At 37.8% G+C, this 72089-nt stretch overlaps 5 long non-coding RNA genes and 2 other non-coding genes across 7 annotated transcripts; 2 read left to right on the top strand and 5 right to left on the bottom strand.

Moving 5' to 3' along the window:
• Positions 1–34731: 34731 nt before the first annotated feature.
• Positions 34732–37363, top strand: LOC110940553. The gene is made up of 2 exons (XR_004893050.1): positions 34732–35064; positions 35149–37363. It is a non-coding gene; the product is annotated as an uncharacterized LOC110940553 (long non-coding RNA).
• Positions 37364–41110: 3747 nt separating this feature from the next.
• LOC118492294 lies at positions 41111–41802 on the bottom strand. Its single transcript, XR_004893048.1, has 2 exons — positions 41394–41802; positions 41111–41325 (listed from the first exon to the last, which is right to left on the bottom strand). It is a non-coding gene; the product is annotated as an uncharacterized LOC118492294 (long non-coding RNA).
• Positions 41803–41917: 115 nt separating this feature from the next.
• On the bottom strand, positions 41918–42721 carry LOC110938825. The gene is made up of 3 exons (XR_002591723.2): positions 42544–42721; positions 42375–42460; positions 41918–42073 (listed from the first exon to the last, which is right to left on the bottom strand). It is a non-coding gene; the product is annotated as an uncharacterized LOC110938825 (long non-coding RNA).
• A 227-nt stretch (positions 42722–42948) lies between these two features.
• LOC118492293 lies at positions 42949–43268 on the bottom strand. Its single transcript, XR_004893047.1, has 2 exons — positions 43138–43268; positions 42949–43054 (listed from the first exon to the last, which is right to left on the bottom strand). It is a non-coding gene; the product is annotated as an uncharacterized LOC118492293 (long non-coding RNA).
• An 802-nt stretch (positions 43269–44070) lies between these two features.
• LOC118492292 lies at positions 44071–45093 on the bottom strand. Its single transcript, XR_004893046.1, has 3 exons — positions 44991–45093; positions 44784–44916; positions 44071–44201 (listed from the first exon to the last, which is right to left on the bottom strand). It is a non-coding gene; the product is annotated as an uncharacterized LOC118492292 (long non-coding RNA).
• A 10880-nt stretch (positions 45094–55973) lies between these two features.
• Positions 55974–56080, bottom strand: LOC118492718. The gene has a single exon (XR_004894720.1). It is a non-coding gene; the product is annotated as a small nucleolar RNA R71 (small nucleolar RNA).
• An 11176-nt stretch (positions 56081–67256) lies between these two features.
• Positions 67257–67363, top strand: LOC118492683. The gene has a single exon (XR_004894685.1). It is a non-coding gene; the product is annotated as a small nucleolar RNA R71 (small nucleolar RNA).
• The last annotated feature ends 4726 nt before the right edge of the window (positions 67364–72089 follow it).

Here is a 72089-nt window from a genome sequence, read left to right as displayed (position 1 = left end):
TTACATGGTGTAGCGTTATTTAAATCATTCATTTGGATTTATACATTTTTACACAAATAACATATTTTTCACAAGACATTGTTTTACAAAACAGTTTGTTTTATACAAACTCATTTTTACTTGGTTATTCATTTAACCTTACATCATTCTTTTAACTATACATATCTATCATCGATTTTCAAACGTTTTATAAAAGCAAACACTTAAACTGGATTCATGACAAGTTTTTGGTTAAACATTTTCTTAAACCTAAGTCATGGATCCTATTTTTCATAAAACCTATGTACTCGCCGGCATTTTTATGCTGACGTATTTTCACATGTGTTTCAGGTACAATAGTTGATGATATTTGATGATGATATTGATGCATGCTCACATAGGATTGGACGAGACCTTAGTGACATTAAAAGATGCAAAACTAGTTAATTTTTGTTATGTTTCTTTATTGTTAAGACATTGTAACTCATTTAATTCAATAAAACGAAATTTGTTTAATCCATGGTTGTGAAACAATGATTCTGTTACAACACTCCCCGATGTTTCCGCCACGTTTTGTTGTTTTACGTGGTCGGGGTGTGACAACCATCACATCCACAATTCCACCAAAAACACAACTACTGTTGGATGCAATTGATTTGAACTAGGCATTACTCAGTCCTTCTCAATCACCTGTCAATGAGAATATGCCTCAACAAATGACTGAGCCTGCTGTATCATTCATTGCTAACCCACCAACACAACCTGAGGAGGTTACACCCATTGAGTTACAAGTAACTCTTTGTGGTAATCCAAGTGAAGCAGCCACTACAACTGTTGAACCCACTGGTTTACAGTTGGACAGTGGTTACATCAATAAGACTTCCTTGGAGGCAATTCCTTTTATAGCACCTCTGCCAACCACCAGTGGATTTATTTATCCTACTGGCAACATCAAAAGTTTGTCAAGTGTTGAAGGAAGAAGACCCCAGTACCAAGAAAAAGGGGCATCGGTGGTTAATGTTTGGAGTAAACTCTCTACTTCAACCACTGATAAAACCACTGTTAGTGGGAAATCAGATGATCCCATTAAATTGGGTGATGATTTAAAGTACCAGAAATTGATGGATCGTGTTGAAAAACTTGATAACTCTGTAGCAGAGCTCAAAGATATGCTCCAACAGTTGTTACAGGTACAAAAGGTACAATCCACTGCTGTTCCACCTCAAGCACCTGCTCTCCAACAGGCACCTGCTACAAATGAGCTCTGGAATCTTTTTCAACCTTTTCTCCATCATCAAGCACAAGTAGCAGGTCAGCAACATGAAAAACATGTTCAAGAGCTGAGAAATGCTATGGAGTCTAGGTTCAAAGACACTCAGGCTGATTTAAAGGCTATCAAAACTCAGATCCTGCACAACTCTGGCACTGCTCCTCCACCTGTGTTTTTCATTGATCACCTCCCTGAAGATAATGCCAAAAAGGGGGAGAAAATTCAGGAGTGGAGAAGAAAAGGAATAACTGATGGTCTCTACCTTGCACCAGAAAATTCAAATATGACCAAACAGATTCCTTTTCCAGATGGGAGTAAGAAAATTGATGTGACCACAAATGCACTTGCAGAAGCACTTGCATGTGTGAAAAAAGGATAGAGAGGCCAAGAAGAAAGCCAGGGTGGATTATCCGGATCAGGGTACTTCAGGGTCAAGAGATGATGAAAATCTTATTGATGAAAAGAAGAAGCCTACAAGAAAAGTAAGGCTACCCAAATCCATTCCGGTCAGACGTTCAAAGTCTATTCAAAAACCACCACCTAAAACAGCTGTTGTAACTCCTGTTGTATCAGCTGTTGTTGGTACTTCAGTAGTTTCAACATCTGCTCCCACTTCAACACACACCATCTCAACACACACTACATCCACTGCTTTACCACCATCACCACCAAAATCAAAATCATCTCCTGTCAAAAGGCAGAAGACAGCAGTTGTTATAACTTCTGCTGTAAAGACAACAGTGGTTGGAACACCAGTTGTTTCAACAGTTGTTAGTCTACCACCCACCACTGCCACTACAACCACCTTTCCATCCAAAACATCATCAGTCCCTCCTCAAATAAAGAGGAGAAGGCTAATTCCTAAAGATGATGTCACTGCACCATCCCAAACATCTTCAAAACCTTTAGCACTTGTCAATATACCAAAACCAGTCCCACTCTCTTCTGTTCCAATGCACAAGCCCTTACCTCCTGCAGGTGTTCAATTTCCTCTTGAACTAGAAGCTGTTAGAGAAGAAATAAAATCTTTCTATACTGAGGATGACCCTGCTAAAAGGAGTTTGCCTTCAATCAAAGGATATCCCTGGCCCAAAAATATTGATGAATATTTGATGATAAAGGCCAAGCAGGCAGAGGATATCTCGAAAAGAAACACACAAGGGAAATCTGACAAAGAAGTATCAAGATACTACCAATATCTGCTTACACAAGTCAGTTCCTTAGAACGTTTTGCAAAGAATGTCAGTCAACAAATTTCAGAAAGAGCAGCTGAAACTTTGAAGAAAGACTACATTGAAAGCATTATGTTCCACAAAAGATACAAAGGAGAGAGACACATGTACAAAGATTGGACTGTTCCTGAGCTGGAAGTTGAAGCTGCAAGAATTCAAGACATGATAAAAAGGAAAGTCACTCACACTCCTCCTGATTGGGCAAAGTTCAGAAAGAATGTACCTGATAAGCAAATGGAACTGAAAAGAATGAAAGAAGAACTGGTTGTTGCTGATTTTGGTACAAAAAGACAAATTGCTAGATGGAAAGAAGATGTGGTCAGGTCAACCTACAAAAGGTTGGAGGAATTAAGAAAGAAAGATCCAAAAATTCCTCAAAAACCTGACTATCCTGAAGCAGAGGTTTCAAAAAGGCCAACAAAGCTGCACACCAGGAAAGCCACTGCTCCTACTGGTACTGCCTTCTACAAAAGAAGGAAACAAAGCCAGTTAGGAGCTGAAACAGTTCAAGAACTTCTTACTGGAAATGCTGTTGTAAAAGAAGGCTTGTTAAGAACGTTAAAAGAAGAACTTGAACAGGAAAACTCTGCTACCACTGCGCAGCCAGTGATGAACAGGCAAGCCTCACCAAATACTTCTGCAAATAAGCATCTCCCAAGAAACCCACCAGGCTCAAAAATATAAAAGTGGGAAACTGACAAACAGACCTGCGTATTGACTTTGCTCAGGTCTGGTGGAGAAGTGGAGAAAATATCAATGGAACAAGCTCTTGGCCTGAGTCTTGAAGATTTGCAGGATCTCCTTGATCTTCCACTTAGCAGGGATGATGAAGATACAGATGCCCTTGACTTTGAATTACAATTTAAAGGTCAGATAAGGGAACTGTTAATGAGGCAATAAAATGTCCACAAATAATGAAGGGTTTTGGCATTATTTGTTCCAGGGGGAGATTGTTAGGATTGAACCCTATCAGAGGAACAGATAATTACAGCCAAAACTGGATCAGAGCAGTGGATCCTGAATAAGCAGATGTTGATATACAAATCTCTCCCCTTGAAAGTGATTACAACTACTGATGACCTCCTATCTGCTGATCTTGCTAAACTGCTGACCCATAACTGCTGCTCAACTAAAGATCTGATGGAAGACTAAAGTCCTGCTGATTCAATCTACTGCCTTGAGTCAAGCACTACTGATCTGGACAAGTGCTGCTGGGTTCACAGCAGTAGAAGGTTGCAGCAGCTGTTCTAAAGTCTGTTTTGTAATAGAATGTATTAGCAGTAGTTAACACAAGCAGTGTCTGTATAGATCAGAGGTTAGAGTTTGTTAGGAGGTTAGATGTCACTTTCATGGTGACGTCAGCAAAGATGCTCAGTAGTTTGCAAGTGCCTATAAATAGTTCAGTACTTGGTACTGTTCTATTAGCTCTTTGCATCATTCGTCTTCTTTGCACGAACAAACTACTGAGCTCTGGCTGAGGGGGAGTTTGCAATCATTCATCAATCATTGTAATCGTGTTTGAAATAAATTCAATCTTTCGGTTCATTGTGTAAAGATGTTTGATAAAAGTATTACTCTCGTTTGATTGTATGCAAAGTTTGTTTTCATCTTAATTTCCGCTGCACACTCATCCATCTTCATCTTATTTACAAACATAAAATACAATCAAAAACAAACTCAGATCCAACAAGTACGTGTAGGTCGTCATTCAGCAGATTGATCCGGAGTTTTCTTGGTAGAGACGCACCACTGTGAGTTCATGTCCCCCTTTTCTCTTAACTGTTTTCAGTTTTCTAAACTGCGGGGGTGAAATACATGTTACTATATTTACGAGTACTTTATACATGGTATGGTTGGTATAAGGAGGGTTACTACTTAGATCATGTGAGTGGGTAGGCGGAAACTTGAGGCCATTAATCCTCATAGTAGGACCGAGGGACAGTAGCGGTAGATCTATCTGGGTGTAGCGAGCCCAGCCCCAGGCCCAGCATAACGGACCTCGGGGTGACTTTGTACCCAACGCATAAATCCGCTAGGTTTGAGTCTTCCTACTTGCACTTCACACATATCAATGGCCTTGCAAACCATTGGTGATCTCTTTTTCCTTATTTGCTACATACCAGGATTTTATACATACAAAGGTTTTATTACTCACTTACACATGAACTCGCTCAACATTATTGTTGATTTTTCCAACTTACATGTATTTCAGGGAACTAAAGATCTGGCGCGGTATGTTACGTTTTCCCGCTGCTTAAGGGTTACGAGGTCATCCAAGTTTAAGGGATGTGACTTTTTCCTGGACGAGTCACAGTTCTTAAACTGTGTTTATTTCATGTTGATGTTTGTGTCTTCTGAACAATGTTTTATGTTGTTAGATTGTAGTTTCCGTTGCATGAGTCAACGTCGTAAAACAATGTTATGTTACTTATGTTCTAAAAACTTAAATGGATAATCTTGCATGGTTTTTATTTCATATAGCTTTGTTATGATTAAGCTATGGTATTAAGAAGTCACACCAAAATAAACCACGCTTCCGCAAAGCCAGGGTGTGACAGCTTGGTATCAGAGCTCTGATCATAGCGAACTAGGATTCCTTCTCGAGTCTAGACTATGATCACTAGGGCTCTCACGGAAACATTTTCACTGCATACCACTTAAGTCCAGATCCAAAACGTTTTTACAAACAAATGCTGAGCACATTTTATTTATTATTTATAGGCTCGGTCTGGGAGGCCGAGGCTCGGTCTGGGGGACCGAGGTAGTTGTCTAGTGGGACTAGGGAGTCAGTCTGAGAGGCTGGGAGAATTGGCTAGTGGGACTAGGAAGAGCAGTCTGAGAGGCTGGGAGAATTGGCTAGTGGGACTAGGAAGAGCAGTCTGGGAGGCTGGGAGGCTAGTGGGACTAGGAAGAGCAGTCTGGGAGGCTGGGAGGCTAGTGGGACTAGGAAGATCAGTCTGGGAGGTTGGGAGGCTAGTGGGACTAGGAGAACTATTTGATTGCTTAATTGGTGACTAATATGTTTATCTGATTGTATGATTGATTATTTGTGCATATTTGTGTTTGTGTTACAGACACCATGGATTCATCAGGCACTGGTGAGTCGGACACTACGGGCCCTATGCCCATTGTATCAGACGACCTAGAGTCTTCGAAGCATGAGGTCCACACATCAGATGTTACCAGCACAGATGAGGATGACTTCCAGCCCTTTGCGTTACCCGATGCTGTCGACGAGCCCGCTGATGGCCCTTTTGCTGGGGACCTACCGCTCGTAGAGATCCCTGCCCCCATACCTTTGGCCGCTTATCCTATTCTCGATATGCTTCTTGACGCCGATGTTGATGACGACGTCGATTTATTTGATGACGAGCCCCTGGAGGATGATGTTGAGGGCGAGGCCCTTCTAGCTGACGGTGGTCTTTTGTTGCTCGCAGATGCTCCAGCTGAGGAGTCACTTGCACACTCACCCATCCCAGACTCTTTCGAGTCTGTGGCCTCTGCACCGTCACACACGCAGAGTGCGCATCACTTTTCCCACGGTTCAGATCCTGATAGGGCATCCTCTGCTGCCCCTGCCCCTAGCTTCGCTTTCGATCACGACATTGAGGAGGATTCCGACCCTGTCTTTCCACCAGGATTTGACCCTGACCAGGACATAGAGTTTATACCCCTGGATCAGCCTATGGAGGACCCGGTTGACCCAGTTGACCTTGCTGACCCTGCGTTTGCTGACCACGCAGATTTTGAGATGGCGTTCGATGACCCCGAGCCTGCCATGGCCCCCGAGCCGGTAGCCGCTCCTGACCCTGTGTTTGAGCATGACCCTATTCATGCTGGCGAACCCATTGTTGACCCTGTGATTGCTGATCTACCCGTTGATGATCACCCTGTTGATGCTCCACTACTGGAGGGCGATCATGTTGTTGCTGCAGCTCAGGCTGATGCCCCTCTCATCGCTGATGTACCCGTTGACCCTGTTGTTGCTCCCCTACCTGATCCTGTTCCCCTGGAGCCCGATCATGCGCTATTCGCGACCCACATTGATCCCCGTTATGCGCACACCCAGAATGGGTGGATTGACGCTGATGATGAGCTCCCACCTTTTCCCCCTCATACCACCGATGCACGTCACATTGATTTCTCTTTTTCGTTTGCTCAGTTCACACCTCCAGCTCGACCTGGAGAGGGTTCCTCGGCTCATCCCTTTGGACGTGTGCCGGCATCTATCCCAGTTGTACCACAGTTTTCTACTGCTATTCCCCCTGTTCCACCATTCTCTGTGCCACCTTTCGATCCAGCCAGTGAGCCATTTCTCTGGACGTCACCACTTGTTATGCCGCCATCCGACCCCTACCATCCTTTCCATATGGGGTATTCTATTGAGGACGTTCTTATGTCGTTTGTTGTCCAGCAGGAGGCACTCACACGGCGTATATAAGAGCTCGAGAGAGCTCAGCCACCGCCGTGCCAGTGTTAGGGTCAGACCCACCCTGCTACTTCGCAGCCCTCTCGACCGTTGCCACCGGACTCTGCTGCACGCCTTTCGGCACTGGAGCAGCAGATGGCGTCCTGGTTGCGTTCCCAGAGAGCCATGGAGGAGGACTGGCTCCATTTGCGTCGTTTGTTTTATTCCCATTTTCCCCCTCCTCCACCGCCATCAGTGTAGAGCTCTTTAGTACAGCATGGGTAGACGTTGGTGAGAAGACGGCGATTGCTCTGACTGCACAGCTACTTTTTGGAGACTGCACACTGATTCTGACTTTTGTTGACATGTATATGGATGTATTGACACTGATTTGATATTCTTTTGGACTGGGGTGATGTAGCCCTTAGTCGATGATGATGTATGACACTATTATGTACTTGTACACTTTACCATGTGGTCTCGATTTATGGCAATGCAATCGCAGTATTCTAATCATATATGATGTTCTGATTGATATATTTATAACATGGGATGTTGTGTGATTGATATATTTATAACATGGGATGTTGTGTGATTGATATATTTATAACATGGGATGTTGTGTGATTGATATAATTGAAATATGGGATGTTATGTACTATTACTATCATTATATACGTACGCTTTACTATGGCCTGACCCACATGAACACATCTTTTAGAAGATGCCGCCGAGACGTTAAACGCCGATGCCTACCAATGAGGCAGAGCTTCAGCAAGTCATCGCTGCTGCCATCGCACAATACGCCGCCTCTCAAGGAGGGACTAGTGGAAGTAATTCTGGCAATACTGGCAACAACAATCCACCTCATGGTAATACTAAGTCATTAAGACATACCATGATCTAATTGGATATCCCTAGCAAAGATGCTAACGCCATTCATATGTTGTAACGTATATTAAGACATACCATGATCTAATTGGATATCTCTAGCAAAGATGCTAACGCCATTCATATGTTGTAACGTATGTGCAGGGTGCACCTACAAGCAGTTTCTAGACTGCAAGCCTGTCAACTTTGATGGCACCGGAGATGCTGTCGCTTTTATTCGTTCGACCGAGAAGACGGACTCAGTTCTTCGCATGAGCAAGTGTGCTCCAGACCAGCAAGTTACCTACATTTCCGGGCTATTCTTGGACGGAGCCCTGTCATGGTGGAATTTACAAGTACAGACTCTTGGAGAAGCCGCAGCCTACGCAATGACATGGACCGAGCTGAAAGAGCTTATGCGTAGAAAGTATTACTCTCGCGCTGAAATTCAAAGGTTGGAAACTGAGTTTTGGCACCTGAAGATGGAAGGTCCGAAAATCGCAGAGTATGTTCAGAGGTTTCATGACTTATCGCATGTGGTACCTTATATGGTCACCCCAGAGTTCAAGCGGATTGAGCGCTTCATTTGGGGTTTAGCTCCTCAAATCATAAGTATGGTGACCTCCTCCAAACCGGCAACAATCACTGAGGCAATTGATCTGAGCGTGGCTCTCACTGAGGAGGCTATCCGCCTAGACAAGTTTTCTGGCACTGAGCCAAAGAAGAAGGAGACTCACGTCGAGTCATCCGGAGGTAACAAACGAAAGTTCTCGAACTTCAAGCAAGGCACTAGTGGGGTTGTTAAGAAAGGAGAGTCAAGCGCGCCAGCTTAGGTTACAGCCGGTAGTGGGAAGAAAGGAAAGGGATATATGGGCACCTAGCCCAAGTGCAACACCTGCCAGCGTCACCATTCTGGCCGGTGTGGTTTGAAGGTTTGTGAAGCGTGTGGGAAAACTGGCCACTCAAAGGATTCTTGTTGGGCTACTGTTGGCCGGAGATGCCAAGGAGGATTTGGAAACAGAAACAATAACTAGGGTGGAAATGGAAATCGCCCACAAGGAAACAATGGAGGGAATGGAAATCGTGGCAACAACGCAAATCAAGTTGGTAATGCGAACCGAAACAACAACAATCAAGCTGGAAATGGAGGTGGAAACGGGCAAAGACCAGGTTGCTTTAATTGTGGTGATATTGGGCACAATAAGAGGAACTGCCCAGAGTTGAACCAAGCCCGTGGAAGAGTCTTCAATATTGAAGCGAGGGAAGCGCGCCAGGATCCAAATGTCGTTACTGGTACGTTCCCTGTAAACCAACGCTATGCATCCATTTTATTTGATACTGGTGCCGATTATAGCTTCGTATCGTTAGAGTTTAAGAATATGCTTGGGCTAGCCGCTAGTGGGTTAGATATTCCCTACTCAATCGAATTGGCTAATGGAAAGTTGATAGAAGCCAATGAAGTTGTCAGAGGTTGTGTAATCGAATTGGGAGAGCGTGAGTTTGCTTTGGATCTACTACCAGTTCAGTTGGGAAGCTTCGACGTGGTGGTAGGAATGGATTGGTTATCAGGCAACAAGGCATAAATTGTTTGTCACGAAAAGGTCGTTCGTATCCCAACCGAAGATGGTGAAACAATTGTGGTTCATGGAGAGAAGCGTGATACGCCGTTAAGAATTATCAGCTGCCTGAAAGCGCGAAAGTGTTTGCAAAAGGGATGTGCTGCCTTCCTGGCACACATTGTAGACAAGAAAGCTGCTGAGCCAAAAATCAAAGACATCCCTGTCGTGAGGGAATATCCAGAAGTTTTCCCAGAAGACTTGCCTGGATTGCCACCTCAGAGGCAAGTGGAGTTCCGCATCAACTTAGTTCCAGGCGCCGCGCCTGTGGCTAAGGCACCTTATCGACTTGCCCCGTCTGAGATGCAGGAATTGTTGACACAACTTCAAGAGTTGTTAGACAAGGGATTTATCCGACCAAGCTTCTCGCTTTGGGGAGCTCCGGTCCTGTTTGTCAAGAAGAAGGACGGTAGTTTTCGAATGTGTATCGACTACCGGGAGTTGAATAAGCTGACTATCAAGAATAGATATCCTCTGCCAAGAATCGATAATTTATTCGATCAGCTCCAAGGTTCAAGCTATTATTCGAAGATCGATTTGCGATCTGGATACCATCAGTTAAGGATACAAGAGGAAAGTATCCCAAGGACAGCCTTCAGAACTCGTTATAGACACTACGAGTTCCTAGTTATGCCGTTTGGGTTGACAAACGCGCCTGCAGTTTTCATGGATCTAATGAACAGAGTTTGCAAGCCGTATTTGGATAAGTTCGTGATTGTGTTTATCGACGACATTTTGATTTACTCAAAGACAAAGGCTAAGCACGAACAGCATCTAAGAGCCATTTTGGAGCTGCTGAAGAAGGAACAGTTGTACGCCAAATTCTCGAAGTGCGAGTTTTGGCTACGTGAGGTCCAATTTCTTGGACATGTGGATCCCACCAAGATCTAAGCGATCAAGAATTGGGAGACGCCAAAGACGCCAACCGAGATTCGACAATTCTTGGGCTTGGCTGGCTACTATCGAAGGTTCATTGAGGATTTTTCGAAGATCGCTCAACCACTGACGCTCCTTACGCAAAAATATAAGAAGTTTGATTGGGGAATCAAACAGGAAGAAGCGTTTCAGCTGTTGAAAGATAAGCTTTGTAATGCGCAAATCTTAGCACTACCAGAAGGTACTGACGATTTTGTGGTATACTGCGACGCCTCGCGCCAAGGTTTGGGTTGCGTGTTGATGCAACGCCAAAAAGTTATAGCTTACGCATCGCGTCAATTGAAGGTGCATGAAAGGAACTATACCACGCATGACTTGGAACTAGGCGTAGTGATATTTGCTTTAAAGATCTGGAGACACTACCTATATGGTACAAGGTGTACAATCTTCATAGATTATAAGAGCCTGCAGCACATATTCAACCAGAAGGAGTTGAATATGAGACAAAGACGATGGGTTGAGTTGTTAAATGATTACGACTGCGAGATAAAGTATCATCCAGGGAAGGCGAATATGGTCGCCGATGCCCTAAGTCGAAAAGAAAGGATCAAGCCCATAAGGGTTAGGGCTTTAGAAATGATTATCCAAACCAATCTTTCCTTGCGCATTCGTGCCGCACAGAAAGAAGCTCTTAAGGAAAGAAACCTTGAAGAAGAATATCTCCGTGGGATGGAGAAGCAATTGGTGCCAAACGAGGAAGGAACGTTATGTTTTGAGAAAAGGATTTGGGTTCCTCTGTTTGGTGGGTTGAGGAAAGTTATTTTTGATGAGGCACACAAATCGCGGTACTCTATCCATCCGGGAGAGGATAAGATGTATCAAGATCTTAAGGATTACTACTGGTGGCCTAGGATGAAAGGCGATGTTGTTGTTTATGTGAGCAAGTGTTTAACGTGTGCTAAGGTTAAAGCTGAATACCAGAAGCCTTCGGGACTTCTACAACAACCAGAAATTCCCAAGTGGAAATGGGAACAAATCTCCATGGATTTTATTACAAAGTTGCCAAGAACGCCAAGAGGCCATGACACTATTTGGGTAATAGTGGATCGATTAATGAAATCTGCGCACTTCTTACCCATCAGGGAGAAGGATAATACGAGCAAGTTGGTTGAAATTTACATGAGAGAAATCGTTACGCGCCATGGAGTACCTCTCTCAATCATCTCTGATAGAGACGGAAGGTTCGTATCAAGGATTTGGCAATCCTTCCAAGAAGCTTTTGGCTCACAGCTGAATCTGAGCACTGCATTTCACCCACAGACCAACGGACAAAGCGAGCGAACGATACAGACATTGGAAGATATGCTGAGAGCATGTGTTATGGATTTGGGCGGTAGCTGGGATAAGCATTTGCCATTGGTCGAATTTTCGTATAACAACAGCTACCACACCAGTATTGGTGCCGCGCCATTTGAAGCCCTATATGGCCGCAAGTGCAGATCACCGCTTTGTTGGTCTGATGCAGGTGATACACAATTGGTTGGTCCTGATATGGTCCAGGAAACCACAGACAAAATCGCACAGATCCGAGATCGCATCAAAGCGGCTCGTGATCGACAAAAGTGTTATGCGGACCGAAGAAGGAAACCTCTAGAATTTGAGGTAGGTGATATGGTTTTGTTGAAAGTATCACCCTGGAAGGGTGTGGCACGCTTCGGGAAGCGTGGAAAGTTGAATCCGCGATATATTGGTCCGTTCAGAATTTTGGAAAGAATTGGATTAGTAGTGTACAAGTTGGATCTACCCGCTGAACTGAATGGTGTTCACGATACATTTCATGTTTCAAATTTGAAGAAGAGTCCAACTCAAGATACCGTTGTCATTCCCACCGACGAGATTCATGTTGACGACACGCTCCATTTTGTCGAAGAACCTGTTGAGGTTACGGATTGGAAAGTGAACAAAACCTGCCGGAGCAGTGTCAAGCTCATCAAAGTTCGTTGGAATGCCAGACATGGTCCTGAATACACCTGGGAGCGTGAGGACCGGATGAAAGAGAAATACCCCCACTTATTTCCCAAGAACCCTGCTACTAGAAGCAGAACTTAATATTTCGGGACGAAATTTTTCTAACGGGGGGAGAAAGTTTCGGGTAAACCCGTCTGGCTTGGGCTTTTTGCCATCCCTATATATATGGTCAGGATTTAGAGAAAATGGTGGAAAGTGTGAGAACGGTGAGAACGCTTATGGATCGTCAGATCAAAACAATCCATGGACTAGATTGTGCAATGGCATTTTCGTAAATAACATCAATTTTATTATGTGGGACGCGCTTCATTAAGGGTAAAAGGGTCTTTTACCGCTCAAATTCAAAACGCCATCAAATGATAACACGCCATTCAAAAATAAACGCCATTAAAAACAAAGTACCAAAAATTAGTGATAAAACGCGTTAGATATTAAAGGAAGAGGAAACAACATAGTAACTGAATTTCAGTTATTAACATTTATTAAAAGAAATTACCTCCTAAATTACGCACCAAAAACATCATTATATAAACGACGAAGAAACATCACTTCCATAATCACTTCAATCTATCCATTTTTTGCAAAAAACATCTTTAACCAAAAATGACAATTTAACCAAAACGCCAAAAATGCCAACAATCGTTTCGTGGAGATACACTCTGGCAATCAGGCGATTCGTCCTGCGTTTTGACAACAGAAGGAGGGTGTATGTTAGGACAATCAAGGCAATTTTGAAGATGGAAGAAGAGGTACAGGGGGGGTATCCTATCCCTTTGCATCGCTTAGGACAACGGATGCCATGAAACACATATGCTTATGAAAGCATTAAGAAGAAAATTTGGACCAATCAAAGAAGATGTAAAGCCGGACCCTGTCATGATATCATGGCGTTTTGATGATGAAACAGACATGGTGACAGTTATATACGACAGCGGAGAGCAGGAAGTCTACTGGCTTGAAAACATCATGACAACGCAGGGGCTTGGTTTCATGGAAAAATTGCATAACGCCACTTGTGTGAACACAGAAATGGACTCAAAATTGGAGTTAATGCAAAACATGTTCAAGTGGAGGCTTCAGAATCTTCAGGAACAGGAAGGCGATGAAGGTGAAGGTGATGACATGATTAAAGATCCAGATGAAGACTCCGAGGAAGAAGATGACGCAAGTGATGGATACTTTTCAGATAAAGTACCTTCTGACGAAGGGTTTTAATTTTTTTTTCTTCTGTGTAATCTTCTTTTTTAAGATAATTAAATGATATATTTCTCTATTTATTTGCAAAACGCCAAAAAATACTAAAAAGGGTTATTTCTTACAGAACGCCAGAAATAACAAAAAATATTTTTCCTGCTTAAAAAAACGCCAAACTTAGAAGATGGGACGTCTATCACCTATAAAACTGATAAAGCTGATCAAAACAGTAAATACAAAAACAGTAACTGAAAAGACGGTTACTTTATTACAATCATTTATTACAATAAAAAAGTCCCGCCTAAACTACGCGCCAAAAAACTTATATAAGAGAGGGGTCTATACACAATGAATTGATCACACCAGAAAAATAAACGTCATATCCTCTAGAAACCACTCACTTTAAAAACGCCAAAAATGTTAGTTAAAATAACCACAGATGACAAAGCTTTCACTGAATGGATTCTTCTTCTGAGGGGGTTATCTCAATAATATTTTGCTGAATGAGATGGACAAATATTCAAGAAAAAGAGACTAATTGTAACACCCCCAAAATTCCACCTGCGGAAACCCCGCGAGGCGTGTTACGCATCATAGTTCGAGCCACCAATCACATTGAACCATTAATAAATATTTAAATAAGTCATGACATTAATTGCTAAAATAGATGTCAACATGTTATCAGTTCTCAAAAGTTGTGTAGCGGAAGCATGTAATCGTTTCATAATAATAATCAAAATCAATGCATTGTTTATAAGTGAATCCAAGAGTCTCGATCCTTGACCACTCCAGCACTCCCAGATAGCAAGTCCATATTCCAAACGTTAATGACCTACAAGCATGCAAACAAGTGTGTCAGACTACGCTGGTGAGTTCAAGGTGTTGTTACGCGTTGTGTTACCAGATATATGTTAATGCGATTCAATGATGCGTTACGATGTTGCTCAAATTAGATTACCCTAGGGACTACGCCCTTACGTAACCGAGGAGTGTGCCTCTTAGCAACCCACTATGTTGTTCGGTTAGTTACCCTAGGGACTACGCCCTTCCGTGACCGAGGAGTGTGCCTCTAAACAACCATAATGAAACCCAGATAATTAGTTCACCCCCGTCCTTACGGCCCGGTGTGAGGTTTCCCACCTAATAGCGCTATCAACTAATTACCCCATTGCCCTCCAGGCAATCCGATGATAGATTCCATGTTCAATAACCAAAACCGATTAAGTTGTTTACCCAAGGTTTCCCTTCCAAATGTTTACCAGTTGTCCCAAACCACCGGGACGCATGCTTGAGAAAGTGCAATGAACTCACCTGGGGTTGCTCGGTATGATACACAATAGTTCAATTAAGCTACAAAGTGATCAACCACGTCCTAGCATGTTTATCATACAAGTCAGGTTTGTATCCAAGTATTGCATGTATGTTCTACACGTATCGTAACAAGTTGTACAAGTATTCGACATCGTATTCCACGTATAGGTATCGACGTAAACAGTCACGTAAACAAGCAAAGTCCAAGTGTTCAGCCCAATTAGTTGGGCTCGTATAGGGTGCAGGCCCAATGACAAAGTGTACGTGTGTGTGGTCCCGAGTCGAGACCATAGATCTCGAGTCATCATGTTCTAGCCGAGATCACACGGTCTCGAGTCGCAACCGGACTCGCAACCATGGTCTCGGTTGGTGCTGTTTTCTTAGTTTCGAGTCGCAACAAGGAGTTCTCGAGTTGTCGTAATCTGGTCTCGAGTCGCAACGTGACTCGCAACCGGGGTTTCGGTTCATGCTGTTTTGTGTCGGTTTCGAGTCGAGACTAAGCGCTTTCGACTCGCAACCTCTTGTTGCGACCGGGTGTGTAACTAATTCCTGGTTTCCTTATTTGCAGTTCATGACTTCCGTAATATTAGCAACCAGATACGGCAGTTTCACAAATCAGACCAATCATCAGTTTTCAAACCAATCCATCTAGCATGCCATCGATCAAACAAGCATATTTCAATTGTTTTCTCAAGAACCCTAACCGATTCATATGAACAATCATCACAATAATCATAATATCGCAACATATTAACATGCATCATGAACCATTAACAATCATAACAAGACAATTTCATGAACACTATCATAACCCATCGAACAACTCTAGTAATCGACTGTCAATCAACGGTTTCTAAATCATCATGTAATACTTCATGAACAAGCTACGCTAATCGATCATTATCAACACTAATTTACTGATTTAACATTAAGATTTACAACAACACACATTCAACCGGCTACTACCAAACATCTGAATCATCATTACATGAATAACATCAATCACATACAATCGATAGATACAAGGACTAACCGGTTTAAGGGGTAGATGATCCAAACAACGGGCAAGAGAGTTTCGAGATGGAAGATCCAGCCGTCGCGAGTTCGAGAGGGAGAGGGAGAGTATTAGGGTTCTTGTGTGAGAATGGTTTTGCCAAAAAGTGTGCAAAAGTTACTATCACTCCTTGTGTTATTCGTGTAAGGTGGATGGGCCGAACTCCTACGTGGGCTGCCTTTTTGTCCGGTTACAAGAGTTACGGCCCTAAGGGCTTGTGTGATTCGTGGTTGTTGTGCGATTTGGATCATGTATTCATATAACATATCATTTACACATTCACTAACACATATCACATAATCATAACACATAACACAATAAGCATATATCGTTACACAAAATAGGTTCGAATTGCGAGTTGTCACAGTATCCCCAACTAAAAAGAAATTTCGTCCCGAAATTTGATACGCACTCACTGAGAAAGCCAGATAAGTTAAAGCTAGGTAAGTTATATCGTTTGCTGGTTTTCCTGGGGTGTCACATCCTCCCCAACTTGAAAGAAATTTCGTCCCGAAATTCACCAGTGATATCAAGAGTTGGTTCAATCCCTTGAACAATTGAGAACATTGAAGTTTTAACATATCCTCCCGTTCCTATGTGAACTTCAATCCACGTATTGAAGTTTAACAAGCCCTCACGATTGTCATATGACTCATGCTAGCGAACCTTGACTTCTTAGTCCATGCATTCGATAGATTCCCTGATACATACAACTGATCCGATGACCTCAAATTCCGGTAAGGGTATCACCAGGGTTTCATCGGACAAACACTGCCTTAAACCTAAGGCATACATACCATTACGATAGTTATCCCGTTTCATCAATTAGCCTGAGTTTGTGAGCCAAGTCACCGTTTATTCCAGTAATCCGAATGTCTCACGCGTCGTAAAGTAAGCTTGCCATGTTTTCTATAGCATACCGCACACCCCCCCCAGGGTGATGCTTTCGATAATGACACATTTGCCTACAACAAACTCCCAGTGTTACCTAAGCTAATCGGCTTTCCTAGCGCTCATGCGCTGCCATCAAACAATTTCCGATCTAAGCAATGTTCGAGAGTTTTGAGCTCAGATCCTGGACCTGCGATTACGTTGTCAACTACAATAGTCCAACAAGGAGATTAGAGTTACTGTCCAGGTTATGCCTCAGCATGGGCTGTATGCATACTATCATGGTACAGCTGCATTAGAGCTTCTCCCCAAGATAAGTGTCCTTCCCAAACGTTTACTAAAGTCAGTTATGCACGCACTTACAACATGCCTTTGTGTGCTCAGATGGTTCGTCACTTTGCTCGATTGTCCTACAGTAATAAGCAATGTTCATGTCAAGACGTGAGTCAAAGGTGTGCGCCATGCCCGCCTTAAATTAGGTATAGTCCGATAGGTAATAGGAGTTGGCACCTCACGCCTATAATCCGTCTCTTCCAGAGAAATTTTCACAAGCTGAGAAGACTCATCAATTCCCTTGACTGTAAGGAGGTGTGCTGGTCGCATCCAGCGATCCACGATTGTTACTGTTTGTGTTTCCATTTCTAGTTGTAAATAGACTAGTGGCAGCATTCATAACAGTCTGCTCCCATCTTCCACGTAGATGTTGCCAGTTTCTTATACTTCGCCTTGACTTCTCCCAAAGTCAAAAGTCATACCCATACATTGTTAGACGGGTTTTCATGCCCAATCATCAGTACAAGATTTACATGTCCAAACGGTTTTCTTAAAAATCCAGTTGAATAGAATTTTCGAAGCCGGTATGTTTTGCTAACCACAACTTCCCTACCGTTGCTGTGAAATGAGATTTATAGTCGTTCTAGGAGTTAATGAATATCGTTCGTTTCACCAAGGTTGCTCTTCCATGCCCCGCATGGACTCAACTTGAAAATTCTCTCTCGTTAGTTCCCTAGTTTGTACAGAACGAGTTGGGTCAGGTGGGTTAGAATCGATGGCGAGCTGCAAAGTCCGTACATGTTCAAGTTCCACAGTCGTAATCCACCCAGATGTTCCATCCAACGATGCCATTTACTGAATTAGCTCTTTCAGAGTACATGGAAGGCCCTTGTGATCGGTCTAGGTAACGCATTTTGTACCGTCCAAGTAATACCTCCTCCGTGTAGCTCAAAAGTCCACAGTTTCCACCACCAGTTGTGTGTCGTGCAGTTCTTCTTTGTAATTTCATTACGTAAGTCGTTTTTCTCTCGTGTTGCGTCGGCGTGTAACTGGGACTCTGATTCGGACCATCGTGGTATATCGCTAAATCACCCGCACCCTCGGGTAAAGATGACGCTCAGTGAGTTGTAGGGCTGGAATTCAAAAGCTGAAAAGACGCCTTGCTGTTCTGTCTTTCACAACGCGACACCCTGCTGCACTAAAGAGATTTAAGCTGTGCAACCTTCGAATATCCGGTGAGTAAGCTGCAATAGTATCTAACAAGGCCAAGAAGTTGCTGCATCCCCGAAGGGACCTTTAGTGTCGGTCAGTTTCCAAAGAACACGGGACTTAGCGAGATTCGCGTGCATTCTCGCTTTGTTGGTTACATTACCCAAAAGGTACCTCTCGATTTCAGAAGCTACATTTATCAAGACTTCGTGTGATGTGGCTCCTCCCTCAGGACCTCCCAAATAGGATAAAAGTTGTCCATGTTGTTGCTTTCCCCCTGAAAAGGGTTCAAAATGTCACCCAATAGCACGGCCGGTCCACATGATCTATGAGGCTGCTGGTGTAATGATCGCTCTAAAGGTCTTGGAGTGCAAAGTTGTATGGCCGAATTGCGTCTGGTAAGCTTCTTTAAGAACTTTCTCCCCTTGGTTTCCATCTGCTAACAACGCGCTTGTAAGTTAATCCTTGAATGAAAGCTCGTCTCTTGTAACTGGTCGATCGGTTTTCGATACGTGGCCGCGGCAAACGGTTCTCAACCGTCGTCTCGATAGGTGCGCGATAATTGGTATGTACACACAAAAAGGCTTATCTTCACGGATATAACTGGGGCTTCCCAAAGTGAGAATTAGGTCCAACAAACTCTCGTGCAACAATCCTCGTAGTGGGTTACACAGTTCTTGCAACCCTCCTGGTGTAAGATGGTAAGAGTATGAGTATTCGGAGCTCCCTCTATTCGTGAGATCACTGAGTTTCTGACTAATAGTTGTGGTAGTAGACCTGAAAGCTCCTCCAATTGCACTTTGAGATGAGTCACAACGATCGGTGGGTCCTCGATCCTATCTTACTTAGTCTGATCATTAGATATAGTTGCTAATACAGTGAGGTCCTCCTTCCATAGGCGCTTTCGAGGCTGTCATTACTGACATGATGCTAATCTTTCCACCACTCTGGTACTTTAGAGCATATAGTGACGCTAAATTTCTTCCCACAGGGTACGTCCGGGCGATATGTCCTAATAATCCACCAACACTAACTATTGCACCGTAACTGCCAAGGATAGCAGAGGTAACACCGGTGTCGAATGGCTGTCCCCAGCAATATCGAGTTTGCATCCCAACTAACATATGTGGTTTCCGCTGATCTGCCATCAGCCGGTTTCATAACAGGTTTGGTTTCAAGAAGCATCAGGGTTAAACGGAATCGAGCCGAAGCGATTTGCTATCCATCCAAACTACCATGTTGTTATTGTCCTGTCGTCGCCCACGTCAATCCTAAATACCCTTTCGCGAGCACCACTGCAGGTGTTATTGTTACAATCACACGGATTTCTATCATACTGTCATCGCTCCCTTGGTTGTTGTCGTCTTGAATTGTCAACTGCCATTACATGCCGTAGGCACCTTCATTTCCATACTGTAGGCTACTATTACAAGTCCCTTGATGTCATGGTAGTTGTTGCTCCTAATGTTGTTGCTCGAAACAGGACTCTACGATCCTCCACCAACGATGTCCATCTCTTCGTATTTCGTGTCAAGTTCCAAGGTGCTACTCGTTGTGTTGGAAGTTACACAGTCCACATCCTGGTCGATTGTCATCGTTTACGTTTCGATTGATTCATAAAAGTCGGCTCCCATAAGTTGCTGACTCGAATTAAGGATTCGTTTGGAGTCAAATTGTTGATGTTCAGTGTCAATAATTGGAGTCGTTCAATTGCTGAATTCGGTAGGGTACTATATTTACCCTTATGCCCATCGTCCTTACAAGTTGACTGGGTAAAACACGGTAGGTTTCCAGAGTGTTGCAGGTGTGACCGCCCTTCAGGGTCTGAGATGTGAGTATATTGAGTTCCAACAACAAAGAGGAGTGAGGGGAAAGAAAAGGGGTATAAACCAATCATGGACGCTGCAACATCCACTCAGGGATGTTCGTACAAGCACCTAGCATTCTACTTAGTTCGCTAGGCGTTCAAAGGGACGTTCAAGTAATACTCGATAGCATTGCGATTTCAAAAGGATTCAAAGAGAGGTAAGAAAGTCACAATCGAGTAGGAGACGATCACTGTTATGACTCCTATTAGTTTGTTACGTTTCACACTGATCAATTAACAGAGCGGAACCCCTCCTTCACTTGTTAAGCCTCACTGGGACTCGCATGCACCCCACATTATTATTATGTGTGCACCCACAATAATATTGTGTTTTGCATGCTCATCTCAGCTCCTCCTAACTCACGTCGAATGGTTCCCCCAACTCGAATAGCAAACAAAGAGCATCACATAACTTAAGTCACAAATGTTTAGGGAATCACCACCCTATCAGTCATATAACACGTGCAAGGGATACGTAAGTTCATACTATCGTGTTTAACGTGCACCAGCATGCAATATCATATGTAAGTGTCCACTAGTTATGTAGTACAATGAGTATACGAAAGACGAACCTTGCAATCTGGAGCTGAGTGTCATGATCGATTTTCGAAGGTGTTCGGTTATAGTCTGGTTTCACAAAACGTTTTAAAACCTAGTTCACTATAACCAGTGGCTCTGATACCAAACTGTAACACCCCCAAAATTCCACCTACGGAAACCCCGCGAGGCGTGTTACGCATCATAGTTCGAGCCACCAATCACATTGAACCATTAATAAATATTTAAATAAGTCATGACATTAATTGCTAAAATAGATGTCAACATGTTATCAGTTCTCAAAAGTTGTGTAGCGGAAGCATGTAATCGTTTCATAATAATAATCAAAATCAATGCATTGTTTATAAGTGAATCCAAGAGTCTCGATCCTTGACCACTCCAGCACTCCCAGATAGCAAGTCCATATTCCAAACGTTAATGACCTACAAGCATGCAAACAAGTGTGTCAGACTACGCTGGTGAGTTCAAGGTGTTGTTACGCGTTGTGTTACCAGATATATGTTAATGCGATTCAATGATGCGTTACGATGTTGCTCAAGTTAGATTACCCTAGGGACTACGCCCTTACGTAACCGAGGAGTGTGCCTCTTAGCAACCCACTATGTTGTTCGGTTAGTTACCCTAGGGACTACGCCCTTCCGTAACCGAGGAGTGTGCCTCTAAACAACCATAGTGAAACCCAGATAATTAGTTCACCCCCGTCCTTACGGCCCGGTGTGAGGTTTCCCACCTAATAGCGCTATCAACTAATTACCCCATTGCCCTCCAGGCAATCCGATGATAGATTCCATGTTCAATAACCAAAACCGATTAAGTTGTTTACCCAAGGTTTCCCTTCCAAATGTTTACCAGTTGTCCCAAACCACCGGGACGCATGCTTGAGAAAGTGCAATGAACTCACCTGGGGTTGCTCGGTATGATACACAATAGTTCAATTAAGCTACAAAGTGATCAACCACGTCCTAGCATGTTTATCATACAAGTCAGGTTTGTATCCAAGTATTGCATGTATGTTCTACACGTATCGTAACAAGTTGTACAAGTATTCCACATCGTATTCCACGTATAGGTATCGACGTAAACAGTCACGTAAACAAGCAAAGTCCAAGTGTTCAGCCCAATTAGTTGGGCTCGTATAGGGTGCAGGCCCAATGACAAAGTGTACGTGTGTGTGGTCCCGAGTCGAGACCATAGATCTCGAGTCATCATGTTCTAGCCGAGATCACACGGTCTCGAGTCGCAACCGGACTCGCAACCATGGTCTCGGTTGGTGCTGTTTTCTTAGTTTCGAGTCGCAACAAGGAGTTCTCGAGTTGTCGTAATCTGGTCTCGAGTCGCAACGTGACTCGCAACCGGGGTTTCGGTTCATGCTGTTTTGTGTCGGTTTCGAGTCGAGACTAAGCGCTTTCGACTCGCAACCTCTTGTTGCGACCGGGTGTGTAACTAATTCCTGGTTTCCTTATTTGCAGTTCATGACTTCCGTAATATTAGCAACCAGATACGGCAGTTTCACAAATCAGATCAATCATCAGTTTTCAAACCAATCCATCTAGCATGCCATCGATCAAACAAGCATATTTCAATTGTTTTCTCAAGAACCCTAACCGATTCATATGAACAATCATCACAATAATCATAATATCGCAACATATTAACATGCATCATGAACCATTAACAATCATAACAAGACAATTTCATGAACACTATCATAACCCATCGAACAACTCTAGTAATCGACTGTCAATCAACGGTTTCTAAATCATCATGTAATACTTCATGAACAAGCTACGCTAATCGATCATTATCAACACTAATTTACTGATTTAACATTAAGATTTACAACAACACACATTCAACCGGCTACTACCAAACATCCGAATCATCATTACATGAATAACATCAATCACATACAATCGATAGATACAAGGACTAACCGGTTTAAGGGGTAGATGATCCAAACAACGGGCAAGAGAGTTTCGAGATGGAAGATCCGGCCGTCGCGAGTTCGAGAGGGAGAGGGAGAGTATTAGGGTTCTTGTGTGAGAATGGTTTTGCCAAAAAGTGTGCAAAAGTTACTATCACTCCTTGTGTTATTCGTGTAAGGTGGATGGGCCGAACTCCTACGTGGGCTGCCTTTTTGTCCGGTTACAAGAGTTACGGCCCTAAGGGCTTGTGTGATTCGTGGTTGTTGTGCGATTTGGATCATGTATTCATATAACATATCATTTACACATTCACTAACACATATCACATAATCATAACACATAACACAATAAGCATATATCGTTACACAAAATAGGTTCGAATTGCGAGTTGTCACACTAATGACAATGATATGTCATCATGTGAGCTTTCTTCTTGATGACTATATGCATGGAAGAAAGGGATCCACACAAGAGTAAAATGCTATTTAGGGCTCCATTATTATAAATAGTATCAAGCAAGAGTTGATCTTTAATGACATGCCACCAAACAAGAATATCACACCAAAACACAGGATGCAACTAAGCAGCTTTGTCTGAAAAAGTTTCAAAACGCCAAAAGAAATTCAAGAAGAAAAAGAGGCTGATGACAGTGAAGATTCGGAAGAGAAATTAGATTAACATTTTTAATTTTTTTTATTTTCATTTTATATTGTTTTGTTATCAAGTTATATGTTGTTTTGTTATCTAATTCTCTACAAATAAAATACATTATTATATAAAACGTCAAAAACTACAAACAACAAATTAACGCTAGTAGTATAAAAACTGTGAGAACGGGTGCTGGCAAAGCACCTTATCAAATGTATTAAACGCCAACAAATTCACTAAACGCCAAAAAAAAAAAAAAACATTTAGTCTTATTGTAATCTTATGAAAATATTAATGACTCGTAGTGAAAAAATTGACCAGAAAACGCTATAACGCCAAAAAATTATCTATGTGACACAGAAACAATTAATTCAACGCCAAAAATTTTAATAAATACAATTAACTCCAAAAAAATCTTAGACGCCAGAAAATGTTATAGCGCGTTCGAAAAATAAAAGAAAATTGAAAAGACAAAAAAACCCCTCGGACCCTGATCATGTCCCGAGACACGTGTTTGGCCAGAATGCGTTCTCACCGTTCTCACACTTTTGGGCGTTTTCTCCTGATCCCGTTTCTATATATATATATATATATATATTCTGTTGTATCTTGTTTTATATAACTATAACTAGTATAAATTAATGATTAAATAATAAACGAGTCGAGCTTGAGCTTGAAAAACTACATACGATCTAAACTCGAGCTTTAGAAGCAAAATTCGAACAGAGTTGAGCTTGAACTCGAGTTTTTATAAGTTAAACAAGTCTAATCAAGATTAGTGAAACTTGGACTCGGCTCATTTGGCACTGATATGCGGCATGCTTGGGAGCACGGAAATATTTTCATTTACGAATGGGATATATTCATGTGCACATTTATTTGCATTGTGATAATGACATTGATGAGATCAGTTTATATCAACTCAAACGAATAAGCAATATTTCAAGCATTTAATGTTTAATATATACATATTTATGGTTTAAATCGGTGTGCATTGCAAAAGAATATTGATCTTTCTTTGTTGTTTTTTTATAAAGTAAAGTATTAAGCCCTTGCGTTGTAGCGTTTGTCATAAAATTGTGATAAGTAGTAGCAATACTATACCATTGTCAGCAACCATCAACACCGGAAAAGCTCGTAAAAACAAAATAAATAAAAACGGGAAAAAATAACGCCGAGCGAAAAGCAGACGTAAAATCTTTGAATCACGCACGCTTGTTGCTGAGAAATTAATTAAAACGAAACGTAAAACATAGAAAAAAATAACTAAGTCCATCCAGGACTCGCGTGTTGGACGAACTTGTCAAACGAAAAAGAGTTGGGATTAAATTGCAAAAGATGAAAAACTTTGGGTTAAAAGTAAAAAAACAAAGGGTCTATTTGGAAAATTAAAATTATTTATTAATTTTAGATAAAGATAAGGATAAAAATAAGTGATATCTATATATTGGTTATTAAGTAATATTAATATTAAAAGAAATTTATTAAACAAATATAAATAAAATTTATGAGGTTAAAGGAGAGAATGACATGTGTCATTATTTGAAGTCTTTTATTATAAGTTAGATTAGATTAAATTAGATTAGATATGCAACTTGGTGTGTTTTTACTGATTTTAATTCAAATTTTTAATCTGTTAAACATGTTTAATATATACATATTTAGTTTTACGTTGGTGTACATTGTAAAAGAATACTAGTTTTTTTTTCAGTCGCGCGTTGCGGCGAAAAGAAGCAAATGATAATATAAAACAAATGTTATTTGAAAATGTAGCATGCTATTTAGAAAGTTAAACCATTAGAATCGGTTTAGTTTATCATCGTATCATTTGACGATAGAAAATAAATACTTTATTTTTTAATATAAATTCGTTTTTAATAAAACTTATACTAATCGAGGGTAATAATAAAGCTCAACTACGTTCTTAAGTTTAAAAAAAAATATCGAACATAAGTTATTAAAGAAATATCAAACTAATTGATAAAGTAAAGATAGATTAAAAAAAAAGAAAAAAATATACTATTAAAAACAAAATAAATGATAAAGGAAATATGGTTTTAGAAAAGGAAAAAATAAAAATACGTTAAAAGCTAAAATTAAATAGAAAAAAGTTAAAATATGTTAAAAGTTAAAATATTAAAAAAATATATTAATATAATAAAATATTAAAAAACTATATATTATTTTAAATTTGAAATTACTATTCATGGTCTTTCGAAAATATTTTAAATTTGAAATTACTATTCATGGTACTTCGAAAACTATATATATATATATATATAATGTAAGTATCTATAGAAAACCCACTTTAATTTAGAAAACCCGGGAAACTCAAAGCTCCCGATGTTTTTTTTTCTTGAAAAAATTTACACATGTTATATACATGTTTTTAAGGGTTTTGGGCAAAAAAAATCAAAAAAGCGCCGAGTAGATATTTAAAAAAAAATAAACAAGTTTTGGTGTAACACATGTTACAAATATGTCAGATTAATGTAACATGTGTTACGCCAAAACTTGTTTATTTTTTTTTTAAATATCTACTCGGCGCTTTTTTGATTTTTTTTGCCCAAAACCCTTAAAAACATGTATATAACATGTGTAAATTTTTCAAGAAAAAAAAACATCGGGAGCTTTAAGTTTCCCGGGTTTTCTAAATTAAAGTGGGTTTTCTATACATCCTTCCCCTATATATATATATATATATATATATATATATATAATTGATCTTTCTTTGTTTTTTTTATAAATTATATATGCAAGTTGGTGTTTTTATTGATTTTAATTCAAACTTTTTTATTTTGTTAAACAGTAGTGGTTAGGGTTGTAAACGAACCGAACGAACACGAACAAGACCATATTCGTGTTCGTTCGTTAAGGAAATTAACATGTTCACGAACTGTTCACGAACGCATACCGAACATAATTTTATGTTCGTGTTCGTTCGTTAAGGAAATTTAAGTGTTCACCAACAGTTCGTGAACACTTGCCTCGAACACACACGAACGCAAGCAAATAAAAAAGAACGCAAACGAACATTTAACTTGAAAGAAAAAAGAGTTAAATGCCATTTTAGTCCCTTTGGTTGGATTATTTAACCAGTTTAGTCCAAAGGTTTCATTTTTCACATGTGGGTCAAAAAATATTTCACCGTTGCCCTTTTTGCCCACTGGGTTAACTTCATCCATTTTTTCTGTTTACGAGAATGCTAATTCGGTCATTTTAGATGGCCGAATTGCCCTTCTAGTTAACATAATTACATATAAAATAATCGAATTGGCCTTCTCGTTAACAGAAAAAATGGATTAAGTTAACCCAGTAGACTAAAATGGCAACAATGAAAACTTTTTGGACCCACAGGTTAAAAATGAAACCTTTGGACTAAACTGGCAAAATCACATAAACCACAGGGACTAAAATGGCATTTAACTCATAAAAAAATAAAAACATTGTTATCCTTAAACATTGGATATAAGTAGTTTAATACAACCATTAAATAATAAAACAAAACATAAGAAGTCTACTACACCACCAAACGATGAATCATGTTTAACTAATTTAGACATAATTATCCCAAAAATGTCTTAGAATTCCCAAATTTTAGCTAACTCATAAAAAGGAGTTTCAAGTTTCCAGTATGTTTATATAAAAGGTTTATTATTTATTATTGGGTAAATTACTTTTTGAGTCCCTGTGTTTTAGTAATTTTAACTAGTTGAGTCCAAAAGCAAAAAGTTTAACGACCTGAGTCCCTATAAGCATTTTCTTTAACCATTTGAGTCCTTTTGAGTCCAAATTTTAACATTTTGAGTCCAATTTTTTGGACTCAAATCGTTATAAAATGAACAAAATTGGACTCAAAACGTTATAAAATAAATGGCTAGGGACTCAGGGCGTTAAACTTTTTGATTTTGGACTCAAGTGGTTAAAACCACTAAAACACAGGGACTCAAAAACTAATTTAACTTTTATTATTTTTTAATATAATCAAACGAACACGAACGAACGTAAATGAACGTAACCGAACATATTACCGAATGTTCACGAATGCAGTCGAACGAACGAGACATGTGTTCGTATTCGTTCGCTAAGCTAACCGAACGAAAATTTTTGTTCGTGTTCGTTCGTTAAGCTAATCGAACGAACATAAACGAACTTACCGCCGAACGGTTCACGAACTGTTTGTTGAATGTTTGGTTCATCTACAACCCTAGTAGTGGTCAAAGGGGGGGTGAGAAGTTATGCTTCTATTGGACGTCTCTAGACAATGGGCGATTTTAATACTAACTTGGTGATGCTAACTACTAACCTAGTTAGTAACATCCTAACCGTACGCCGTTCATTGAAAGTATTACAAAAAAGTAGTCAAAACTAGGGTTGTAAACGAACCGAACGTTCAGCGAACAGTTCGTGAACCGTTCGGCGGGAAGTTCGTTTACGTTCGTTTGTTTAGTTAATGAACGAACATGAACAAGAAATTCTGCTCAATTAGTTAAATGAACGAACACGAACAACTGTCTCGTTCGTTCAATTGCGTTCATGAACGTTCGGTAACGTGTTCATGAACATTCGTTCATGTTCTTTTGTTTATGTTGTTCATTAAATATTTTTTTAGCATTTATTTATTTTATCTAAACCTTTTATATTCCTTAATTCTTATTTATCTCATTTATTTATTTTATCTAAACCTTTCTTTCTTATTATTCACATCGAAAAATACAATTGAACTACGTCGATTTTATCTGTGTTCGTTTGTGTTCGTGAACCATTCATGAACACGTTCATTTCCTTAACAAACGAACACGAACAAAAAATCTCGTTCGGTAAGTGTTCATGAACCGTTCGTGAACACATAATATTCTTAACGAACGAACACGAACAAGGCCTTGTTCGTGTTCGTTCGGTTCGTTTACAACCCTAGTCAAAACATTACCATATTTTTTAAACGTTACCAAATTAATTACCAAAAAAAACAAATTAATTACCAAAACAACAGAACCTACATATACCTTTACTCTTCATTCATCTGAAGAGCATTGTTCTTATTAAATGCTTAACTTGAGACCAAGAGAAGATGAAAATTAAGTTGACAAGAATGCTAATTTCTTCAGTTAGTTCTTTTTGGTAACTTACATATGTGATCATTTGAAACCATTAACTAAACACGAGTCTTGGATTATCTTGACAAGTCAATCGATTAAGGCTACATGGTATGGGGATGATCCTCTAAGGTAGGATGATCCGCCACGTCATCGTCAGCCACATCACCATCCTTGGGAGGATGGTCCATCCCACAAAACTATTGGAAATGGGAGGATGATCCTAGATGATCCTACACTACCACTTTTTTATTTTTATTTTTTAATCTTCCATTATTTTTTAACATTTAACAAAAAAGTTAAGAAAATATTTTCATTAATATTAAAAAACAATACATAAACTAAAAAAAACATAAACTTAAAAAAAATCCTAATAAGTTAAAAAAACATAAACTTAAATATAAATCAACCACTTTGATGCTTCTTCATGATGTCGTTTTGTAGTTTTATCAAAGTCGAACGTCTCGGCTCGGGATAACTATCAACATCCATCGTTAATATTTGTCATTTCTTGAGCTGAATCTTTTCATCGAACAATCGAATTTTTTCATCGGACAATCAAATCTTTTCTCCCGCCACGCGTAACTTTTCTCCCGCCATGCGTGACTTTTCTTCGATGGCCCGCTCCTTCGCCCTCGCCTTTTGGGCCGTGACCTCTGTGTACGTTTTAAATTGGGTCATAAATCAACCACATTCGGGATGTTCGGTTGGGTCGGGTTGTTGGGGACGTTCGGGTTGTTGAAGGGATCCATGATGGAATATAATTTTATAAAAGGGGAAGATGTTTATAAAAAATGAGAGAGAGAGATGAGTTGTGGTAGATGAAAAGTGAGAAAAATGGTATAAAAAGAGGGGTTTTATATAGTTTTAGGGGATATTTTGGTAAAAATTAGAAAATTACCGTTTGTTTTGAATTTGAATTTGGAAATTTGTTTTTTTTTAAACGGTAACATGCATAAAAGGGGGGCCTTTTGTCTTGACATGGCCCGTCTCAAACGTCTAGCTCTTGACGAGGACGGGGGGGGGGGGGGGGGGGGGGGGGGCGGTGTTGGGTTCGGCGACGGGGCTGGATGGGTGAGGGTCGGTCCCCATACCGTCTAGCCTAAAGTTATCCCCCCACTTGTGACCTTGTAGTAGGAGACTTGAGTTTTTAAATGGAGACTCAAGTTCAATTCTCACTTGTGTCATCTTAGGGTGGATATTGGGCAATGATGGTGACAAACCCACCGAGGGGGGTTCGATCCTGAGCCGCACTCAGATTTTCATGCGGCTGTTACTTCAGCGAGTCATCTCGTGTGGAGGCAGTACGGTTTCCGGAGGAACGTCATAACCAAGTCTAACCAATCCAGCACGGATCCGGTTAAAACAACATAGTCTGAGTAAATCTTGGCTAGGGCCGCTGTTTAGATAGTGTGACATTAAGTCACACAAAAAGAAAGTCATCATTAAAAAAAAAAGCGATTAAAGTTAACTTAAATAACTGAAATAAATAAATCTTCTAAATGAATTATGTTGGTTACCACCCCTTAATTTTGTCAACTTTAATAAATATACGTTAATTACAAAATAGCATAGTAACAAAATAATAATAATAATAATAATAATAATAATAATAATAATAATAATAATAATAATAATAATAATAATAAGTTCATTACCATGTTTTTTTAAGGACAAATTTCTATTAATCCATGTTGTTGTGTGACATGAACCTAAATTTTTTCTCTTTTAAATCCTTATGTTTAAAAGTTTACCTTTGCACCATCACTCCGTACAATAATGTTAATTCTCTCTTTTCCTCATTTTATTTATGAATCTTTCTATACTAATAAACAAAAATCAATTTTGAACACGTGTTATTCTCTAGTAATTTTCACCTTTATTTTTTTATTTATCTCTTTTATTAAATTTATTAAATAATAAAAATAATATTAAACATCAATTTAACTAAATCTAAAAAAAATCATTTTTGGACACGTGTCATTCTCTGATAATTTCTCACCTTTATTTTTTTATTTATCTCTTTTATTAAATTTATTAAATAATAAAAATAATTTTAAACATCAATTTAACTAAATCTATTTATCTCTTTTGTTTTCATAATTTGAAATTGATTTCTTTTTTAACTCTAAAGTTTCAATCTTTGACAATTTAAGTCTAAAGTTTTAATCTTTTGTATTTTAACCCCTTTGATTAATTTGATTTTTCACTTCTAATTCAAAAGTTTTCATCTTTTGCAATTTAACCCCTTTAATTTTTTTTTTTACTTTCAACCCAAAGCTTTTCATCTTTCGCAATTTAATCTCAACACTTTTTTTTTATTTTCAACTTTAGTCTCTTATATACTTTTCATCTTTTATAACTTCTCCGTTTAACGTGTCGTTCTAAATTTCCGAGTTAACACGTCGCAACGTGCGTATGGGGTTCAACGTTTTTTCATCTATTTTTTTCCTGTTTGACATATCCATCGCAGCGCGTCTGTTTTTCCCGTTTGATAGGTCTATTGCAACGTGCGATTAATTATTTTTTTATCGGTTTTACACATAGGCTCGTGGTCATGTGAGAAATATTTGCCTTTCATCTAACATGATATATAACTAATGAATCCTCGCCGCATTACGGCGGATGGTAATTTAGTTTTCCATTATAGCAATTACTATTTAGAATTGAATTAATTGTAAGTTTTTTATATTACGTTGAAATCTTTAGAATTAATTGGAACAATGGTAATATACACTTAATAATCAATGAATATTATATTTTTTATAAAACAATAAATATAATGTTTTAAAATTTTTAATAACTTATATATATATATATATATATATATATAGAGGCCGGTTATCGTACAAATGCCCTTATCGTACATCACATACGCTACAATCTCAGCCGTCCGATCATCTTCTCGCATTGAATTTGCATGTTGTTTTTTTGTAACAAATCCGCATGTTAGTTTTTTAACATGCGATTTAATTAAAATTACCACATGCGAAATTGTTACAAAAAAACAACATGCTATTTCATCAAAATTATCACATGCGAAATTGGTACAAAAAACAACATGCGAATTTATAAAAAATTATCACATGCAAAATTGTTATAAAAAAACAACATGGTATTTCATAAAAAATTATCACATGCGAAATTGTTATAAAAAAAACAACATTCGATTTTAAAATGCGGGAAGATAATCTGACGGCTGAGATTGAAGCGTACGTAATGTACGATAAGCAATATTGTACAGTATTCTTTACCTATATATATATAGGGTAAGGTTCATGCGAGAACCACCCTTATTGTGAGAACCGCGAGAACTAATGTGAACACAAAATAAAATCTAAAAAATCAAAAAAGCACTCAAAATTTTTTTTAATACTTTTCTTAAAAAAATCGCTATATTTCGTTACCATAAAAAAAAACTTTTTTTTTCGAGTAACAGTTATCCATGCACATGTGAATATGTATCATTACTTCGACAAATTCGGTAATACGTTATCAGGAATAGACAATTGCACTTTCATTTACACTTTACACTACCACGTGTAATACAATACTTTTACATTACCAATATTAGAAATGCACATGTGCATCATTAGGTATAACCATGATATAACGTGTTTTGGTACAAAAAGTTTGTGATTCTGAATGGATAAATAGGCCCATATACATGTTTTTTGGTTAGTTATATCTAGTGGTTGATGGTTTGGTTATAGTTGTCAATTTATGATGTAATATGTTGATTGGATGGTATAAATGGTGTTTACATACATGTAATAAAGTGAAATATTGGTAATGATATTGTATTATGGATGGTAGGAGGTAATGGTATTGTATTATGGATGGTAGGAGGTAATGGTAGTGTATAATGGATGGTATGATAGATGAAAGGGAAAGTGTATTCAAAGTAGTGTATCAAAACACCTTATTTCATGTTGATACATATAGATGCACATGTGCAGTTCTAATATTGGTACTGTAAAAAGTATTGTATTACACATGGTAGTGTAAATGAAAGTGCAATTGTCTAATAGTTGTAATGAATTGCGGAATTTGTCAAAGAAATGACAAAAATGCACATGTGCATGTTTGTGTATTATGGATGGAATGATAGATGAAAGAGAAAGTAGTGTAGCAAAACACCTTATTTTATGTTGATACATATAGATGCACATGTGCATTTCTAATATTGTTAACGTAAAAAGTAGTGTATTACACGTGGTAGTGTAAATGAAAGTGCAATTGTCTAATATTTGTAATGAATTACGAAAATTGTCAAAGAAATGATACAAATGCACATGTGCATGGATAACTGTGACTCGGAATTTTTTTTTTTAAATTTTTTTATTGTAAACGAAATATAGCGATTTTTTCAAAAAAAAAAGTAAAAAAAAAATTGGGTGTTTTTTAGATTTTTTTAGGTATTATTGTTTGTGTTCACACTGGTTCTCGCGGTTCTCGCAATAAAGGGTGGTTCCTAACGGATCCTTCTCCTATATATATAAGGGTTCGAGAGTGAACAACCTCCAAAAGTGAACTGTGTGAACTGATTATAGCCCTTAATTATCTTTTTTGTTGAAAATGATAGGATTGTAAGTGTACATTAAATTTTTATTAATTTTAATTAATATATGGAAGTTACACTTTCCATTTTTTTCTAATTACCCAAAATATCTTTTAAATCTGAACAAAATCTATATCATAATCACCATTCAAAACAATCCGAATTTTTTTTCAAACGGGCAGTTCTTCATCATGATGTATTCTTTCTTCATCGACAAAGAAACCCAGATTTCGATTACGTACACACATGCATGAATCCCGAAGTACACCTGTGTATTTAAATTTAATAGACCTTATGTATAGACATATACACAGTTGTGCACCCAATTTACACAGGTGTATACACAGTTTATACCCATTTACATAAGCAAAGTACACATGTGTACACCGACCTGAACACAAAACTAAACCCTAACATATTCAGCATCGTCTCCATCCACTCCGGTCATCGTATCCGATCATCATCTCCGGCCGTCTCTTCCAAACACTTTCATCAATCATCTCAGTACCTCCGACACCCTCCGGTCACCATACCATTACCATGTTCTTCACTGATCTCCGACAACCATCGTTTATCATCACCGATCTCCACTTAGCCGGTGCCACGACCACCGCCGCACTTTATCACTTCCTAAAACATCACGCAACGATTCAGAGAAAAGTGGATCTAAACAGATCTGAAAGATGAAGAAGAAGGAAGGACAGAGACGATTACCGGGAAAGAACTCCGAACCACGGCTGCACCTCTATTTTCATCTCCCGGCGATAATCCCAGTTGACACCGATTCCAGTTAACATCGATTGACAATCCCTATGTTTCGTCGGCGACACAATGTTTGTATCGAGTCGTCGAAAACACTGGATGAAGTCGGCGATGAAGAGAAACAACAAACCTGGATGAAGTCGGCGATGAAGAGAAACAAAAAACCTGGCTGAAGTCGGCAGAGGGTTTGTATTGAGATGGAAAGACAAAAATATAGGATTTAAATTTGATTAAGGTTTTAAAAAATGGAAAGAATTTAGGTTTCTTTTTTGAGTCCTTTTTCTGTAATTACACATATACCCTTATGTATTTAATTAAATGGAAAAAATAAACCAAATAATTACCATCATCACTCATCTAAATCTCAAGATCATAAAAATCAAGGGTTAAGATGAGTTCACACGGTTCACAACTAAGGGAGTGTTCACTCTTGAACTAATCATATATATATATATATATATATATATATATATATATATATATATATATATCACTACGTCAAAATTAGGCTTTAGCCACACTTTTTCAAGAACAAGTCTGCCACAGTTTTGATTAAACGTGTGGCTAAAGATAATTTATAATATTTTAAAACACTTTTAGTCGCACATTTTATTATCAATGTGACAATTGTATAACAACTCAAATCTTTAGCCACATATTTTATTATTAATGTGACCGTTGTATAACATATCAAAACCTTTAGTCACACTTTTAAAGAAAAAGTGTGGCATTTTATAGCCACAACTAGAAAAGTGTGGCCAAATGTAACCTATTGCCACTTCGTTTGTTTGATATCTTGATTCATATGACGAAACACATCTCTTCAAAACCTTTAGTCACACATATAACAAGAAATGTGACAATCAATAGCCACAATAGAAAAGTGTGGCTATATGTAGCTTCTACCATAACTGGTTTTTTATGTTGTGGCTAAAAGATAAGAGATATGGTCACTTACAAATTTGTATCCCCAAATGTGACCAACTACGACAGTAGTTCAGGATAAAACATCCATATGTGGCTAAAGTTCCGTAAAATTTATCTGTGACCGATCATTTCCTTGTACCTCCAAACCAACACCCCCCCCCCACCAAAAAAAAAAAAAAAAGAAAAAAATCCCTACCTCCACAAAACCTAAATTAACCCCACCAAGTTCAGATCTCCACAGTGTCTCCACCACCGCCAATTTTAACTTCCACAAAACCCTAACCAGTATTAGTTACCATGTACCATCAACACTCTCCTCTCGTCTACTCTCATCCGCTGCATAATTAAGTGTATGATACAGTTTGAAGAAAGCTAGAATGAGATTACTCAGATCGATTTTCACTTTCCCCCTCCTCTGGATGCAGACGAGGTAATTCGGAAACATCTTTAGTGGAGGCTCAGAGAGATTGAATTCAAATGGTTTTTTTTTCACTGATTGCTAATGCTGCGTAATTGTTCTTCTTTCCTTCAAATTTCATCTTCATATTCATGTTCATGTTCATCCTGGTGTAAGGTGTTGTTTATTGTTACAGTAAAAGCTACTATGATATACTTCAAGTTCCCAAAGGTGCATCAGATGATCACATTAAACGATCATATAGAAATCTTGCATTGAAATATCACCCTGATAAGAATCAAGAAAATGAAGATACTAACAAGAAGTTTGCTGAAATTAATAATGGTAGTAAATAATATGTGACTTGTTTATGCATTGGATTTGTGGGTTGTTATAGATTTTGTGTTTACTGTTGGTGTGAAAGTGAATGTTTTGTGTGTTATAGACTTACAGATAATGAAGTGTTGTCAAACAGTGAAAAGAGGAGAATTTACGATGGTATGGTGAAGAAGGGCTCAAAGAGCTTGCTGCAACAGGGATATGACGATGGCGCTGATCAAAAAGACAAAACAAAGGCGAGTCGTTGTCACAGGCTGGACCAGTTCTTCAATTGGGTTTGTACGCAAGAGGCAACAGGGATATGAAGACTCAGAGAGAGATGAATGGCAATGGTTTAGGGGTTTGTTTCCTTTCGTAACCTGGATCACTCACCAATTGCCACTCTTTTTGACTTTTATTTATTCAATAATAATTTAGGGCTGTAAAGTTCAACCGGGTCATATATAATTCATAACTAACTGCACATAGAAGAAGAGTCTGACGACGAGCAGGAAACCAGAGTTCATGTTGTTTCTAGCATTCAATTTCATCGTGCTCATAGAACTTGCAGATTCTGTTGTTCCTAGGAGAATGTAAAATTAGATTTTATAAAACAGAATGTTATTGTGTTGATAATTTTGTGTTAATTTTGTAGGGGGCATTGTTTAGAATCAGTATTGTAGTTTTAGTTTACAGTTTGATGTAAATTAGGATAAACATGAGTGATTTTGTTATGATTAAAACCCTAAGATGTTAATTGGACTTGATATTTGTGATTATTGGTGGTCATATATGGATTGTGAGTTTGAATTGGAGGTTAGTTTGCCCTTGGCTGTGGTTATTTACACCAGTTTTGGTTGTTTGGAGGTTAATTAGGTTAAATATGGGTGATTTTGTTATGATTATAACTTTAAGATGTTAATTGAATGTTCAGCTGATCCCACCCACACATTTATAACACTTTTAACTTTCTTTCTTTCAGGAACTTCAGTGTCGTGATTGGTCTCTACGTCCTCTTACACAAGACCAAACTACTTACGTTGTCTTAGACGCTCTTTGTTTGATTCACATTTTTTATGTTTTTCAACAAAGACTTTTCAAACAATATTTTTCATTCTCTTTCTATATTCTAAGTGTTTGATAGTGCGTTCCTAAATGAACATATATACATTACCTTGTTATCAATGGTTGCGGGTGCGTTCCTATCCAAAGCCACAAATATCAATGATATTATCATTTTTTTATGTTTCCCAGCTGATACTTTTGAGGACTTTTTCCAAGGCAATAAAAAATATTACTTTTTTAAGAGGCAACCATATATTTCATTTAAATATGAGTGATTTTGTTATGGTCATAACTCTAAGATGTTACTTGAATGTTCAGCTGATCCTACCCTTTCAACTTTTTTTTCATATGGAGAGCGATCGACGGGAAGATCTTGACGGCTACAGCTCTCGCAGCAAGGAGTGTAGTGTTTGGGGATGGTTTGTATCCGGTTTGCGATTTTGATCCCGAGTCCGATGATCATCTTTTAGTGAGGTGTACGGTGGCAAAAACAGTTTGGTGGTGGATCTGCGCTTGTCAAAAAGTCCCTACACCGAGCGTTTTTAACTCTGTGACCCAGATCCTAGCTCATTGTCGCAGCCTAGCAATGGAGGCAAAAAAGGAGAAGAAAACTTATGCAGTTTTTTTTGTAACTATGTGGAAGCTTTGGCAAAACAGAAATGAGAGGTTTTTTGAAAAAAAAAGTCCGCTTCAAAGCGACCTTCGTCGATGACTTGAAGGTTGAATCATTTTGGTGGATGGTGAAGCGAAGCAAACTTGTTGGCCTATACATGGAAAGATGGTGCAAATTCGAGGGGATAGACTTTACCTAGTATTTGGTTTGTTTGTTTTTGTTTTTGTTTTGGGTATGTCCAGTTTTGTTTGGGGTCTGTAGCTTCTTTAGGCTTCTGGCTACCAGAGTAGTGGTTGTTTATATGAAATAAAGATCTCTATCAGGTGATTTTCAAAAACCATTTGTATTCTATAATCATGACTACATACATGTTTTATGGTTGAACTCTACTGAAATTATGTTGCTTGCTGGAGTAGTTGCAACTGTAGATATGTTGAGGTCTCAATATTAAGTTTGCTACAAACTTAATAGTGGGAACTAGGGGTGCAAACGAGCTGAGCTTAAACGAGCTCGAGTCCAAGTATAAACGAGCTCATCAATTGTCACATAGCACCATTAATGGATTGCTACACCACCCCCTTACCTCATCCACCATGGTTGGCATGGATTAAACCATGAGTCTCCTATCCTTTTTCAATATTTCCTTTTTCTTTTCACAAAAAATAAATTAAAATAAGAGAATAGTGCTTTGGGTCATGACCACACCCTTAGTGTAGTGGTTTTGGATGATGCATTAGAAATGGATGACAGGAGGCTGATGTGGAGGGTCATGGTGACTAACAGGATCATGACAACACCCTATAACCTAAGAAGGATTGTAATGATAACATGTGACACTCTTTATATGTAGGAAGGAAAGCATTTTGGTACTAAAATATTTCGGTCCTTATATGTAGTAGTGTAAAGATGAGATGTGACACCCCTTTTATTTTCTAAAAGTACAAAAAAAAAATCTAGTACAAAAAAGTTTTAGCACAAAAAATTCAGTACAAAAAATATAAGACAAAAAAATCTAGTATAAAAATATAGCACAAAAATATCTATTATAAAAAATGTAGCCCAAAAAATCCAGCACAAAAGTTATAGTATAAAAAAATTAAGACAAAAAAATTAAGCACAAAAATTTAGTACGAAAATCAGCACAAAAATGCTATACAAGATAGAAATACACCACAATTTTTTGGGATTTTTTAGTTGCCATATTTTATATAGCAATATGGTTCTCAAATTAAAGATAAATAGAAGCTCGATTTTATGGTGAAATTTTCATGAAAAAAATAATGTCGTATAAAAAAGTTATGAAAATTTAAAAAAGAGTTAAATTCCATTTTAGTCCTTGTAGTTTGTGCCATTTTGCTAGTTTAGTCCAAAGTTTTCATTTTTCGCATGTGGGTCCAAAAAGGTTTCATTATTTCCATTTCAGTCCACTCGGTTAATTTCATCTATTTTTTTTTGTTAATGAGAAGGGCAATTCAGTCATTTTATATGACCGAATTGCCCTTCTAGTTAACAGAATTACATATAAAATAACTAAATTTCCCTTCACGTTAGCAAAAAAATGGATGAAGTTAACTCAGTGGACTAAAATGACAACGATGAAACCTTTTTTGGATCCACAGGCGAAAAATGAAATATTTGGACTAAACTGACAAAATGTCTCAAACCATAGGGACAAAATAGCATTTAACTCTTTAAAAAATGAGGATGGAATATGCACGAGGAGAAAGAAAATCATTAAACAGAATTTTTACAAATACACCCTTACAATTCATTTTTTTTTCTATTTGAAAATTGAGTGATTAAGATTACTACTCATCCTATTTCGGGGGTGTTTTGCTAAACTTTTCACCATCTCCTTCTAACTTATTGACTTTTACAAAAAGCTAATAAGGAGAAAAAGTATTCGGCAAAATCATAAGCACTGTTCAAAATGACTTTTTGTATAGAGAGGAAAAGATAGTTTTGAAAAGTTAGTAAGGAGTGACTTTTTGAAACTACTTATGAGTTATTGGCTTTTCCACCCTTTTTAGTCATTTTACATAAATAAGCTAAGCCAAACACTTTTTAAAAAACAACTTATTGACTTATTGGGCTTTTCCCACCCCATAAACTAATTCAAACACTTTTTTAAAAATTGTTTTTCAAAAAGTCATAAGCCAATAATTTCTTTTAACAAAAAGTTCTTTTTGAGTTAAATAAGCTTAGCCAAACAAGCCCTCAGACGAAATAAACTTTTTATTTAATCTTACTATATATATATATATATATATATATATATATATATATATATATATATATATATATATATATATATATATATAAAGTAGAGGGTTCAAATGAGAAGAAAATATTTTGTAAGAAGAAAAAAGAACAAATTTCAACCAATAAGAATTGCTTTATTTTACTTCATTTAATATAAGTATTTAATGTTACTATAAGGGTACATTGGTAAATCTACATAGATAATTAATTTGTAGTCTTCATCTTTAATAGCTAATATATTAAATTTTTTGTAACTTATCTTCAAAATATATATTTTTTTAAAAAGATAAAATAAAATAATTTAAAGTGTAGGATAAATTACGAGTTGTGTAGGATATATTTAAAGATAAAATAAAATAATTTAAAGTGTAGGATATATTTTTTCAAAAAGATAAAATAAAATAATAACCCCCCACCCCCCCCCCCCCCCAAGCTAAAATACTAAAAACTAAACCCCCGAAAAACCTAAAAAAATCTAAAAAAAAAATCTAATTTTTTTAATATTTTTTATGTTAAAATCGCTACTTTTAGTAGCCAAAAAAAATCTTTTTTTTTAAATTTTAATTTTTTTTTGCTACTAAAAGTAGCGATTTATATATAAAAAATATTAAAAAAAAATTTTTGTGTGTTTTTTAGCTATTTTTAGGCATTTTTGGTTGTGTTCACATTGGTTCTTGCAATAAAGGGTGGTTCCTAACGAATCTTTGCCCTATATATATATATTATATATATATATATATATGTACTAGTCGTTTACCCGCGCGATGCGGCGGGAAACATATGACTTAGGTTGGTGAGTTTAGGGCTATGTACGGGGCTATTCGGTTTTGAGCCTACTTAATTGAGTGTAAAATAACTAATCCACAACTTCTCTGCAAGCAATCTATATCTGAACGACTGAACCCAAAGCACAAAATTAAACAAGAATTAGGATAATTTGAAGACAAAAACACAAGGTTAAGCAGTATCAAAATGTTTGCAAACAAATAGTATATTAAAAATCTGAATTGAAGTTTTGCTATAGGGTATATATCATAGCTAAAAATAAAAAGTATGTTTTTAAAAAAAATATTATAGCATTTTATAATGCGGTATAGGAGGTTTTTATGCAGTTAGTATACTTATTAAAGTTTTCGAGTTAGTAGCATCGGTGATAATTTTCCTTTTTCATATATTAATTCACAAAAGTGTATCATATAATGTAACTAATTGTTTGTGTACTTATTGAAGTTTTTGAGTTAGTAGCATTGGTGATAATTTAGTAACGGGGAATGGGGGATAAGAAAACACGTCTGGTGGCCATGTATATTAAAACAAGAAAAAGATTAGTACATAATAAATAAAAAAGTACAAGTATAAGAGTGGTAAGCCAACAGTGGTATGCCATCAGTAGTAGAATTAGAGCCTAACTTTGGGAACTAAGAAGTATAAGAATATACTTTTAGTTTTATAACACTTACGGGATCTAACAATAACCTTATGTTAATTTTTTACAAAAGGTAAAAAATCCCCATGTGCAAGCCACTCAACTACAAATATTATCATTTAGACAGTAGGAAACAAAATATGGAATGGCAATAAATAAAGACTACCTGTTCATCATATTGACCCACTTAAATATGAAATGTCAATAATACAGACTAACTTTATATTAAATAGCAATGATAACAATATTTCAAGCATGTTTTTCGAGATCTAGCAGTCAATAAAGAAATAACCAAAAACAAAATGCAAGTATTTTTTGTAACTCAATTCCATAATCATCATTTTTTTTTTCTAACGTCCCATAATGAAACGGCAATAATAAAGACAAACTTTAAATCAAACAAAGATCAAAATTTAAAAGTAATTCCATACTAACTGTTAATTAACTAAAATGAACTGCAACACTAATACAAAATGAAGCAGCCAACACAATATCAAACAACCATTTCAAAATCAATTCATAAGTAAAGCAAACAACAATTTCTAAGTCAATCCATACGTAAACGAAACAAAAGTCAAAAAAACAATCTTGGATCTCTTGCTGGTGGTGGAACAAAAAGAATCTTTTATTGACCCATGAGGATGGCAAACCATTTGCATGACATTGTTGTAAATTGTTCAGCCATGGATCTGTGAACAACTCAAATTAGACCTTGGGCTAAGCGCATGACCTAAAATGGTGTGATCAAGCACTTCACCTTGGGTTTGAAGCGGTACAAAATTCGTCTTTTCAATTTGCGCAAGTAACTTCAAACGGTGCCCAGTTCAGCAGCAATGTTCTCTCCTGTGTTATTGGCAATAAATACTAAAAGAAACTCAAGTATTTTCGTAAGGTTCATGAATGGTTTCCTTGAAAAGGGTATTTTGTCCGTTTCATGTCTGATTTCTTTATGAAGACAAGGTTCTCTCATGTGTTCTTGGCAATAAATTATTAAAAAAAAAACAAAATAAAAGAGAGGCATGTGATGTCACCAATCATGAAACGGACGAATATACCCTTTTCCTTCTCAAGCTGTAGTAGCTTTTCAAGACAACACTATCATTCCTTTGCTTGCAGCAAAGCCTGATTCATTGTTGACAAAATAATTCCACCTACCTATAACGTACAAAGGCACGTTCAAATATTAAACTACCAACATGCACCACATTACTTGACAACCAAGAAAACACAGAAAGACATAATAAATAACCTTTATATCCATTTGGAATGTTGTTACTCTATCTTCATTGCCAGCAACCTGCATCATTAAATTTCAGTAATATCATCAGCTATACTATATTTTAGGGCTCGTTCTGCTAGTGTACAGTGACCAACTTCTCTTCTACTTGGTGCTCCAATTCGTCCTACTCCCCCAACACATGATGATGGGAATGAATACTGCATAATTAATAAAAGATAGTTAAAATAGCACCCGGATATCTTATTAGAAAAGTCATTAGAAAAACAACCGTTTACAGTTTCATAATTCCCTGCCCACTGGTAATATTTTTTCAGAACAAATAACTTTTTTCGGTACCTTAGGCAGATATGGTTTTTCTTCATTATCAAAAGCCCGTCTAAGGAGCCATTTTTCAATTTGTTTTTGATCCATATTGATTTGCATATAACCTCATCAAGCTAGATACTTTGAATCCAAATCATAACCAAAGCAGTTAACCAAATTTCTTAAAAATCTTACCATTTTCGCTTCAGGGTTGATGCTCATGGCCACATTGATGAACCTTTACCGGCCTTTGCAGGCTCCTCCTTTACATGTTTCACGTCCTGAAACCGAAAACAAGTTCAAACCATCTATACGCTTGACTAAAATGCTGAACATGAAAATGAAAATAGTAATGAGATGGCACATTTTCGGTTTTGACTTTCTTTTAAGCTGTGGCGGCACCATTTGACGGTTTGTTCTCTCGGTGCTTTTTCGCTTTCCCTTAGCCGACTTATTTGAAGATGGGGTTCCCCGAGCTGATGTTGTAGCAGCTGCTGGCTTTGAGGGGCTATTATCAACGGGTTCCTCTTTAAGAGGGTTGTTATTAAGCTTTGATGGACCCCGTTATTATTAACCTTTGGTGCAAGAACAGGGAACTTTCGTCATCAATCTACTCATAACAAAAACAAAATAAACAAAAATCACATTCCAACAATAAAAAATGCAACTGGTAAACTTTTTTGAATATAAAAAAGGAAATTACATCATCGTCGTCATCGTCCTCTTGCTCTGGCTCGGATTCATTGACCCCACTATTTTTCCCGAGCAGCTTCCTCAACTCTTTTCCAGATTGACTCAGTCCTCCTTCCTCTTCTTCATTATCCTCTTGATCTTCTTCATATCCCTTTAGAATGAACATACTCGATTCTTGTTATCTGAAAAGAAAAAAAGAGGTTAGCCAGTTAACCTACTGTAATAAACAAGTAAGTATTAAAGATGCGGTTGCGCTCGGTGATACAGATGCGGCTGCGTCGGGCTCGTTGGGGTTGCGCTCGGTGATACAGACGCGGCTGCGCTCGCTGCGCCGTTGCGGCTGCGCATGCTGAGCCGATGCAGCAGCGTGCGGTTGTGGCTGCGGCTGCGCATGCTGAGCCGATGCAGCTGCGTTCGCTGCCGTTGCGGCTGCGCATGCTGAGCCGACAGCAGCGTGCGGTTGCGGCTGCGGCTGCGCATGCTGAGCCGATGCAGCTGCGTTCGCTGCCGTTGCGGCTGCGCATGCTGAGCCGATGCAGCTGCGTTCGCTGCCGTTGCGGCTGCGCATGCTGAGCCGGTTTAAAACTAAAATGTCCTCCGACTCGAATTAGTTATAGATTTCCTGGTAAAGATATTTGCTTCGGATGATCCTGTCTCTTCATGGACCTTAGGAGGAGCTTCTGCACCAACATTTAATCAGATACCTTACCTCACAAAAAGTTAACAGGTTCAAAATATAATTCAAAACCATAACTAATCTACATAAGAATTAGTTAATCGATCTTTCCTTAGACATGTTAATCGACAATCAAGTTGAACAAACCATTTTGAAAACACGTACAAAAGGTAATCAAATTTATATGTAATTCAGTTATATGATAAGAAGAGACATAATATTTTAGAGTTCACATGCTAAACACTCACTCTCGGTATGAAATCTCATCAAGAGCCAAAAGGGAAACTGGCACAACAGTACAACACATGATGCCAATTTCAAAAGCTGCAAACTTCTTTTTCAAAATTTTATACACACAATTGAGTTGTGTCGAAATGCTTACAGTTGTTAATAAATATTTAAGTCATAATTTATATAATGGTGGAGATGTAGTAAAACAAACAATAATGTACCTCATCAGAAGGCATAGAGCCTCTTGCATCATCTTGCCCCATTTGTCTTTTTCGATATTCGAACCATAGCTCCAATCCAAACACCCTCAAAACTGCTTACTGGATATCGAAACGCGATAAGCTGATAAAAATGGTTTAATAAACAATCCTAAACCCCCTTACAATCGCGATAAGCAATCCAGACATCCTCAACACTCCTTACTATATACCGGAATAAAATAAACTGATAAAAAGTTTTAACAAGCAATCCTAAAACTAAAACAGTAAAACCCCTTCCAATCCTCAAATAAAGATTCAATGACATATATTGTAGATCTAAGCATCCAACTCATGTTATCATGCATGTCACCATTTAATATTTTCATCACTCAATAAGTTGTTCACAGCTCTATCAAAATCAACTGCTTTTTTTTTTTCATTCAACGTTACACAGATCTGAAACTGTACATCCTTCACAAAATCAAAAATAGAATCAAGTTCATATCTATGATCTATCTATCACTAAACAAACAAAATCAGATCAAATCATCAAAACCAACACTACAAACCGATCGAAATCAACGAATCATCGATCGTAAATCCAGATCAACAAATCAACTCCTCGAAAACCTAAACGAATCTGAACTGAGACGCAAGTACGTAACGAAACGGATCAGATCTGAATCTACATCAACAACAATCGGACTAAAACAACTCAATTGAAGCACAAATGACCTAATTAACACAAACAAATCAATCGGTGAACAAAATTAGGTTACAGAAAGTGATAAATAGAGTGTAAACCTGAGGGAAATTAGCGGATTGAGCCCAAACGGTGCCGTCATGACCGATAATAGCGGCAGCAGTGAGGTGGTTGCCTTCAATCTCGCACATCAAGTGGTACAGCACCCTGCGGTTGTTTATGAAATGGCAAACCCTAAAATCGATTGTACAGCACCCCGCGGTTGTTTATGAATTTGAGAGAGAGAGAGAAAGAGAAAAGGAGGTTACCTTCATCGATCTGGTGAAATCCTCACAGATCTGGTGAGAGATCTGGCGAGATCCGAGAGAGAGGCCTGATGAAGTCGCCCAATCGCCATAGAGAGAGAAAGCAGAGGATGCGAGTTGTGAGAGAGATGAGAGAGAAGGTAGGGGAAAGCTGGATCCGTGTGAAAACAAAGTCATCCGTCAGATCACGCTCCGTGTGAAGAATTGAAAGAAAATAGACGGTTGATGATGGATCCGGGTGAAGGGTAAATGTTTTGTGTTTTTTGGTGCTTTAAGTCTTGTACATTGTGCATTGAGTATGTTTTAAGTACAATTTTTTTTCCAATTTTATCCTTCGAATATGTATTATAAACTAGTATAGATATATATATACAGAGAGAGAGAGAGAGAACTCATTTGAGTTATGAAAACTCAAGAAAACCTTATGTAACAAACATTTTTTTTCTAAAAAAATTAAGTAATGTAAGTTACATGTTATCGAATGTTTTGAGCTAAAAAAACAAAAAGAGCCGAGTGATTTTTTTATTTATAACTTTTTTTGAAAACTCATACTTACATATATATATATATATATATATATATATATATATATATATATATATATATATATATATATAGGGGATGGTTCAAATGAAAACCACTTTTATTGTGAAAACTCGAAAACTAACTAAAAAAGCCTAAAAAAACCTAAAAAACATACAATTTTTTTTTTTTACAATTTTTTTTAGAAAAATCGCTACTTTTTATATATGGAAAAAAATTTTCAAAAAAAAAAAAAATTCGGTTGTACTGCACATGTGCACTAATACGGAAAGCCTAAACCACTTAACTCACCCCCCACCGACACCCCACAAAAACCTAAACCCCCCACCCCCCACCCCCCCCCCAAAAAACCTAAATTCACCCTCCCACCAAAAGCCTAACCCCCCTCCCCCCAAAAACCTAAACCCCCCCCACCCCCCACCCTCCCGAAAACCTAAAACTAAACCCTAAACATAAACCCGAAAAAAACCTAACCCCCCCACCCCCACCTCCCAAAAACCTAAACACCCCCCCCCCCCACACCCAAAAACCTAATCCTAATCCTAAACCTCCAAAAAAACTAACCCTAAAAGCTAAACTAGAATCAAAAAGCTAATTTTAAGCATGTAATGCACATTGTAGTACATGTTATATTGCACATGTGCACTACTATAATAATAGTATTAAAAACAAGACGACACCATAAATCTTTTTTTATGTCATAAAAAATATGCTCGAATATACTTGAATGAAAGATAAGAAAATTTGTGATCTTATGGTGCCATTTTTGTTTTAAAATGATAACGTATGGAGAAATGGGAAATGTTTGAAAAGTTATATATTTTTTGTTCCAATTTTACCCTTCCTTCATTAAAAGTCTTCCCCCCTCCTTTTTAGTGGGTTTTAGTTAGTTTTCTAGTTTTCACAATAACTAGTGGTTTTCATTTGAACCTTCCCCTATATATATATATATATATATATAGTGGAGGGTTCAAATGAGAAGAAATTCTTTGTAAGAAGAAAAAAGAAGAAATTTCAACCAATAGAAATGCTTCATTAGACTTCATTTAATATTTGTACTTAATGTAACTATATATATATATATATATATATATATATATATATATAGGAGGGTTCATTGAGAAACACTAAAAAAGTGAGGAACGTGGAAACACTCTTAAAAATTATACTTAACATGTTAAAAATTATTTTTTTATAAATACAAGTTGAAACATTTTTAATAAAAAAATCAAAAAAACAGGAGGAGAAACATGTTAAAAATTAACTTATATCTTAACATTTTTTATATTAACATTTTTTAATATAAAAAAATGTTTAAAAAACAGTTATATCTTATTGAATTAACTTAACATGTTAAAAATTAATTTTTTTTAAAAAAAATTTCAGCGTTTTTCTTTATAAAAAGGAGGAGAAACTAGTCGAATAAAAAATAATTTTTCTAAAAAATTTTTTTATCCTTTTTTTAATTGTTTTTTTTAATATTTTTAGTTTTTGATTTTTTTATTAAAAATGCTTCTACAAGTATATATAAGGAGAAGCACCAAAAAAGTTGTTTAAAAAAATTAATTTTTAACATGTTAAGTTAAATTTTTAAGAGTGTTCCCCGGTTCCCCACTTTTTTAGTGTTCCCAAATAAACCTAACACTATATATATATATATATATATATATATATATATATATATATATATATATATATATAGAGGGAGGGGCTCATGCGAGAACCACCCTTATTATGAGAACCTTGATAACCAATGTGAACACAACCTAAAATAGCTAAAAAAACCTAAAAAAACCTAACCCCCACCCCCCCCTCCCCAAAACCTAAACCCCCCACCCCCCCCCCCCAAAAAAAAACCTAAACCTAAACCCCCCCTCCCCCACCCCCCCCCCCCCCCCAAGCTAAAATGCTAAAAACTAAACTTCCAAAAAACCTAAAAAAATCTAAAAAAAAATCTAAAAAAATCTAATATTTTTTTTTGAATTTTTTAATATTTTTTATGTTAAAATCGCTAATTTTAGAAACATTTTTTTTTTAAAAATTAAAAAAAAAAATTTTTGGCTTTGAAAAGTAGCGATTTTTTTATAAAAAATATTAAAAAATTCAAAAAAAAAGTTTTGTGTGATTTTTAGCTATTTTTAGGCATTTTTGGTGTGTTCACATTGGTTCTCGCGGTTCTCACAATAAGAGGTGGTTCTCGCATGATCTTCTCCCTATATATATATATATATATATATATATGATCGCTAAAATGAAAACCACCTCTAGTTGTAAAAACCATGGGAACCACTTTTTAGCCTTTAGATTAACAAGATAGATGGATGAGATTAAAAGTAACAAAAATTAATATTAAATGGTTTTTGTCTTATTATGTCTTTAATATTATAATCCAAAAGGTTAATTTGGTAAAATAACTCTATTTTGTCTTTTTGTCTTTATTGTTTTTTATTAGTTTTTTGTATTATTATATTACTTTTTATTCTTTAAACATAACTTTTTTATTAAAAACATTTTAAAATTCAGATTTTTTTATACTTTTTACAATTTAAGTTTTACGTTAAACTTTTTACGTTTTACGTTTTTTTGACGCGCCGTTTTTACGCCGGGTTTTTTCAAGCGTCGTTATTTTTTACGCGCCAATTTTTAACGCCGTTGTTTTACGCGCCGTTTTTAACGCCGTTTTTACATCGCCCCGTTTTTTGGCGCCAATTTTTTAATGCCGTTTTTTACGCGCCAATTTTTTAACGCCGTTTTTTACGCGACAATTTTTTAACGCCGTTTTTTTCGACGTTTTTTAACGCGCCGTTCTTTCGACGTTTTTAACGCGCCGTTTTTCGACGTTTTTTAACGCGCCGTTTTTTAACGCGCTAATTTTTTAACGCCGTTTTTTACGCGGCAATTTTTTACGCGACAATTTTTTAACGCCGTTTTTTACGTAAAACGTTTTTAACACGTTTTTTACGCGCCGTTTTTTCGACGTTTTTTCGACGTTTTTTAACGCGCCGTTTTTTTACGCGCCGTTTTTTCAAGCGTCGTTTTTTTAATGTGCCGTTTTTTACGCACGGCTTTTTCACGCTTCATTTTTTCAACTTGCCGTTTTTACGTTAACGTTATTTACGTTTTACGCGTCGATTTTTTACGTTTTACGCGCCAATTTTTTAACGCCGTTTTTTACGCGCCAATTTTTTAACGCCGTTTTTTCGAGACAATTTTTTAACGCCGTTTTTTCGACGTTTTTTAACGCGCCGTTTTTTCGGTCGTCTTTTTCACGCGTCGTTTTTTCAACGCGCCGTTTTTGCGTTTTACGCCCCGGTTTTTTACGTTAACGTTATTTACGTTTTACGCGCCAGTTTTTTGCGTTTTACGTCCCGGTTTTTACGCCAAAGTTTTTTTGCGTTTTACGCACCGGTTTTTTACGTTAACGTTTTTTACGTTTTACGCGCTGGTTTTTTATGTTAACGTTATTTATGTTTTACACGCCGGTTTTTTGCGTTTTACGCACCGGTTTTTTTTCGTCAACGTTTTTTTACGTTTTACGTCCCGGTTTTTTACGTCAACGTTTTTTTGCGTTTTACGCACCGGTTTTTTACGTTAACGTTTTTTATGTTTTACGCGCCGGTTTTTTACGTTAACGTTATTTACGTCTTACACGCCGGTTTTTTGCGTTTTACGCACCGGTTTTTTACGTCAACGTTTTTTTACGTTTTACGCGCCGGTTTTTTTACGTTTTACGCATCGGTTTTTTTACGTTTTACACGCCGGTTTTCTTACGTTTTACGCACCGGTTTTTTTACGTTTTACGCACCGGTTTTTTTATGTTTTACGCACCGGTTTTTTACGTCAACGTTTTTTTACTTTTTATGTTTTTAAATTTTACGTTTATGTAAAACTTTTTACGTTTTAAGTTTTACGTTAAACTTTTTACGTTTTACTTTTTTAAGTTTTACGGTATACTTTTTACGTTTTACGTAAAAGTTTACGGTTGAACTTTTTTCCCACAAAAACCTTTTTACACGAAAACATGTTTATGCAAAGACGAACGCACCCATAAATCGCAAAGTCAGTAGGTGTCTCGGATATATTTTTGACGGGGGAAAAGAATATAAAAAACCAACAACAACAAAAAAACAAAAGTGTATCTCGAAAAAAAAAGGGTTTGGCTCAGATTTTTTCTGATAATTAAAAGGCTGCAAAGTGGGGTTGCGGGTTCAAAAACCTACCCTCCGCCATCCTTGCCGTGCCATCGTCATAAAAAATACGTTTTTTTTGCATCATCACTGCCAAGAACGATCGTCAATATCAAATGTCGCCGAAAAAAGTTTCAGTCGGCACAACGGGGCACCCCCGGCACCAGCGGGCACCACGGGGCACCACCGGGCACTATCGGCAACCGCTGTACAGACCCATCATGTGAACATAATCAAAACAAACAACTGTACAGGTACCACCGACAGCGATCCAACAGAAACAATCAAAGAAAAACCCAACAAAAACATAATCAAAACAAACAAGCTGTACATACCATAGCTCCAACAGAAACAACACAAGAAGTCCGACCAGTAGCCACCACCCAAACAACATAAGAAGTTCGACCAGTAGCCACCACCCCTAAACAAACACCCTCTTCCTCCACCCCCCCCCCCAAACCGACATCGATCGCACCATCGGCACCACCGACATCGCCGGCACCCCCTGTCTTCCGACCACCGACCAACCACCATCACCTCCATTTACCTCCGCCCCCACCATCACCCACCACCCCCTGTCTTCCGACCAACCAAACAACCACATCAAGAACACATAATAATAGTTCACTGATTCAAACAAAAATCACTGATCAAAAATCAAACAAAGAACAAACCCACATAGTTCATCAGGCAAAAAATCACTGATCAAAAATCAAACAAGAACAAACCCACATATCTTACAAGAGAGAGAAACACCCTTCAAAGGCCACCCCCGCCGCTGGTATCCCACCGCCGCCGTCATCTTTCTCAGATCCAGGATTGGGCGGTGGTTGAGGTAGATCGGAAGAGATGAAGACGGTGGTGGTCGGATTTGTTTCAGGTGGCGGTGGAGGCGACGAGATCGGAAGACGTGGCGGTGGCGGTGGCGGTGGCAGTGGAGGCGACGAGATCGGGAGAGGAGGAGGGGGGTCTCGCCCGTGGGATAGGACCACCGCAGCGGCCGACTCCACCGTTTCGCCAGTGAACTTCTTTTTTGAGATATATATACAGTGAACTTCTTTTTTTGAGATATATATACAGTGAACTTCTTTGTTCCTGTAATGGATACAGGCTTACGTATGGTCTTGGTGAAGGTACTCTTGGATTTGAGAGAGGTAGAGGAGATGAATTTCATCAAAATCTTCATCAGATGAGTTTCAAATGGGAATGAGGAGAGAGAGACAAAAGAGGGTTTTAATAGCTGGTGGTATTTAATGTGGAGAGAGGTTGGATTTGACAATTGGGGTAAATGACCAAATTATCCTTTTTGTTGGCAGAATATCATTGGTGGATAGTGGTTCTCACGGTTCTTACAACTGGGGGTGGTTTTCATTTTAGCGGCTCCCTATATATATATATATATATATATATATATATATATATAGGGTAAGGTTCATGCGAGAACCACCCTTATTGCGAGAACCGCGAGAACCAATGTGAACACAAAATAAAATCTAAAAAAAATCAAAAAAGCACTCAAAATTTTTTTTTTATTTTTTTTAATATTTTTTAACAAAAATTCTCTATATTTCGTTCCATAAAAAAAAAAAAAAAAAAAAACTTTTTTTTTCGAGTAACAGTTATCCATACACATGTGCATATGTATCATTACTTCAACAAATTCGGTAATACAATATAAGGAATAGACAATTGCACTTTAATTTACAATACCATTAGTAATACACTACTTTTTACATTACCAATATTCAAAATGCACATGTGCATAATTAGGTATAACCATGATATAACGTGTTTTGTTACAAAAAGTTTGTGATTTTGAATGGAGAAGTAGACCCATATACATGTTTTTTGGTTAGTTATATCTAGTGATTGATGGTTTGGTTATAGTTGTCAATTTTTTATGTAATATGTTGATTGGATGGTATAAATGGTGTTTACATACATGTAATAAAGTGAAAATATTGTTAATGATATTGTATTATGGATGGTAGGAGGTAATGGTATTGTATTATGGATGGTAGGAGGTAATGGTAGTGTATTATTGATGGTATGATAGATGAAAGGGAAAGTGTATTCAAAGTGGTGTACCAAAACACCTTATTTCATGTTGATACATATAATGCACATGTGCATTTCTAATATTGGTAATGTAAAAAGTAGTGTATTACATATGGTAGTGTAAATGAAAGTGCAATTGTCTAATATATGTAATGAATTACGGAATTTGTCAAAGAAATGACAGAAATGCACATGTGCATGCTTGTGTATTATGGATGGAATGATAGATGAAAGAGAAAGTAGTGTACCAAAACACCTTATTTCCTGTTGATACATATAGATGCACATGTGCATTTCTAACATTGGTAATTTAAAAGATAGTGTATTACACGTAGTAGTGTAAATGAAAGTGCAATTGACTATTATTTGTAATGAATTACGGAATTTGACAAAGAAACGACACATATGCACATGTGCATGGATAACTGTTACTCGAAATTTTTTTTTTTATTTTTTTTATTAACAAAATATAGCGATTTTTTCAAAAAAATAGTAAAAAAATAAAAAAAATATTTTTTAGGTGTTTTTTAGATTTTTTTAGGAATTACTGTTTGTGTTCACACTGGTTCTCGCGGTTCTCGCAATAAGGGGTGGTTCCTAACGGATCTTTGTCCTATATATATATATATATATATATATATATATATATATATATATATATATATATAAATAGGGGAAGGTTCATTTGAGAAGAAAATTTAGTTGAGAAGAAAAAGAACAAAATGTATAATTGTAAAACATTAAATATTTTTTCATTTATTTCATTTATTATCATCTTTGACTAATTAATTAGTCATAAAAACTATCATCCTTCACACTAATGTTTTTTGACTACACACATCAAAAGTTACCCTACACCTTTCGAAATTTACCCTACATATGTTGAAATTTATCATACACAATCCGTAATTTATCATATACACATTGTAATTTATCCTACACTCTAAATTATTTTATTTTATTTTTTTGAAAAATATATATTTTGAAGATAAGTTACAAATTTTAATTTAGTTAGCTATTAAAGAAGAAATACTACTAATTAATGATCTTTGTAGGTTTACCATATTATCCTTATAGTAACATTAAATATTTATATTAAATGAACTAAAATGAAACATTCTTATTGGTTATAATTTCTTCTTTTTTCTTCTTACAAAAAGTTTCTTCTCATTTAAACTCTCCACTATATATATATATATATATATATATACACGGGATTAGGAGAAAATGGCAAAAAGTGTGAGAACGGTGAGAACGCATCCTGGCCGAACACGTGGCGTGGGGCTTGATCAGGGACCGGGGGTTTTTTTGTCTTTTTAGCATTCTTCTTCTTTCACGGTTTTCGCGTTTGAGAAGCTTCTTTATTTTTGGCGTGCAAGATAATTTTGGCGTTTTGTAGATTTATTAAGTATTTGGCGTTTATTGTTTTTTTCTCAGATTTCTTCTGTTTGAGGTAATTCTTTTTGTGTTACATAGTTAATATTTTTGGCGTTATGGCTTTTTCCATGTTCTTTTGGCGTTTTGTATCTTTTTGTTAATAATTCATTACCATAGATTAATATTTCCAAAAATTACAATAAGTAGAAAATCAAAATAATTCAATAGTCTTCTGATGTGCACAAAATGCAACATATAAATTACATCAATTGTGGCTTAAAACTAACCCTTTTTTAGTACTAATGTTGGAAAAAGTATGCTTTTGTCTTTCTTTTGTGTTTTCAGGATTAAATGAGCTCAAAATAACAAAAGAAGCAAAAAGACAGCAAAATCTAACAAAAATACAAGAAAAGGAACAAAAGTGATATGCCCGACCCCTCAACAGCATCTCCCCAAGCAAAACAGAGAAGCCAGAAGACTGAACACGCCCCGTGCTCAGCGAGCACGGGGCCGTGCCCAAGAAGCAGCAGAAAAGACAAACCTATAGAAGCTTCTATTGCCCACCACGGGGTCGTGCCCAGTGACACGGGGGCGTGGTCAGGTTGCTGCAGGCACATTTATTGTAATTGCGAATTACAATTAATGAAGAGAGAGAGTGTCAGATTGACACGGGGCCGTGCCCAGCTGGCACGGGGCCGTGCCCAGGCTTCTGTTCAGCCTATAAATAGGAGTGCTTGGAGCCATTTCAACTCATCCCTTGGCACACCACCTCTCTCACACTTCACCCACCACCCACCACCACCATAACACCATCATCCACCACCATCATCCATTGTCCATCATAGCGTGTGTGAGTCGTCTCGGGATCCAAGATTGATCGTAAGAGTTCTTGACAATCAAAGGCCATGTTTGCCTAAGTCTCTTACATCACTTGGTGAAGACAAGTGTTTAGTGTAATACTTTTATTTTTAATCTTTTGCACTTTTTAATTGGTTTTGTATTAATGACTTTAATTACTAGTTTCTTATGTTGAAGGTGATTCTTCCTTATCGTTTCTCCGTGGTGTCTTGGCATTATTTTATTGTCTATATAAAATAAAAGATTTTCACCATTCATATCTCCACGGTCTATATGGAGGTATGTTGGCTACCTGGTTGGGGGTTAAGGGAATGGTTTGGTAAGAGTCTTGCCATTGTTCAGTGTATAGATCCTGCAAAGGACCTGGGTCAAATTTAGTAGGACCTCCTTCAATACCCAAAGGTATTGGATGGCGGGGGTCCAAACTCTTTGATCCCCTCATAAGTTAAACTACTATTAAAACTTTAACCCGGCTACTTAGGACTGTATCCCTGCTGACTCAGACTACTTAGCCGAGGGTAACGTCGCCTTCAAAAGAGGGGCCTACCACATTATGCATTAATAACTTAATTAATTATCTTTCAATAATCCAACCCTTTAGGATTGTATCCTTGCTGACTCAAACTACTAGGTTGAGGGTAACGTCACCTTCAAAATAGGGGCCTACTACAATAACTAAGATAATCTCTTAAACAAGTGCAAAAGTGCGAAAATAATCAAAGGTTACACTAACACACGAGTCGGATCCAAGTGATTCATCTTGTCTATCTGTTTTTACTTTTATTTTTATTTTTAGCATTTTAGTTAGTTTTATTTTCTTAGTTTAAAAAATCTTTTTCTAACATTTTGATTTGATTAGACGTTGAGGATAAACCGGTACTAAAAGCTCTTGTGTCCTTGGACGACCTCGGAATCTTACCAACACTATACTACGTCCACGATGGGTGCACTTGCCCATATGTGTGTTGAGTGTTAGTAAATATCGTGTTTTATAAATTTAAAACTTGGCTAAAAAGTGTAAAAGGGCTTAAAATATACACCTAAAACATATACACACTAACACGCATCAAGTTTTTGGCGCCGTTGCCGGGGACACAAGGATTTTAAGAATGTTAGGAATCGACGGCCTAATCTCTTTTTCTATTTTCTTTTTATTTTTTTTTTAGATTTTCTTAATTTTTTAGCTTCTGCAGAGCTCAGGACTGGCCATGCCTGGTCGGACACGGGCCGTGCCCAGCAGTGTTACTGGCAGTTTTTAATTTTCCGAGTTACAGAAGGCTAACCACGGGCCGTGTCGGTGCAACACGGGGCCGTGTCCAACTTTCTAGTAACAGGGATCCGGAAAACAATCACTGTAACTCCGACCACGGGCCGTGTTCACTGAGCACGGGGCCGTGGTGAACTTTCTGACCAACATTCTTTTTTGTTTTTGTTGCAGGACTTGGAACCAGACGCCACCTCTACGTAGTGTATGAGCTCCAGTTCTAATAAAGACATAAAAGAACCCCTAGAAGAACCCGAACGCTTTCTTAGAAAAAGACTTAAAGCTAAAAACCAAGAGAAAGTTTCGGGGGAACCACTTCCAATGGCGGACCAATGTACCCTCATGGATTATCTACGACCCACCGTAGGTAATCTCGGCGCCGCTATCAATGCACCGAATGTCGAAGCCAATAACTTCGAACTTCGGCCACATTTGATACAAATGCTTCAAAACTCCGCAACCTTCCATGGGCTTGCGGACGAGGATCCCCATCTACATATTACTAATTTCTTAGAAATATGTGATACCTTTCGGATCAATGGAGCTTCAAATGACGCCGTCCGCCTCCGAATGTTTCCTTTTTCACTAAAAGACCGAGCAAAAGCTTGGCTCAACGCCCTCCCAGTTGGATCGGTAAACACCTAGGATGAACTAGCCCAAAAATTTCTATATAAGTATTTCCCTCCCGCTAAAACGGCTAAATTAATGACTGAAATTAATACATATTCACAAGAGGACGGGGAATCCTTATATGAAACTTGGGAAAGGTTCAAGGAGCTATTGCGAAAGTGTCCTCATCACGGTCTTGCGATATGCCAACAAGTATCCACTCTCTATAATCGGTTGTTGCCACACACAAGACAAACACTTGACTCTAGCTCCGGGGGACTTTTAGCTTCTATAATGGGTTGTTGCCACACACAAGACAAACACTTGACTCTAGCTCCAGGGGACTTTTAGGTAACCGCCGCCCACATGAAATATACAATCAAATTGAGGAAATTGCTCAAAACAATTTTCAATGGCACACTCCCCGAGGTAATAAATCTATTGCCCCGGGCGCCCATAAGGTTGATGAAAGCACTTCTTTACAAGCCCAAATCGAGGCACTTTCTTCAAAAATTAAAAAATTAGAAATTGCAAAAACGGTCTCGGTCATGGCTTGTGAAGGGTGTGGTGGGCCACATGAAAATTGGAGTTGTATGAAAGAAACAGACGATCAACCAGAATCGGTAAACTACATTGATAATAGACCTAGGCCGTCGGGTCCTCCAACGGGCACCTACAACCAAGGATGGCGTAACCACCCTAACCTTGGTTGGAGAGAACCCGGCAATAGTAGTAACCAACAAAGCCTAAATCAACGAACAAACTTTTAACAACCAAGAAATGAGTCACAAAAGTTCCCTCAACAACAAGGTGGACGAGAAAGGCTTGAAGATACTGTATCTCGCCTCATCTCCGACACTGAAAAGAAAAACTCGGATAGGTTTCTACAATTAGAATCAAATTTTAGAAATCAACAAGCTAGTATACAAAACATCGAAAAACAAATAAGTCAACTAGCCCAAAATTTCTCCGAGAGACCGCAAGGCGCGTTACCAAGTAATACCGAAACAAACCCAAAGGCGTAAGTTCATCTCATAACGCTACGGAACCGTACCGTGGATCCCGCGGAAGGACCACCGCATACTGAGGAGATCGCAACACCGCCCCAACAAGAGAAGGTTTCTCCTCCATCACCAGAGCCCACCAAGGCTCCTCCGGTTCCATACCCCGGTAGGTTAATTCGTCAAAAGACCAATGAGCAATTCGCAAAATTCGAAAGTCTACTAAAACAATTGCATGTCAACATTCCTTTCATTGACGTCCTGACCCAAATGCCTAAATACTCAAAATTCATGAGGGACTTCCTCACTCATAAAAGGAAAATTGAATCATTGCAATTAGTTAACTTAGGCGAAGAGTGCTCCGCCCTCGCACTCAACAGACTCCCCCAAAAGAAGATTGATCCCGGAAGCTTCACAATTCCTTGCTCGATTGGGGACTCCCCCATTCGTAATGCACTAGCTGACCTTGGGGCTAGCATTAACCTCATGCCCGCATCAATGTTCAAAAGACTCGGCTTAAGAAAAACGAGTCCTACAAAGATGAGTATACAATTTGCTGATCGATCCGTCAAATTCCCGCAAGGTGTCGCTGAAAATCTACTAGTCAAAGTCGACAATTTCGTCTACCCGGCCGACTTTGTCATACTTGATATGGAAGAAGACACCAAAGTCCCCTCATACTAGGGAGGCCATTTCTAGCCACTGCACAAGCAGTGGTAGACATAATTGATGGAACGCTCACTTTAAAATATGGGGATAAGGAAGCAAAGTTCGAGGTCGGGAAGAGAATAGAGGACGATGACCCGGTCAATTACATGAAGGTTATTGATTCGAGTTTCGATGATGTTCTCCGACGGTGCAACATGGGATGCAAAACATCCCGCTCGGAAAACATATAACCTCACCTTGGGTCTAGCCAAGGACCCTTATAAACGTGGCGCACTACGGAGGCATTCCGCGGAACTATCCTTAGTTTAGTTTAATCTCTTAGTTTAAATTTGCAGAAATAAAACACACTCATGGTGGTCAAGGATAACAAGGGAAACGAGAAACATAGCCCCATTAGGGCCGCCGGACAACAATTCCTTCATTACAGCAAGTTCAGCACGGGCCGTGTCCGCCCAACACGGCCCCGTGCTGCACACCCTGCAGAAAATTGCCCAGTTCAGGTAACTGGACACGGGCCGTGTTCGCTGAACACGCCCCCGTGCCCAGGCTTCTGTTTCTTTTCTTTAATTTTTGTCACTGGCACCTGAACACGGGGCAGTGCCCGGTCCCCACAGGGCCGTGTCCAGACTGCCAGTAACATAAAATTTTGCTTTTAACACCATTTTACACATTCAATCAACCTAAAAACTTATTTTTGGGACACATTGAGGACAATGTGTAATTTAAGTGTGGGGGGGGGATGCTAAAACCTTGAATCTTGCAAGTCCTAATAACAAGCCTTACACAAAACTCTATTAGAACCGCTAATCACCCCAAATTTTTTCCAAAAATTTTCATTTTTTTTACTTGTCTAAGTTTAAGTTGGGAATTCAAGTCTTAACAAGGTTATATTTTTACAAGTTTACAACCGATAGCATCGTAATAAAAACAACCAACATAAGAAAATTATGAAAAGGCATGACAAACTTAGTTAAAATTTGATTATATATACTTGATCACATAAAAACCCTTTCCCACAAAAGTGAGTTTTGAGCCTTTAACGAGCATACAAATATATATCTTTACACTAAATGCTCATTTTTCGTTTCTTGTGTGAATAGCCGCTTGGTTCATACGACTCTAGAACTTGCCATAACAATACATTCCCGGTCCTTACCAACTTAAACCCAAGTAAGTAAATGATGGAGGCATTAGGACTAACCCTTTTTCTTTCTACACCATTATTTTTCATTTTTTTACCACCTACCCAAAATCCCCCTAGTTAACCCCTTTGAGCCTAAACCTTTTCATTTCTTAACCCAAAAACCATCACCCTTTTTACCCACCTAAACCTTTTTATTTTTAACCCTTTTTTTTAGTAACAACGGTCGGTTTTCTAATAACTCTATTGAAAAAAAAAGTTGTATATTTTGGTGAAACCAAATAAACAAACAAGTTCATCAAAAATAACCTTGTTTGAAACAAGTGGTTCATCAAAATAAAATAAAAATGTGAAAAATAAAAAGTCAAAAACCGACGTCTGTTACGCCTTTCGCCCTTTTTACTATCCACTAACCCAACCACCCACCTTTAGCCCAAGCCTAACCCTTCACCCAAAAAGTCCTCTTGATATTTACAAAGGTATATAGTTAAAAAGGAGGAGGATTGATTGCTTGGCAAGCTTATGGTAGGAGTAAGTTCCATGCCGCTCTCGAGTGATTCACTAAAAATACACCTTCGGCCGAGTGTTGAGTGATTCCCCCGTAAGGTATGTGAACTTGTATATAAATGGAATTTTTAAAGAGGTATGTTACGCCTTAATTAATAATTTATCTTATGAAATGTTTTTAAATCATAACGAATAGGATTGTAAATAAATAAAAATAAAACCTAAATAATCTTGGAATTCCCGACACTCTATGACAAGCCCAAAAACCTTCTCTTCTACCCATTCCATTTGGGAGTGAATAAAGCCACATTATAAAGAGTTTTGCTTGAGGACAAGCAAAGATTCAAGTGTGGGGGTATTTGATGTGCACAAAATGCAACATACAAATTACATCAATTGTGGCTTAAAACTAACTCTTTTTTAGTACTAATGTTGGAAAAGTATGCTTTTGTCTTCCTTTTGTGTTTTCAGGATTAAAAGAGCTCAAAATAACAAAAGAAGCAAAAAGACAGCAAAATCTAACAGAAATACAAGAAAAGGAACAAAAGTGATATGCCCGACCCCTCAACAGCATCTCCCCAAGCAAAACAGAGAAGCCAGAAGACTGAACACGCCCCGTGCTCAGCGAGCACGGGGCCTTGCCCAAGAAGCAGCATAAAAGACAAACCTATAGAAGCTTCTATTGCCCACCACGGGGCCGTGCCCAGCGGACATGGGGGCGTGGTCAGGTTGCTGCAGGCGCATTTATTGTAATTGCGAATTACAATTAATGAAGAGAGAGAGTGTCAGATGGACATAGGGACGTGCCCAGCGGGCATGGGGCCGTGCCCAGGCTTCTGTTCAGCCTATAAATAGGAGTGCTTGGAGCCATTTCAACTCATCCCTTGGCACACTACCTCTCTCACACTTCACCCACCACCCACCACCACCATAAAACCATCATCCACCACCATCATCCATTGTCCATCATAGAGTGTGTGAGTCGTCTCGGGATCCAAGATTGATCGTAAGAGTTCTTGACAATCAAAGGCCATGTTTGCCTAAGTCTCTTACATCACTTGGTGAAGACAAGTGTTTAGTCTAATACTTTTTATTTTTAATCTTTTGCACTTTTTAATTGGTTTTGTATTAATGACTTTAATTACTAGTTTCTTATATTGAAGGTGATTCTTCCTTATCGTTTGTCCGTGGTGTCTTGGCATTATTTTACTGTCTATATTAAATAAAAGATTTTCACCATTCATATCTCCATGGTGATATGGAGGTATGTTGGCTACCTGGTCGGGGGTTAAGGGAACGGTTTGGTAAGAGTCTTGCCATTGTTCAGTGTATAGATCCTGCAAAGGACCTGGGTCAAATTTAGTAGGACCTCCTTCAATGCACAAAGGTATTGGATGGCGGGGGTCCAAACTCTTTGATCCCCTCATAAGTTAAACTACTATTAAAACTTTAACCCAGCTACTTAGAACTGTATCCCTGCTGACTCAGACTACTTAGCCGAGGGTAACGTCGCCTTCAAAAGAGGGGCCTACCACATTATGCATTAATAACTTAATTAATTATCTTTCAATAATCCAACCATTTAGGATTGTATCCTTGCTGACTCAAACTACTGAGTTGAGGGTAACGTCACCTTCAAAAGAGGGGCCTACTACAATAACTAAGATAATCTCTTAAACAAGTGCAAAAGTGCGAAAATAATCAAAGGTTACACTAACACACGAGTCGGATCCAAGTGATTCATCTTGTCTATCTGTTTTTACTTTTATTTTTATTTTCAGCATTTTAGTTAGTTTTATTTTCTTAGTTTAAAAAATCTTTTTCTAACATTTTGATTTGATTAGACGTTGAGGATAAACCGGTACTAAAAGCTCTTGTCTCCTTGGACGACCTCGGTATCTTACCAACACTATACTACGTCCACGATGGCTGCACTTGCCCATATGTGTGTTGAGTGTTAGTAAATATCGTGTTTTATAAATTTAAAACTTGGCTAAAAAGTGTAAAAGGGCTTAAAATATACACATAAAACATATACACACTAACACGCATCATCTTCCGTAAGTGGGTCACATCGGAGATGTACCCATCGCTTTGTTCTTCACTTTCTTCAGATTCTTCATCATCAAATTTTATTTTTGCGTATAACGCCATTAGTTCGTCTCTTCTTTGCTGCAGCCTATTCAAGAATATTACTGCATCATTGGATTTTGGATCGTTTGAAGGTGTTAAATCACAGAGTTGTTCAATGATAGATAGCAACCCTGTCTTCAACATTTCTTCCATTGGTCTTAAATATTGCACCTCGTTTTCATAAGTCACTTCAAGTGTTCCTTCTTCCTCATGAAATACCCAACTCCTAAGTTTTGGTATTTGTGTATCTTCAATATCATCATCATCATCATCTTCATTATCTTCTACTGGACACTTTCTCTCCAGTCTTCTTATTACAGTTCTTGTTCTTTCACAATCGTTGTCTCTTGGAACCCCAAGGGCCAGGATATCCTTTTGAATATTTTCATTCATTCTCATCATGGCTTTTATTGTTCTTACCTTAACCCTTCTCCTGTCATCGAACTTTATGATGAATCTTTTTTCTTTCCTTGGAAACCTCCATGCAATAACCTAGCCATTTTTTAAATTTTTGGTGTTTTGGAGAATATGTGGCGTTTTAGTTTTTTTGGCGTGTTTGAACTTGGATTCTAATGATCTTCTTTTATATTGACTTTTTTTCCACATATGTCAAGTAATTATGGCGTTTTGAAAAAGATAAATAAATTTAATATAATAAATGTTAGTAATTATGTTTTCCGTCGTTTCATTTTACTGTTTTATGCAGTTTACCGTGTTTTGTTTTAAGACTCAATTGTTTTAATGGTGTAACACGTCAAATCTTTTGACGGCTGTAATTATGGCGTTTTGTTTTCTGATGCGTGTTAGTGTATATATGTTTTAGATATATATTTTAAGCCCTTTTTACACTTTTTAGCCAAGTTTTAAATTTATAAAACACGATATTTACTAACACTAAACACACATATGGGCAAGTGCACCCATCGTGGACGTAGTATAGTGTTGGTAAGATACCGAGGTCGTCCAAGGACACAGGAGCTTTTAGTACCGGTTTATCCTCAACGTCTAATCTAATCAAAATGTAAAAAAAAAGATTTTAAAACTAAGAAAATAAAACTAACTAAATGCTGAAAAATAAAATAAAAATAAAACAGATAGACAAGATGAATCACTTGGATCCGACTCGTGTATTAGTATAACCTTTGATTATTTTCGCACTTTTGCACTTGTTTAAGAGATTATCTTAGTTATTGTAGTAGGCCCCTCTTTTGAAGGCGACGTTACCCTCAACCCAATAGTTTGAGTCAGCAAGGATATAATCCTAAAGGGTCGGATTATTGAAAGATAATGGATTAAGTTATTAATGCAAATTATGGTAGGCCCCTCTTTTGGAGGTGACGTTACCCTCGACTAAGTAGTCTGAGTCAGCATGGATACAGTCCTAAATAGCCAGGTTATAGTATTAATAGTAATTAACTTATGAGGGGGTCAAAGAGTTTGGATCCCCGCCATCCAATACCTTTGGGTATTGAAGGAGATCCTACTAAATTTGACCAGGTCCCTTGCAGGACCTCTAAACGCTGAACAAGGGCAAGACCCTTACCAAACCGTTCCCTTAACCCCCGACCAGGTAGCCAACATAACTCCATATAGACCGTGGAGATATGAATGGTGAAAATCTTTTGTTTTATATAGACAGTTAAATAATGCCAAGACACCACGGACAAACGATAAGGAAAAGTCACCTTCAACATAAGCAACTAGTTATTAAAGTCACTAATACAAAACCAAATAAAAAGTGCAAAAGATTAAAAATAAAAGTATTATACTAAACACTTGTCTTCACCAAGTGATGTAAGAGACTTAGGCAAACATGGCCTTGATTGTCAAGAACTCTTACGATCAATCATGGATCCCGAGACGACTCACACACTCTATGATGGACAATGGATGATGGTGGTGGATGATGGTGTTGTGATGGTGGTGGGTGGTGGATAAAGTGTGAGAGAGGTGGTGTGCCAAGGGATGAGTTGCAATGAAGCCAAGCACTCCTATTTATAGGCTGAACAGAGGCCTGGGCACGGCCCCGTGCCTGTCTGACACTATCTCTCCTCATTAATTGTAATTCGCAATTACAATTAATACACCTGCAGTACTTTGGGCACGCCCCCGTGTTCACTGGGCACGCCCCTGTGGTGAGCAGTAGAATCTTCTACAGGTTTGTCTTTTCTGCTGCCTCTTGGGCACGGCCCCGTGCTCGCTGAGCACGGGGCGTGTTCAGTCTTCTGCCTTCTCTGTTTTGCTTGGGAGGATGCTGTTGAGGGGTCGGCCAATCCACTTTTGTTCCTTTTCTTGTATTTATGTTAGATTTAGCTGCCTTTTTGCTTCTTTTGTTAATTTGAGCTCATTTAATCCTAAAAATACAAAAGGAAGACAAAAACACACTTTTTCCAACATTAGTACTAAAAAAGGGTTAGTTTTATGCCTCATTTGATGTAATTTATATGTTGCATTTTATACACATCAAATACCCCCACACTTGAATTTTTGCTTGTCCTCAAGCAAAACTCTTTAATATGTGGCTTACACTCCCAAATAGAATGGGTAGAAGAGAAGGTTTTGGCTTGTCATAGAGTGTCGGGATGTTTCCAAGATTGTTTATGTTTTATTTTTACTTATTTACAATTCTATTCGTCATGATTTATTAAGAACTTTTCATAAGGTGAATTATTTATTAAGGCATAACATACTTTTCTAAAATTCCATTTATATACAAGTTCACATACCTCACGGGAGAAATCACTCACACTCGGCCGAAGGTGTATTTTTAGTGAATCACTCGAGAGCGGCATGGAACTTATTCCTACCATAAGCTTGCCAAGCAATCAATCCTCCTCCTTTTTAACTTTATTCCTATGTAAATATCAAGAGGACTTTTTGGGTGAAGGGTTAGGCTTGGGCTAAAGGTGGGTAGTTGGGTTAGTGGTTAGTAGAAAAAAAGGGCGAAAGTCGTAAAAAGCGTCGATTTTCGTAAAACATTTTGTTTTTGTGACTTTTTTATTTTAAATGAAGTATTTCTTCAAACAAGCTTTTGTTTGAGGAGCTTTTTTTGTTTATTTCTAACTTCATTGTAAATATACATACATACATACATATATATATATATATATATATATACTAGTCACACGAAAACCGAACTTGTTACTAAAATAAAGGGTAAAAATAAAAAGGGTTTTTGGTGGGTAAAAAGGGTTTTTTTGGGTTAAGAAATGAAAAGGTTTAGGCTCAAAGGGGCTAACTAGGTGAAGTTTTTGGGTAGGTGAAAAGAAAAATAAAAATAATGGTGTTGAAAGAAAAAGGGTTAGACCTAATGCCATCATCATTTACTTACTTGGGTTTAAGTTGGTAAGGACCGGGAATGAATTGTCATGGCAAGTTCTAGAGTCGTAAGAACCAAGCGGCTATTCACACAAGAAACGAAAAATGAGCATTTAACGTAAAGATGTATATTTGTATGCTCTATAAAGGCTCAAAACTCACTTTTGTGGGAATGCGTTTTTATGTGATCAAGTATATATAATTAAATTTTAACTAAGCTTGTCATGCCGTTTCATAATTTTCTTATGTTGGTTCTTTTTATCATGACGCTATCGGTTGTAAATTTGTAAAAATATAACCGTGTTAGTCTTAGAATTCCCAACTTAAACTTAGACAAGTAAAAAAAAATGAAATTTTTTTTTGAAAAAAAAAATTTGGGGTGATTAGCGGTTCCAATAGAGTTTTGTGTAAGGCTTGTTATTAGGACTTGCAAAATTCAAGGTTTTAGCATCTCCCCCACATTTAAATTATACATTGTCCTCAATGTGTCCCAAAAATAAATTTTTAGGTTGATTGGATGTGTAAAATGGTGTTAAAAGCAAAAAATTACTTGCAGTCTGGACACGGCCCCGTGGGGACCGGGCACGGCCCCGAGTTCAGGTGCCAGTAACAATAATTAAAGAAAAGAAACAGAAGCCTGGACACGGGGGCGTGTTCGGTGAACACGGCCCGTGTCCAGTTACCTGAACTGGGCATTTGTCTGCAGGGTGTTCAGCACGGGGCCGTGTTGGCTGGGCACGGCCCGTGCTGAACTTACTGTAATGGAGAAATTGTTGTCGGGTGGCCTTGTTTTTGTGCATGGGTTTATGTTTCTCGTTTCCCTTGTCATCCTTGACCACCATGAGTGTGCTTTATTCCTGCAAATTAAAACTAAAAGATTAAACTTAAACTAAGGATAGTTCCGCGGATTGCCTCCGTGGTGCGCCACGTTTATAAGGGTCCTTGGCTAGACCCAAGGCAAGGTTATATGTTTTCTGAGCGGGATGTTTTGCACCCCATGTTGCACCGTCGGAGAGCATCATCCAAACTTGAATCAATAACCTTCACGTAATTGACCGGGTCATCGTCCTCTATTCTCTTCCCCACCCCAAACTTTACTTCATCATCCCCGTATTTCAAAGTGAGTGTTCCGTCATTCATATCTACCACTGCATGTGCGGTGGTGAGAAATGGTCTCCCTAATATGAGGGGGACTTTGGTGTCTTCTTCCATATCAAGTATGACAAAGTCGGCCGGGTAGACGAAATTGTCGACCTTGACTAGGATATTTTCAATGACACCTTGCGGAAATTTGACGGATCGATCAGCAAGTTGTATACTCATTTTTGTTGGACTCGTTTTTCCTAGGCCGAGTCTTTTGAACATTGATGAGGGCATGAGGTTAATGCTAGCTCCAAGGTCGGCTAGTGCATTACGAACGGGGGAGTCACCGATTGAGCAAGGAATTGTGAAGCTTCCGGGATCGATTTTCTTTTGCGGAAGTTTGTTGAGTACGAGGGCAGAGCATTCTTCGCCTAGGTTAACTAATTTCAATGTTTCAATTTTCCTTTTATGAGTGAGGAAGTCCCTCATGAACTTAGAGTATTTAGGCATTTGGGTTAGGAAATCAATGAAAGGAATATTGACATGCAATTGTTTTAGTAAACTTTCGAATTTTGCGAATTGCTCATCGGTCTTTTGTCGGATTAACCTACCGGGGTACGGAACTCGAGGAGTCTTGGTAGGCTCTGATGAGGGAGGGGAACCTTTCTCTTGTAAGGGCGGTGTTATGGTCTCCTCGGTAGGCGGCGGGCTTTCCGTAGGACCCACGGTGCGGTTCCGTAGTGTTATGAGATGAACTTGCGCCTTTGGGTTTGTTTCGGTATTGCTTGGTAACGCGCCTTGTGGTCTCCCGGAGAAATTTTGTGCAAGTTGACTTATTTGTTTTTCGATGTTTTGAATACTAGCTTGTTGATTTCCAAAATTTGATTCTAATTGTAGAAATCTATCCGAGTTTTTCTTTTCAGTGTCGGAGATGAGGCGAGATATAGTATCTTCAAGCCTTTCTCGTCCACTCTGTTGTTGAGGGAAATTTTGTGACTCATTTCTTGGTTGTTGAAAGTTTGTTCGTTGGTTTACGTTTTGTTGGTTACTACCATTGCCGGGTTCTCTCCAACCAAGGTTAGGGTGATTTCGCCATCCTTGGTTGTAGGTGCCCGTTGGAGGACCCGACGGCCTAGGTCTATTATCAATGTAGTTTACCGATTCTTGTTGATCGTCTGTTTCTTTCATACAACTCCAATTTTCATGTGGCCCACCACACCCTTCACAAGCCATAACCGAGATCGTTTTTGTCATTTCCAATTTTTTTTTATTTTTGAAGAAAGGGCCTCGATTTGGGCTTGTAAAGAAGTGCTTTCATTAACCTTATGGGCGCCCGGGGCAATGGATTTATTGCCTCGGGGAGTGTGCCACTGAAAATTGGTTTGAGCAATTTCCTCAATCTGATTATATATTTCATGCGGGCGACGATTACCTAAAAGTCCCCCGGAGCTAGAGTCCAGTGTTTGCCTTGTGTGTGGCAACAACCCATTATAGAAAGTGGACACTTGTTGCCATATCGCAAGGTCGTGATGTGGACACTTTCGCAATAGCTCCTTGAACCTTTCCCAAGTTTCATACAAGGATTCCCCGTCCTCTTGTGAATATGTATTAATTTCAGTCATTAATTTAGCCGTTTTAGCGGGAGGGAAATACTTATATAGAAATTTTTGGGCTAGTTCATCCCAGGTGTTTACCGATCCAGCTGGGAGGGCGTTAAGCCAAGCTTTTGCTCGGTCTTTTAGTGAAAAAGGAAACATTCGGAGGCGGATGGCGTCATTTGATGCTCCATTGATCCGAAAGGTATCACATATTTCTAAGAAATTAGTAATATGTAGATGGGGATCCTCGTCCGTAAGCCCATGGAAGGTTGCGGAGTTCTGAAGCATCTGTATCAAATGCGGCCGAAGTTCGAAGTTATTGGCTTCAACATTCGGTGCATTGATGGCGGCGCCGAGGTTACCTACGGTGGGTCATAGATAATCCATGAGGGTACGTTGGTCCGCCATTGGAAGTGGGTTCCCCGAAACCTTCTCTTGGTTTTTGGCTTTTAGTCTTTTTCTGAGAAAGCGTTCGGGTTCTTCTAGAGGTTCTTTTATGTCCTTATTAGAACTGGAGCTCATACAATACGTAGGGTTGGTGTCTGGTTCCAAGTCCTGCAACAAAAACAGAAAAGAATGATGGTCAGAAGGTTCACCACGGCCCCGTGCTCAATGAACACGGCCCGTGGTCGGAGTTACAGTGATTGTTTTCCAGATCCCAGTTACTGGAGAGTTGGACACGGCCCCGTGTTGCACCGACACGGCCCCGTGGTCAGCCTTCTGTAACTTGGAAATCTAAAAACTGTCAGTAACAACGCTGGGCACGGCCCGTGTCCGACCAGGCACGGCCCGTGCTAAGCTCTGCAGAAGCTGAAAAACTAAAAAAAAAATCCTAAAAAAAGTTTAAAAAGAAAAAAAATGATTAGGCCGTTGATTCCTAACTTTCTTAAAATCCTTGTGTCCCCGGCAACGACGCCAAAAACTTGATGTGTGTTAGTGTATATATGTTTTAGATATATATTTTAAGCCCTTTTTACACTTTTTAGCCAAGTTTTAAATTTATAAAACACGATATTTACTAACACTAAACACACATATGGGCAAGTGCACCCATCATGGACGTAGTATAGTGTTGGTAAGATACCGAGGTCGTCCAATGACACAAGAGCTTTTAGTACCGGTTTATCCTCAACGTCTAATCTAATCAAAATGTAAAAAAAAGATTTTAAAACTAAGAAAATAAAACTAACTAAATGCTGAAAAATAAAATAAAAATAAAACAGATAGACAAGATGAATCACTTGGATCCGACTCGTGTATTAGTATAACCTTTGATTATTTTCGCACTTTTGCACTTGTTTAAGAGATTATCTTAGTTATTGTAGTAGGCCCCTCTTTTGAAGGCGACGTTACCCTCAACCCAGTAGTTTGAGTCAGCAAGGATACAATCCTAAAGGGTCGGATTATTGAAAGATAATGAATTAAGTTATTAATGCAAATTATGGTAGGCCCCTCTTTTGGAGGTGACGTTACCCTCGACTAAGTAGTCTGAGTCAGCAGGGATACAGTCCTAAATAGCCGGGTTATAGTATTAATAGTAGTTAATTTATGAGGGGGTCAAAGAGTTTGGATCCCCGCCATCCAATACCTTTGGGTATTGAAGAAGATCCTACTAAATTTGACCAGGTCCCTTGCAGGACCTCTAAACGCTGAACAAGGGCAAGACCCTTACCAAACCGTTCCCTTAACCCCCGACCAGGTAGCCAACATACCTTCATATAGACCGTGGAGATATGAATGGTGAAAATCTTTTATTTTATATAGACAGTAAAATAATGCCAAGACACCACGGACAAACGATAAGGAAAAGTCACATTCAACATAAGCAACTAGTTATTAAAGTCATTAATATAAAACCAAATAAAAAGTGCAAAAGATTAAAAATAAAAGTATTATACTAAACACTTGTCTTCACCAAGTGATGTAAGAGACTTAGGCAAACATGGCCTTGATTGTCAAGAACTCTTACGATCAATCTTGGATCCCGAGACGACTCACACACTCTATGATGGACAATGGATGATGGTGGTGGATGACGGTGTTGTGATGGTGGTGGGTGGTGGATGAAGTGTGAGAGAGGTGGTGTGCCAAGGGATGAGTTGCAATGAAGCCAAGCACTCCTATTTATAGGCTGAACAGAGGCCTGGGCACGGCCCCGTGCCTGTCTGACACTATCTCTCCTCATTAATTGTAATTCGCAATTACAATTAATGCGCCTGCAGTACTTTGGGCACGCCCACGTGTTCACTGGGCACGCCCCCGTGGTGAGCAGTAGAAGCTTCTACAAGTTTGTCTTTTCTGCTGCTTCACGGCCCCGTGCTCGCTGAGCACGGGGCGTGTTCAGTCTTCTGCCTTCTCTGTTTTGCTTGGGAGGATGCTGTTGAGGGGTTGGGCAATCCACTTTTGTTCCTTTTCTTGTATTTATGTTAGATTTAGCTGCCTTTTTGCTTCTTTTGTTAATTTGAGCTCATTTAATCCTGAAAATACAAAAGGAAGACAAAAACACACTTTTTCCAACATTAGTACTAAAAAAGGGTTAGTTTTATGCCTCATTTGATGTAATTTATATGTTGTATTTTATACACATCATTTTCCAATGGCGGTTAGTTAACTATTGGACTTCTTTTGTTTTATATTCTTTTGCACATTTTTTCACTCTTTTTTTTATAATATTAGTTGTTTAAATTAATTTTATTATAGTTTGGTAGTTTATTTGGGGGCTTTTGTATGGCATTATGGCGTTTTACACGTATTTGCTAATTTTGGCGTTTTATTATATTTTTCGTTATAGCATTAATATTATTTTGTTGTTTATTAACTGACATTACAAAACAAACAATAGACAAAGAAAATTAAAAAAAAGTAAAAAAAAAAAAAAACAAAGTAGAAGCAATTTATTATTTTAAATTTTCAGTGTAATCAGTCACTTTTTTCTTTTAAAACTACAAGAAATGTGACAAATAAATGGCGTTTTGGATTTGGCGTTTTTTTATTTTCTTTGTTCATGTGTTGAATTGTCTTTGTTGATGTTTGAGCCATAGAGCGACCCCCTGTGGGTGGATGCTATCTGCCACTGGTATAGGTCTCTTCTTATCATCCAAACCTTCTTCAGGAACAAAGATGACAGTATGACATATGGGTGTCATCAGTCCCTCTTTTTTCAATTTTGTCCATCTCATGCAGCAAAATCTTTTCTTCACTCGCGTAAAAAATCATTAAATGAATCTTCATGCAGAACTTTTCTGAGGATAAAAGAAAAAGACGTTTTTGCTGTCGTTGTATTTTTTGGGGTTTTACATTGAGTTGTAAATTTTTTAGCAACCACTGTGTGTGTGTTTTTTTTTTTGTGTTTTTTGGTGTGATAAACGGAATGTGGTGAGGCGTTTCTATTTATAGAATTCTTTTGGCGCGTAGGTTAGGCGGGATGTTATTTTTTATAACACAAAATGTAAATAACATTTATTCGGATGTAAACTTTGGCGTTATATATAATGGCGTTTCCTATGTTATGGCGTTTTTGTAACCAGAGAGTTTAAATAAAAACACAGAAAAAAAAGCACCCAGTGATAAATTTGGCCTTTTGTATTTTTTTGGCGTTTTATTTTCAATGGCGTTTTATGTGAGGAATAGTTTTTTACTTTTTTTACCCTTAATGACATGTGTCCATGTAAAAAAATTGGTGTTATTTACTAAAATGTCACCGCGCCAATCTAGTCCATAGATTGTTTTGATCGGACGATTCATAAGCGTTCTCTCCGTTCTCACACTTTTGAGCGTTTTCTCTAAATCCTGACCCTATATATAGGATTAGGATCATGAGTGAACAACTTCTTGAGAGTGAACTGAGTGAACTGATCTTGGCCCTTGATCACTTTTTAGATTAAAAGGGTAAGATTGACATTAGCCAAGTACTTTTAATTAAAATCCCTTAATTTTCTCCTCTCGTAACTCTCTCTCTCTCTCTCTCTCTCTCTCTCATTTTTTATTATTTCTCGATTATTTTAATTATAAGAGATTGAAGGGCTAATGTTTTTTTTAAATAAACTGTTATGTTCCTTTTAAAATTAAATATTAAACCTAATTAAATTATGATTTTTAACATATGTGTATACATGTCAGTATATACAAGACTTATACACGTGTGTATTATTACATCTTGTTTTCACGGGTTAGTATAAACCAGATTTATACACTTGTGTATTATTCAACCACATATGTGTATACGGGTCGGTATATACCAGACGTATACACCTGTGTATTATTCAAGTACATAGTGTATACATGTCGATATATATTAGACTTATACACTTGTGTATTACTACATATTGTTTCCACTATACATCTTTTCATCAAACATTGATTTAATACATATATGTATAAAGAATGTAATTAAATATTTTTAATTGTGTTTCTAGCTGGAACAATATTTGATAATGTTTGTATTTTTTAAAATTATGAAATATTAAGTTAGGTAATATGTGAGAAAAAAAAATAGAGAGAATGTAATTAAATATTCTTTTAATTGGAAAGAGAAATCAGGAGAGAGAAAAAATTAATTAATTAAATGAAGATAGAAATATACAATTATATGCCTGTGTCTATTAAAATACTTGTAAGTTACAAAAGATAATTAAAATCTTGTCATTAAAGAAAAATCTAGATCTACAAAATCAATGGTCAGGATAAGTTCATTTTGTTCACAAATAAATCGTTGTTCACTCATGAACCCTACCCTATATATATATACTAAGAAACT

This window comes from Helianthus annuus, chromosome 5 (genome assembly GCF_002127325.2).
Source record: "Helianthus annuus cultivar XRQ/B chromosome 5, HanXRQr2.0-SUNRISE, whole genome shotgun sequence".
Taxonomy (NCBI): domain Eukaryota; kingdom Viridiplantae; phylum Streptophyta; class Magnoliopsida; order Asterales; family Asteraceae; genus Helianthus; species Helianthus annuus.
This window is presented reverse-complemented; position numbering and strand designations above follow the sequence as displayed.